Consider the following 72,089-nt stretch of genomic DNA (forward strand, 5'->3'; position numbering starts at 1 on the left):
ATAGAGGAAGAAGAATACCAACTCAAAGGCACAGAAAATATATTCAACAAGATCATAGAAGAAAACTTTCCCAACTTAAAGAAGGAAATGCCTATGAAGATACAAGAAGCCTATAGAACGCCAAACAGGCTAGGCCCCCAAAAAAGTCCCCTTACTACATAATATTTAAACAACTAAATGTACAGAATAAAGAAAGACTATTAAGAGCAGCTAAGGAAAATGCCAAGTGACTTATAAAGGCAAACCCATCAGAATAACACTAGATTTCTCAATGGAGATTATGAAAGCCAGAAGGACCTGGACAGATGTAATGCAGACACTAAGCGACCATGGATGCCAGCCTAGACTAATATACCCAGCAAAACTTTCAATCATGATAGACTGAGTGAACAAGACATTCCAAGATGAAGCCAGATTTAAACAATACTTATCCACAAACCCAGCCATACAGAAACCACTAGAAGGAAAATTCCAACCTAATAAAGTCAGATACACCCTCGAAAACACAGGCAATAGATAAGGCCACAGCATTAAACCCCAAAGAAGAGAAGTACACACACACTACCACCAAAAATTAACAGGAATGAACAATCACTGGTCATTAATATCCCTTAATATTGATGGACTTAATTCACCTATAAAAAGACATAGGCTTACAGAATCACTCTGGTGATGGAATGGCCAAACACCCTAATTGTTGTGCTAGAAACCCCATCCAATGACTGAGGGCTCTGGATGCAGAGATCCACAGCTAGGCCCTGGGTGGAGCTCTGGGAGTCCAATTAGTGAGAAAGAGGAGGGTTTATATGAGTGAGAATTGTTGAGACCAAGATTGGATAAAGCACAGAGACAAATAGCCAAATGAATGGAAACACATGAACTATGAACCAAAGGCTGAGGGGCCCCCAACTGGATCAGGCCCTCTGAATAGGTGAGACAGTCAATTGGCTTGATGTGTCTGGGAGGCATCTAGGCAGTGGTACCAGGTCCTGGACTTGTTGCATGAGTTGGCTGTTTGAAACCTGGGACTTATGCAGGGATGCTTGGCTCAATCTGGGAGGACAGGACTGGATCTGCCTGGACTGAGTCTATCAGGTCGATCTCAGTCCTCGGGGGAGGCTTTGCCCTGGAGGAGGTGGGAATAGTGAGTGGGCTGGGGGAAAGGGGAGGAGGGCGGAGCAGGGAGAATAAGGGAATCCATGGCTGATATATAAAACTGAATTGTATTGTAAAATAAAATTAAATTAAATTTAAAAGAGAGAGAGAGAGAGAGAGAGAGAGAGAGAGAGAGAGAGAGAACAAGGGTCCAAGATAGGAACATACCCCTGCCCAGAAACCAGGCAGCCACCAGACAGACAGACATTGGAGGAAGCAGGAATATAAGATATACAGACAGAACTGTTAATAAGTCCTAAGGTAAAAAAAGATAGATAAAGAGAAAAAATGTTAATTTAAGTTAAAAAAAAAACTAGCTAGAAACAAGCCTAAGCTAGGCCAAGCACTCATAACTAATAAGTCTCTGTGTTATACTTTGGGGGCTGGAAGTCCAGGAAAGCTTACTACAGTAGATCTATCTCAATAATGCTGCAGATTTTTAGCTTTCTTCTTCTACTTCCTTTAATCTCTTTGGATGTTACAGGTGACAAGGTACAGCATTGTATATGCTTGATAGACTCTCTTCTTGACAGCAGAGAATGACTTAAAATGTTGATGAAAACATTTTAACAATATGAAACTCTGAGCAACTGTATCAAAAGTGTTCCTCCACAATGTATTGTACATACCAAATGTTCAACGACTTAGTTTTATGTTTCCAAGTGACCTCAGTTTTTCAACAGCTTTCAATTTCAAGCCACACAGTGTTCCATTTGGATCACCTATTCCTCTCTGAGAACTGTGTCTGTCTCTATAACATGATAGGGTTTTATTATGTCAGGTTTTTTTCAGCCTCAAAATGCATATTAACCAATGATTCTAATCATTTATAGCTAGTCCCACTGGACAGGAAATAGCCAGTATGTTTGTGAATCACTGAGTGGAGCCCAACCCTGGGTAGTTGCTTTCATCTGCACTTGTAAATACTGTTCTTTGATACCATGAAAAAAATTTTCTATAATGAAAACCGTAACTCCTGAATCTGTCATTCTGTGGAGAGTCTTCAGAATATTGAAAATCATATTGGTTACATCTAAGGAAATAAAAAGGTTAGCATGTCCATTTATGCAAAAAAAAATAAAAGCAGACAAAAAAAGAAACAGACCCCCCCCACCTCCTCCCTTGGGCTTCATATTTCAGCCCACAATAACCCTTGAAGGCTGGTGTTAGGTGCTAGGGACTCCAGGTATCACACTACTCACCATGCACTAATACCCCTTAAAGCTCACCCAATAGCCCTAGTCTGTACCCCCTTCACTGACCCATGTATCCCACCACACAGCCACAGGGAAAAAAAAATCTGCTTTCCTGGAGTTCATGCCATACCAGGAATCCCAGAGCCTAAGCAGGTACCCAAACCTCAGAAGCCATACTGGTACTTGGAATTGCAAAGGCAACATTGGCACCTAAAATCCCAGAGAACTCATAGGCCACAAAATCCCCAGTGGAGATATCTTACTGGACCTGAAAACTCACTAGTCACCAGAACCCCTGGCCACTTAGTCCAGAAGACCAGAGACAAAACAGAAACCAAGGAACAAAACACATATCCAACAAAGAAAAACTCAGGAATCAACATTCCAACCTAAAATCATTCCAAACCCAGATGCCTAAATGTCAGTGTATGAACACAATAAACAATAGAAAGGGTGATGTGGTACCACCAGAGCCACACTACTCAATGACAGCAAGACCTGAGCAATTCAATGCAGTTGAAACACAAGAAAATGAACTTAAAACCAACTTTATGAAGATGATAAAGCTCCTTAAAGAGGAAATGAAAAAAAAATTCTTAAAGAAAACAAACAAAAATTGGAACAAATCAATAAATCCCTTAAAAAATGCCAAGAAAGCCAAGGGGAAAAAACAAGTTAAATAAATTAATAAAAATCTGAAAATGGAAATAGAAGCAATAAGGAAAATACCAATAGTGGAAATTACAGAAATGGAAAAACTGCATAAGCAAACAGGAACTACAAATGCAAGCATAACCCACTGACTACAAGAGAAGGAAGAGATAAGCTCAGACATAGAGTAGAGGATACAATAGAAGAAATAAATTCATCAATCAAAGAAAAGGTTAAATCTAAAAATTTCCCAAGACAAAAAAAAAGAAAAAAAAAAACAAGTAATCTGGAATGCCATGAAAAGACCAAACATAAGAAGAATAGGAAGAGAAGAAGGAGAAGAATCCAATCTCAAAGTCACAAAAAATATATTCACCAGAATCACAGAAGAAAATATTTCTAGTCTGAAGAATTACATGCCTATAAAGGCACAAGAAGCTTACAGAACAAAAAAAAAAATAGATTGGGCAAGGAAAAATAAAGTCCCCATGTCACTTAATAATGAAAACACGGCCGGGCGGTGGTGGCGCACGCCTTTAATCCCAGCACTTGGGAGGCAGAGGCAGGTGGATCTCTGTGAGTTCGAGGCCAGCCTGGGCTACCGAGTGAGTTCCAGGAAAGGCGCAAAGCTACATAGAGAAACCCTGTCTCGAAAAACCAAAAAAAAAAATAAAAATAAAAAAATAAAATAAAATAAAAATAATGAAAACACTATACATACAGAACAAAGAAAGAATATTAAAAGCTGTAAAGTAAAAAAGCCAGTTGACACATAAAGGCAAAGCTATCATATGTACACCTAACTTCTCAATGGAGACTCTAAAAGCCATGAAGGGCTTGGACATATGTCTTGCAGACTCTAAGAGACCAGGGAATGTCTATTATATCCCCCAAAACTTCTAATAACCATAGCTGGAGAAAACAATATTTCATGACGAAGTCAAATTTAAATATCTACCCACAAATCTAGCCCTACAGAAGGTACCCGAAGGAAAACTCCAAACCAAGGAGGTTAACTACACCTATAGAGAGGCAATAAATAATCTCACACCAGCAAAAAACAAAGAAGGGAAGCACACACACACACACACAGAGAGAGAGAGAGAGAGAGAGAGAGAGAGAGAGAGAGAGAGAAGAAGAGAGAAGAGAGAAGAGAGAGAGAGACTAACAACAACAACAACAAAAATAATAGGATTTAATAATCATTGGTCATTAATTTCCCTCAATATTAATGGGCTTAATTCATCAATGACAAAGACACATGCTAACAGAATGTATATGAAAACATGAGCCATCATTCTGCTTCATTCAATAAATGCACCACACCATCAAAGATAGACATTACCTTAGAATAAAGGGTTGGGAAAAGATTTTCCAAACAAATGAATTTAAGAAGCAAGCTGTGTAGCTATCCTAATATCTAACCAAATAGACTTCCAACCAAAATTAATCAAAAGAGATAGAAAAGAAAATTTCACACTCACCAAAAAAAAAAAAAAAATCCACCAAGAAGACATTTTAATTCTTAACATTTATGCCCCCAAATACAAGGGCATCCACATCTGTAAGAAGCATAATTAAAGCTTAAGTCACACATCAAACATCACACATTAATTGTGGGGGAATTCAATAGCCCATTTGTATCACTGGATAGGTCATCCAGACAAAACCTAAACAAAGAAATAATGGAGTTAACAGATTTTATGACTCTAATGGACCTAACAGATATCTACAGAATATTTCATTCAAACAGCAGTGAATACACCATCTTCTTAGCACCTCACAGAACAGTCTCTAAAACTGAGCACATACTCGATTACAAAGAAAGTCTTAAAAGATACAATAAAATTGAAATAACCCCTGCATCCTGTCAGATGACCAAAGATAAAAACTGAATTTCAACAACAAGAAAAAGTCTGAAAACATGGAAACTGAACAACTCACTACTAAATCAAGACTGGGGCAAGGAAGAAATAAAGAAAGAAATTAAAGACTTCCTAGAATTCAACAAAAATTAATGCACAACATATTCAAACTTATGGGACACAATGAAAGCGGTGCTAAGAGGAAAGCTCATAAAACTATGTCTCTTCATAAAGAAATAGGAGAGATCTCATACTGACTGCTTAACAGCTCACCAGAAAGAGCTGTAACAAAAAGAAACAAGCTCACCCAAGAGGAGTAGAAGGCCGGAAATACTCAGAAAGCTGAAGTGAATAAAATAGAAACAAAGAGTACAATATAAAGAATCAATGAAAAAAAGAATTGGTTCTTGAAGAAAATCATCAAGATAGATAAACCCTTATCCAAACTAACTGGAAGATGGAAAAGGAACATCCAAATTAACACAATCAAAATGAAATGGGGACAAAACAACAGATAACAAGGAAATTCAAAGACTCATTCAGTTGTACTTAAAAAACTGGAAAATTGGAAAATCTAAAAGAAATGGACAATTTTCTGTATAGATACCCCTTACCAAAGTTAAATAAAGATTGGATAAACAATTTAAATAAACCTATAATACACAAGGAAATAGAAGCAGTCATTAAAAGTCTCCCTCACACACCCCCAAAAAAGTCCTGGGCCAGAGAGTTTTCATATAGAATTCTGCCAGACTTTCAAAGAAGAGCTAATTCCAATACTCCTCAAATTATTCCACAAAATAGAAATAGAAGGAACACTGTCAAATTCATTTTGTGAGGCCACAATCATCCTGATACCCAAACCACACAAAAATTCAACAAAGAGAACAACAGATCAATTTCCCTCATGAACACAGACGCAACAATACTCAATGAAATGCTCACAAAATAAATCCAAGAATACTTTAAAAAATCATCTACCATGATCAAGTTGGCTCCATCCCTGAGATGCAGGGATGGTGCAGGGATGGTTCAGCATATGAATATCTGTCAATGTAATCCACCAAATAAACACACTAAAAAAAAAAAAAAAAAAAAAAAAAAAAAAAAAATGATCATCTCATTAGATGCTAAAAAAGCCTTTGACAAAATCCAACATCCTTTTATGATAAAAGTCTTAGACAGATTGGAGATACAAGAAACATATCTAAACATATTAAAAGTATTATACAGCAAACCAATAGCCAACATCAAATTAAATAGAGAGATGCTCAAAGCGATTCCACTAAAATCAGGGACAAGAAAAGGCTGTCCACTCTCCATTGATTGGGTACAGTACTTGAAGTTCTAGCCAGAGCAATGACACACCTAGAGGAGATCAAGCAGATGCAAATTTAAAATTAAGAAGCCAAAGTACCATTATTTGCAGATGATATGATAGTATACACAAGTGACCCAAAAAATTCTACCAGAGAATGTTTACTGCTGACAAACACCTTCAGCAAAATAGCTGGATATAAAATAAACACAATAGATAACTAGTTCTCCTATATACAAATGATAAATAGGCTGAGAAAGAAATTAGGGAAAAATACCCTTCACAATAGCCTCACATAATAGAAAATATCTTGGTGAAACTCTAACCAAGCAAGTGAAAGACCTATGTGACAAGAACTTCAAGTTCCTGAAGAAAGAAATTGGAGAAGATGTCAGAAAACAGAAAGATCTCTGTAGATGGAGAGTTTTCTCTCCAGTCCTGCCAATCCTCACCCATCTGGGAGCCCACATAAAATAAACACACGGACTCATATTATTTAAACTGCTTGGCCTAATGGCTCAGGCTTCTAGCTATCTAGTTCTTCTATCTTAAATTAACCCATTTCTATAAATCTATACTTTGCCATGTGGCTCATGGCTTACCAGCATCTTTACATGCTGTTTGTCATGGTGGCAGCTGGCAGTGTCTCCCCCACTCAGCCTTCCACTTCCCAGAATTCTCCTTTCTTCTTATCTAGCCCATACTTCCTGCCTGGCCTCTGGTCAATCAGTGTTTTATTGATTGGTAGGATCAATATAGTAAAAATGGCAATCTTACCAAAAGTAATCTACAGATTCCAGGGAATTCTCATCAAAATTCTAACACAATTCATTACAGACCTGAAAAGAACAATCCTAAACTTCATATGTATGGAAAAACAAAAAACCCAGGATAGCTAAAACAATCTGGTGTGATAAAAGAAATTCTGGAAGTATTTCCATCCCTGATTTCAAGCTCTAGTACAAAGTAATAGTAGTAAAATCAGCATGGTATTGGCATAAAAACAGACAGGTTGATCAGTGGAACTAAATTGAAAACCCAGACATCAATCCATAGGCTTAGAGACAACTTACTTTTTATAAAGAAGCTAGAAATAAACACTGTCAAAATGACAGCAACTTCAACAAATTGTGCTGGTCTAACTGGATGGTGGTATGTAAAGGAATGCAAATAGATCCATATCTATCACCCTGAAAAAAACTTAAGTCCACGTGGTTAACGAGTTCAGCATAAAACCAGACACACTGAACCTGATAGAAGATAAAATGGAGAATAGCCTTGAATGCATTGGTATAGGAGACAAGTCCCTGAAAAGAACAGCAATCATCCAGGCACTAAAATCAATGATTAATAAACAGGACCTCATGAAACTGAAAACGTTCTTTAAGGCAAAGGATATCATCAAAGGGACAAAATGGCTGCCTACAGAATGGGAAAAGATCTTCAACAACCCCTCATCTGGAATCAGAAGGCTGATTTCCAAAATATATAAAGAACTCATGAAACTAGACATCAATAAACCAAATAATCCAATTAGAAAATGGGGCTCAAATCTAAACCAAGGCTTCTCAACAGAGGAATCTCAAATGACCCAGGAGCACTTAAAGGAATGTTCAACATTGCTAGCCATCAAGGAAACGCAAATCAAAATGACTGTCTTATACAAGTCAGAATGGTTAAGGGAAGAAAACCACAAGTGACAGCTCATGCTGTCGTGAGAGAATGAGGAGCAAGGGTAACACTCCTCCAGTGCTTGTGTAGCCTCTTTGGAAATCAATATGGCAGTTTCTCAAAAAATTGGGACTCTTTCTGCCTCAAGACCTACATGCACCACTCCTGCATATACCCAAAGGAAACTCTACCATATCACAAAAATACGTGCTCAACAATGTTCATAGCAGCTTTGTTCATAATAGCCAACAACTGGAAACATTCTAGATGCCCCTCAAATGAAGAATGGATAAAGAAAATGTGGTACGCTTACACAAAGATGTATGGCTCAACTGTTTAAAACAATATTATTATGAAGTGTTTCTGCAAATGATAGAAGTGGAAAAGATCACCCTGGGTAAGATACCCAAGACCCAGAAAGACACACATGGCATATAGTCACTTGTAAATGGATATTAGCCATAAATTATAAGCATGCTATAATCCACAGACTCAAAGAAGCTAACAAGGAGGACTTGAGTAGGGAGTGGGGACACATGATTCTCACCGTGAATGGGAAATAGAGTAGTTATCACAAGTGGATAGGGGTTCTGGATGGGGAGTGTGAGTATGGGAACAGGAGAGATCAGGTAGGGGAGAGGTTGGGGGAAAGTACTGGGAAAGAAAACTGGAACCAGGCAGCCACTGTGGAATGGGTTAGAGGCCTAGTGTCATGTAAATTACCAGGAATATATGAGAGTGACCCTAGCTAAGACTCCTAGCAATTGGGGATATGGAGCCTGAACCAGTCTTCTTTTGTAAGTAGGCAAGAGTTTCAGTGAAGGGACTGGGACTCCAACCCAGTCATATAACCTTTGATCCACAGCTTGCTCTGCCTATCAGATACGTTGGGGTAAAGAAATTATGGGAGTGGCCCACTAATGACTGGTGCTTCTTACAACCTATACCATGAGAAGAAGCTCATCCCAGAGTGCCAGGACACAGAGGCAGGATGGTCCAGAGATCTAGAATAGAACCAAACATGACAGGAAAAAAAATCCAATGAGATGATTCCTAATGATATTCTGCTATAGTCATAGATTGTTGACTAGCCCAGTTATCATCAGAGAGGCTTCACCCAGCAACTGATGGAAACATGTAGGGAGCCGCTATTCAAAGATGGCACTGGCTTCCTGGTAGCCTAGCTGTAAACAACTCCATATTTGGCTATGATGCACGAGTATGGTAATTGGCCTTATGTCCTCAGCCTATCCCGTGGCTCCCCGTGCTAGCATTCTGGCGGGACCCAATCACAGTATGGCACGTTTGCCTGATTCCCTATATAAGCAGCTGCATTTCAGTCCTGGGTGCCCCTCACCTCCCGCTCTCCCTTCATCAAGAGGCGCTCCAATAAAGTGTGATCTGAGAAGAATCCTCGAGTGGTGGTCATTCTTCCTCGCTGGTCGAGGCGCCGCAACTGGTGCCGAAACCCAGGAAGGAAACTTCGGACACCAGGTGAGGGGTCAAAGAGGATTCAGAACTCAACACACGGAGCGGTGACATCAGTAAGTTCTCCAGGAACGGTGACGTCGGTAAGTTCTCCAGGAACGGTGACGTCGGTAAGTTCGCCAGGAACCGCGACGATGTCAGTAAGTTCTCCAGGTATGCTGATTGCAGGGATTAATCCGTTTGTGTTTGCTCTTGTGTTCATTCTTATGACAATTGTTGTTCTTCTTTGCTGTTTTTTACATGCATGTCTTAAGGAAGGACGCAATGTGGAAATCATTAGAAAGGGACGCAAGACATTAATTAAGCACCAGGATAGTCTATCAGAATCAGACTTTAAAGGGGAGAACTTAAGTAGGCCTAAAAAGAAGAAAGAAAAGAATAAAGAAAAGGAAAATAAAGAAAATAAACCAGAAAAGGAAGAAAATTCAGAAAAGAAAGGGGACCCTTTGTATCTAGTATTAGAGAAATTTGCAAAACTTGATTTATCTGATAATGAATTAGATTCAGATGAGGAGGAAAATTTAGAGGAAGCTGCGGCTGAATATAAAAAAGAGAGATATGGGCAGCGACGACCTCCTCCTTATAATGTTTCTGCTGGGGTGAATGTGGAACCAATGGCGCCTTCGGGACCACATCCACCCCCGGCACCACCTTCGTGTCTGCAAACAGGTGGAGGTTGTCATTTTATCAGGAGAGACACCTGGGTGCAGCTAGCATCCGCGTTACCAGTCTTTGAAGATCCGCAAACAAACAACAGATATCATGAACCTGTGCCTTATAAACAATTAAAAGACCTGGTAGAGGCTGCTCGAGCCTACGGAGTAACAGCCAGTTATACCTTAACATTATTGACTAGGCTCACTACTCAGGCTATGACTCCAGCAGATTGGTTCGAAATAGCCAGAGCATGTTTAACTACAGGACAGTACTTGGATTTCAAATCTATAGTTACAGATAGAGCCCAGGTACAAGCTAGAATTAATCTTCAGAATAATCGACCACAGTGGACAGTTGACATGCTACTGGGTCAAGGGCAATGGACCGTAAATCAGACGGCATATCCTATTGAAGTTTATCAACAGATAAATGAGATTTATTCTAAAGCTTGGAAATCATTACCAAATAAAGGAGAAGTATCAGGGAATTTGACTAAGATCATTCAGGGCCCGAATGAACCTTTTTCAGATTTCGTAGCTAGAATGATGGAGGCAGCAGGAAAGAAATTTGGTGATGTAGAAACAGCTATGCCTCTGGTTCAACAATTAGTATATGAGCAAAGCACAAAAGAATGTCATAGAGCTATTACCCCGTGGAAAGGAAAGGGATTAGAAGCTTGGCTAAAAGCCTGCCGAGAAATTGGGGGACCGCTAAGTAATGCTGGCCTAGCGGTAGCAGTCCTTACAACCACACAAGCTGCACGAATGGATGCTAGCTGCTCTGATGTAGCTCCTTTAATTATGCTCCAAGGAGGGAATTATGGTGTTCACACATTACTTGTTATTCTAATCATTCTCAGAGAGGTTATGGGGAATCCTTGTGCTGGCTGGGGGCCCGGTGCTAGGCATCACCTTTGCAGTGGAGGTTCAAACTGCTGCAGCTGGTCCCTGTCTCCAGAGATGCAAGTTTGGCCATTTCAGCCTCTTCAGGTGGAAGGAGTTAATGGCTCCAAACCATCCTTCATACCTCTACTTCCCTAAATGCACAGTTGAAAGGTGGCCTTATGGTGCTTAACCAGTGCATTGACTTGGTACAAGAACAAGTTGACATCCTTTGGCAGCTGGCCCAATTGGACTGTGAGTGGAGGATGCCTGGTTTGTGTGTCACTAGTGTACAATTCCAAAATGGTTCCTGAGCAGCGAATTTGTCTAAACAATTGTCCAGTTATCTTATAGGAAATTGGTCCGGAGAATTTGAAGAGACCCTGGAAAAACTGAGAGTGGCAGTGGTGACCATCAACTCCACACGAGTGGATATCAGCCTGGCGGAGGGACTGTCCTCCTGGATTGCTTCTACCTTCTCCCTGTTTAAAGAATGGGTGGGGGTGGGTATATTTTTGGCATACTGCCTTGGAGGGTGCGTGTTTTGTCTGTGGTTGGTCTGCCGTTTGCGAGCACGTACAAAAAAGGACAAGGTCATTATCACTCAAGCATTAGCCGCTCTGGAGTGTGGCTCCTCCCCCCAGATCTGGCTTTACCTAATATCCACACAGCATTTGCACCCCCAGGACTGGTTAGTCCATTGCACTCGGGAAGGTGTGTGGACAATTGTTGCACGCATAGCCTTTGCACCCCTGGGACTGGTTAGTCCATTGCACTTGGGAAGGTATGTGGACAATTGTTACATGCATAGCCTTTGCACCCCAGGGACTGGTTCGTCCATTGCACACGGGAAGGTATGTGGACAATTGTTAGATGCATAGCCTTTGCACCCCAGGGACTGGTTGGTCCATTGCACTCGGGAAGGTATGCAGGCAATTATGCACAGTTAACTCATCCTTGATCGGTCAACACATCATGAAGTGGGGACCTGATTGGATGAAATACTTGTGTTGCAGAAATCAGACCTATACTCTCTCCTGCTGCTTAATTAATAAAGAAGGGGGAGATGTAGGGAGCCGCTATTCAAAGATGGCGCTGGCTTCCTGGTAGCCTAGCTGTAAACAACTCCATATTTGGCTATGATGCACGAGTATGGTAATTGGCCTTATGTCCTCAGCCTATCCCGTGGCTCCCCATGCTAGCATTCTGGCGGGACCCAATCACAGTACGGCACGTTTGCCTGATTCCCTATATAAGCAGCTGCATTTCAGTCCTGGGGGCCCCTCACCTCCCGCTCTCCCTTCATCAAGAGGCGCTCCAATAAAGTGTGATCTGAGAAGAATCCTCGAGTGGTGGTCATTCTTCCTCGCTGGCCGAGGAGTTCGCCGCAGAAACAGATGCAGATACCCACAGCCAAACTTTAGGGGGAACTTGGAGAATCCTGTGGAAGAGAGGGAGCAAGAATTGTGGAAGCCAGAGGGGTCAAAGACACCACAAGAAAAACCACAGAATCAAGTAACCTGGGCTCATAGGGGCTCCCAGAGATCGAACTGCCAACCAGAGAGATTGCATGGAACTGATCTAGGCCCTTTACATATATGTGACAGTTGTGTAGCTTGGTGTTCTTGTGGGGCTGCTAACAGTGGGAGCATGGGCTGTCTCTGACTGATACCTGCTTTGGGAATCCTTTCCTCCTACTGAGTTGACTTGCCCAGGCTTAATAGTAGAAGAGATGCCTAGTGTTACTGCAATTTGATATGCCATGACTGGTTGATACATATGGGAGGCCTGCCCTTTTCTGAATAGAAACAGAGGGAAAGTGGTTGGGGGTGGGAATGTTGAGGAAAGGATTTGGAGGATAGGAGGGAGGAAAGGGAAACTCTAATAGGGCTGGAAAATTTTAATTAATAATTTTTAAAAGGTTCTAATGGTGCGAAAATGCTAATGAGATTTGTACTTGTGCAGTACATAGTGTGTGAAGTCCTAACATCCTACCAAAAGAACATAATGTGCTATCTTAAAATAGTTGTTTTTCTAGGATGTTCCTACAGATGAAATACATTGCTTCACATCATTATTGAATTCATGCTATATATTAACATTCTCCTGTCTTTTTATAACCTCAAGGCAAACATTTGTAGATTCTCTTCAAGGAGAGAAAAATATAAGAACTTCAACTGTATCCAATTAATTATTTAAACTTAAAAAAACTTTGTGAGTTACCAATTTTTACTTTGTTATGAGCATATAGACAGAAACAATTGTTATAAATATATACACAGAAACAACAAGGGTAAAATTAGGAAAGTATAAATTGTAAACTATAATCATATTGAAAGCATGAATAAAAGAAAGCATCAATAGACATTAACTTTAGGGTAACATGGGTTTGTTATTATTCTTCCTTTGATTTTCTATTTATTTTAGAGTTAAATAAAATATTTTTATATGTCTGTATGTCTCTGTATGTATGCCACATATATGCAGGATCCTGAGGCCAGAAAAGGGCATCAACTCAGCTGGGCCTAGGAAGGCAGGTAGTTGTCTACCTCCCTAGGAAGGAGGTCCTGGGAAAAGTATACAAGTCTCTGGAAGAGCACCCAGTGGGTTCAACCACAGAATCATCTCTCTAGTACAGAATGATAGCTTTTAAAACTATATGATATTCTAAAAACAAACAAAAAAAAAAACTGTGACATTCTAAAACTAGCCTATACACTAGAACCTAATAATAAATTTTGAAAATATTATGTTTAAAGTGAATAAAAGATGAGATTTCTGATACTGCAAATAAGGAAATTATTTCTTTATTTCATTTTTAATGTTTCCAACATTAAATATGACCCTATATGTTGGCATGTTGTTATAAATAACAAAATATTTTACCATACTACTGACAATATTTTAGTACAATAAAACAATTCAAGGAAAAATATCTGAAACATAAGAACAAAATGAACAATGCTAAAGCAAGAACTGGTGGGGTGAAAGCCAGAAAACAATAAAATGTGGCAAACTACATGACTTATAGAAGACAGCCACAAAATTGCTCTTTGAGCAAGGTGAAAATAACATTCCTGGCCAATAAGCATTATAGCCAAAGGACAACTAAATGCAACCTTTTTTTTTTTTTTTTTTTTTATTTATTTAAGGAATGCATTTTAAACCTGATAAAAAGCTAATTCATTTTTTTTTCATGACTAGTCTGCTGTGTGGGTGCTTCTGTGGAATATAGTAGTGGTAGATCAGAGCCCATTATCTGAGAATAAAAGGGAGTGAAGGACTGGCCTGGAAAGCCAATGAGAATCTGTGGTCAAGTGATGGATACCATCTCTGTCTCATAGGAGTGTGAGCCAGGGCAAATTATTATGGAGCATGCAAGAACTCTGTGGTGTCATCTGCACATAATGAGTCTAGAGATGGCACTTTCCACTTTTCTTGGGGAGAAAGGAAAGAAAACATTCATAGTGACTGTGTAAAGCATGATATTTTAAGAGCCAGAAAAATATTTTGTTTGTTACCAGGCTTGGACTTTGTATGATAACACAGTAACAATTTACTGCTTTGAAGTCAGGAACCTAAACAGGATGTGCACTACTTCTTGTAGGTCTTGTTTTTCTTTGATTCCCAATATGCTTCACAATCTCTTGCTCTCTTGGATAAGGCTTTCTATCAGAGGGTCTTTGTACTGCCTTTTCCTCTGGAAAATTCACCTGGCTACTTTTATTTCTTCCTCCAACCCTGTCACATCCCAGAGGCCCTACCCAACATTATGTGTGAAATTGTGTTGTCCTGCGCCCAGAGCTCCCATGTCCCTTATTCTGTTCTGCTAGTTTCTCTAAATAACTTTTCAATATAGAATAATGTATTACTTATGCCAATTACTTAAATTATTTCTCTCATCATTAAATGAATGGACATTTGTAAGTAATAGTTTAACAGGTATAGTTCATAAACCTAAATCAGCATTTAATTCATGTGAGGCATAAACCCATTTTAAAACTTGAAGTAGGCCGGGCAATGGTGGTGCACGCCTTTAATCCCAGCACTCAGGAGGCAGAGCCAGGCAGATCTCTGTGAGTTCGAAGCCAGCCTGGACTACCAAGTGAGTTCCAGGAAAGGCGCAAAGCTACACAGAGAAACCCTGTCTCGAAAAACCAAAAAAAAAAAAAAAAAAAAAAAAAAAAAAAAAAAATTGAAGTAAACATACATTTCACAGATCATTAAAAAAACAAACATTATTGTCAACATCAACTCAATAGTGGATTGAGAATTCAGAAACTCTTTGCTCAAACATACATAGTGAATAACTAACATAAAGCTTTCCATCCCAATAGAGAGCCACTGTTTGCTTTACTTAATATACCGTGCTTTTCCCTGGTAAAGGAGAGTAAAAGGAATTAGAGAAGAGAAGCTCTCCATGCTGCAGGAGGACTAATATAGACACAAAGAAGGATGTTGAATCCCCAAAGCATCACTTATATGTGTGGACAATATCACATTGAAAATGAAACAAAATTCGGGGATCCACTCTAGCACAGAGAATGTACCTATAGATTAGTGCACAGGAAAGAACTAAAGGATTAATAGAGTTTTTTCTCCTTTTTTCTTTTATTTTTAACATGCTATAAGATCCAATAAGGTGTTTTTATTTTTTTTAAAACTGAAAATAATTTTTATAGAATATAGTCTTAGCATGGTTTCTCCACCCACATCTCCATCCAGATCCTCCCCATCTTACCACACATGCAACTTCACAGCTTCTTTCTCTCTCTTTTGAAAAGAAAGAAAAAAACACAGCCAAAAAAAAGAATAAAATAAAACAAACAGGAAACCAACTATAAAGAAAAAGCACAACACACACACACACACACACACACACACACACACACACACCATAAAAACACAAAATTGGAAAGCATAGTGTATAATCAGAAGACCAGCAGTAAGGTAAAAAATGCCCAAACAAACCACTATGAAACAAAAATTTTCCAAAAATACAATTGAGTTCATTTTGTGTTGGTTATTTACTGTTGTGCATGGGGCCTACCTTTACGTGTGATTTGTATACCCAGTGAGAGGCTACTAGAGAATGTTAGCAAGAAGCCTGCCACGGCCATACAGTTTATAAGTAATATAAGTGTCTGAGTGATTATTTTATACTTGGATTGTGGGACTGCGGGGCTTGGTGGAACCTGGAGAGAAGCTCTCCAACAACAGCAATCAGTTGTCACTTGGGAACACCTTCTGTGTTATATATGGGAGATCATGTCCACTTCTCCCTCAGTGCTGGAACCTCGTCTGGCTTAGACTTGTGAAGGCCCTGGGATGAATTCATACATTGTGCCTGGAAGATACTGTTTCCTTGGTGCCATCCATCCTCTCTGGCCCTAATAATTTAAATTTTAAGATTTGATTAATTTTTAAACCTTATCAAAATAATTATATGTAGCAATTGCAAAAACATTCAAATGAGACTCTCTGCTCTCAAGAGAGAGTGCTTATTTGGTCTCATGGTAGACTGCCAGCAATGAAGTGGCTCTACCATTGTGTATCTCATCAATGACGTATGAGAATAGCTTTCTGCCTTAACAGTTCCTGGTAGATAAGTGTTGCTTGTAACACTTTGTATGGCAATACCTCATTATTGGTAAAGCTTGTGTTTTTCTAATGACTTAAGATGTTGCATATCTTTTTGTGTTCTTATGAACTATCTATATATCTCTACCAGTGAATCTCTACCAGCTGTTCAAATTGCTTATTTTTAAAAATTGCATTTACATTTCCTACAGTTGTATTTTTATTTAGATGTTTTAAAATTGGATACTAATCATATATGGTATTAGAAGATGAGGATTTTTTTTTTAAGGAGAGAATTAAAATCACACATTAATATACATCCAGAAAAGAACTATTTTAACATTTTGGTACATGCATTTTCTGATAATTTTTAACCTTTTTTTAAATCTTTGTATCTTTCATGTCATGCATCTTGATTCCATTCATTTTCTATTCTTGCGTATCTGATCTCTGCCCTTATAGCCCTTCCCCCTAGTCCCAGATAAAATTTAAGAGAAAAAAGAAAAGAAAAGAAAAAAAAAAGGAAGTCAATCTTGTCATGGAAGCTGTAGGGTGACATAGTGAGTCACACATTAAACCCTTGTGTCTGTATATGTTTACTTGCAAGTGTTCACTGCAAAGAATCATTGGTCTGGTTTGAGGACTCTGGTTTCTGCTACACTATCGATGCTAGGCCCTTGCTGGAACTCTTGATTATCCTGCTGTTGTCCTGTGTTGTGGAAATCCTGCAGCTTTGGGTCTGCAGGACCTGTCCTTTCATGTGCTCCAGTAGATCACAGTTGGGGTAGATATTGGGGTGGGCTGACCCATAGCCCTGGTTCTGGACCTGGGTGGCTGCAGGGTTGATCATTCTGATTATTTTTTTAATGTGAATCTACATGCTAAAAACTTGTGACCTGAATTTCTTTGGTTGCATCAGCTTAAATGTTAAAATAGTGCCAATGTATCAGAATAACTTATATGTTACTAGCTGAGCAATATACCCTTAGAGTCATTAGTAGCCCAAATCACAAATGCAGATTAAGATAGGAGGGTAGAGCCAATTGTAGTGGTATTTCCTATAATTCAGCAGTTCTCAACCTGTGGGTTTGGATCCCTTTTGCAAACTTCTATCTCCGAAAATATTTACATTATAATTCATAACAGCAAAATTATAGTTATGAAATAGAAACAAATGTGGTTGATATATTGTATATCCCAATAAACTTATCTGGGGGTCAGAAAACAGAACAGCCACTATATTAAACATAGAGGTTAGGCAGTGGTAGCACATGCCTTTAATTCTAGCATTCCAGAGGCAGAGATCCATCCAGATCTCTGTGAATTCAAGGCCACACTGGAAACAGCTAGGCATGGTGACACACACTTTTAATCTCAGTACTTGAGATCTCATGTCTTGCTTGAGAAAGATACATGCCTTTAATTCCAGGAAGTGATGGCAGGAAGCAGAAAGGTATATAAGGTGTGAGGACCAGGAACTAGAGACTTTTTAGGCTTTTTAAGCTTTTAGGCTTTTAGTAGCAGTTCAGCAGAGATCCATTCAGATGAGAACTCAGAGGCTTTCAGTCTGAGGAAACAAGATCAGCTGAGAAGTTGGCAAAATGAGGTTGGCTATGGATTGTTCTGTTTCTCTGACCTTTCAGCATTCACCCCAGTATCTGGCTTCTGGCTGTTTTTATTAATAAGACCTTGTAAGATTCGTGTTACAAACAAAAATCATTTTATGGTTGGGGGTCACCCCAGCAGGAGCCACTGTATTAAAGGGTCGCAGCATTAGGAAGGCTGAGAACCACTGCTGTAATCATGCCAAGTGGGAGGCCAGGATACCATAAGCAGTCTGTGTTTCATAGCAAGATAATGTCTCAAAAAACAAAAACAGCAAAAAACAAAGAGTGAAGTCCCAAGATTAACAGAGAACTGAACATGCCACACTCCCAGAGGTGACACAAGTACATAGGGAAACTATTTTTAAAATGTCTTGGAAATTAAAACTGTGATTACTGAAGTTAGAATACCCTTAAGTGGCTCTTACACTTTTTCTGCCTTCTCTTCTGCGGCGTACCCTGAGCCTTGAGCTTTGATGAAGAGAACCCATCAAAGACCTAGTGTTCTAAAGTCCTTCACATGGGAATTTAGGAGTTTCTTCATTTGTGTTTTCATTTGCCCCATTACCTTTTTTTTTTAATCATTGTACTGCTTTCAATATTTCAGGACATTGAAATATGTAAACTATATAAATATATATTTATTTAGTTTCAGGACAACTATATAACTATGATTTAAATTTAGAATTGAGTTATATTGTAATGATTTGTATAAAAACATTGATTCATTATGTGTTTTTTTTATTTATTGGGCTTGTGATCTGATGCACAATGAAGTCTAAAATTGTTTCCCAAACCAAGAGGGTCAAGGGTCCTATACTGACCTGAAGCAAGGCACAAAGCATTTATGACTGATTTAGAAGTGACTTGGAACAACAATCCATGTCCTACAATAGTTCTCTCTTTTATTTCAATGGCTTAAGTTGTAATAAGAATAATAGTGAATGAATTAAAGAAAGAAGGAATGGATGAAATAAGTAAAAAACATACATCATCTTAAGAATAAAGGAAGGATATGGCAGCATGAAAAGAGTTATAATAGAAGAGAAAATGAAGAGAGCCATCATGTGTATTAATAGGAGTATTTCTTCCAAATCACTTATATTTAGTTCCTCCCAAACGATTGCATTTCTTACTCATGGGATTTTAAGACATCTTCTCTGATATTTCTAAGCTATTGTTCTGCATTTTCATTTTGTAATATAATAGAAAATATGATAACATAATTAAAAATAAGTTGTTTGCTCTTGCCTCACATAAAAATTGAAAGTAAGATTGTGGTACAGATCCCAACACACATGAATTTTACTTACTGGGTACATTTTGCTGATACTGCAAAGTAATGGATATGTACTAATTTCACAATAAATAAGATTCATCTGACATAGCTGTGGTCCAATCTAACAATATATACTGCTTTTCAAAGCCCATGAGCAGGAACATTTTTCACAGTGATTATAGAAATAAATTTGGCCCCATATAGCTAGGTATTTGAATGCTAGCTACCATATGCTAGACATGTGACATTACCATGATTTTCAGTGATATCTAAATCTGTTTCTTCAGTTAACAAACAGAATTATTTACATATCTGCTCTCAGAAGATAGTCATCAAGCTATAGGTAATACTGTTTCTAAAGAAGTTCTTAATCCTTCCACACACCTTGGCTCATTTTTTTTCTATTTTTAAACACTTTTTTCACCAATAAATACCTTAATGAATTAAGTTCATTGTTGCTTGTCTTGCTGATTTAGGTATTTTTTTCCCTCAAAGTTGGTCTGAAGATATCTGGCAGATGTTAAAGCATTTTAAGGAAGATCAAAAAAATGCAGAAAATGATCAGGGTTTGAAAACAAGATAGAATTCATTTTTAACACTCCCAGGAATTGTCCTAAGTGTATTACAGACAGACTTCTGTCAATTGACATGAATCCTATGCTCAAAAGAGGAATCTAGCAGATGTTATTATTAACAGTCTTCACAAACAACATCTGATAAACACCATTAGTGAAGGATTTGTTCAGATAGGTGAGTCTGCAGAATAAATGCACAAATGGGCTTCCAGCATCTTCAAGTACCCAGAGTGTTGTTGAGGATTGTATCCTCAACTTCATCAATGTGTTTTAAAACAGAAGATAGGCTTTTGGAATTCCTGGCCACTCCTCCACTCTATAACCACACATGCCCAGTTCAGTAGCCAAGCAAGGAGCCTTAGGTCCTACGTAATCCAATCTGTGTATGCCTGTCATAGCTCCATAAACCAATATGCGCATGTGTAAGGGAATCCTTAAAAAGCTGGTCACAGACTCCTCCTCTCTCTTCTGCTCTCTCCTCCTCCCCCATCTCTCCCTCTTCCTCATGTGTCTTTCCAACAGGCCTGGCCATGCTCTCTTCTGTCCCTTCTCTCCTCCTAATAAAGCTCTGATACTTTGTCATGCCTCATGACCTTTCTTGCATGGTAACAGCACCGCTTATTAAAACCAACATTTGTGATGCTGAAGTATAGGCCACCTCTTCTCTAACTTTGAGTAAAGGAAAACTCACTGTAAACGGGGGGGGGGGGGGGGGGTGGGGAAGTCATTATTTTTAACTACATTGTTTCTTTGGGTTTTTTTTGTTGTTGTTGTTTTTGTTTTTTTGTTTTTCAGATTTCAGAGACACAGTAAGAATGCCTATTAGGGTGCTGTGTACAAGAGTTTCATGGAGGCACCAAAGAGTTAGAAGGGTTAGTGTATAAAACCTTCCCATAATGTGGTAGATATAAGAGTCCAGAGCAGAGAGAAAAAGAAGCCAACTGTACACATGGCCAGCACTATTTGTGAAAGAGAGGAGAACAGCATCAGCAGATAGGGACTAGAGAAAGCACATGGGACTAGCAAGAGCAGGAACCTAAAATCATGAGAACAGCTGACTTACAAGAAGGGTGACTAGCTTTGGAAGGGAAGGGCCAGGAGTCTGGTGTGGGTGCCTTGAGATCTGTAATAAGGACTTGTGTGTAAGGATTGATGGAGACTGGCAGCTAGCATGGATCTGGATTGTGCTGATAATAACCACAGGTATGTGTTAACTGGAGAGCCATATTTCCATTTTACCTAAGGCAAGGGAAATGACTCCTTTTGGTAGAAGTTTCACAAGTTCCTGAGGAATGCTGTCTTTAACAGACAGCCTATAGTCCTGGTTAAGCTTATTTCTGGAGACTTGACTCCCCTTTGGATTTTGGGGAATTGGGAGTTTCCTTTAGATCTGACAATTAGTAATGGGCCTTTAGTTATATTTAGTTGTGTGGCAGAGTTGATTATAAATAAGAGAGTTAAGCTTATGTGAAGAGAGATTCCATTATGAAAAAAAACCACTTTTTTCAGATCTAAGCAAGCTTAAAAATGAAATTATTCTCAATCAGCTTGTTTCTTCAGAACTTAAAATTTTGCTTCAGGTTTGGTTTAAGGAATAAAGATGTGACTGTTTGTAATTGGATATTTCGCTAAGCTAATAGTATGTGAAAAGGAGTCCACAGTACACTGTTTTTCTTTCAGGTCTTCACAATGAAATCAGTAGGGGGTGCCCTGTACTCATTCTCACTATTCACATCCCTTGTAATAGAGATTAACTTCAACTTTTCCAATTTAAACAACAACAATAAACAGGAACCCAATAATTGTAACCAACATTATACAGAGATATTTTTTCTGTCTAAAAGTTCATCCATTAACTTTTAGGGTAGAATTATTGCTAACATAAACTTTACGTTGTTAACACTGAAAATTATGAGCCCATGTTTTTGCTGAAGCAGCTGTCTTTGTTATATTTTTAAACAGTTGACTCATTTATCGTGTGTGTGTTTGTGTGTGTGTGTGTGTGTGTGTGTGTGTGTGTGTGTGTGTGTTACATATCCCTTGGTATATGTGTGGGTATCATAGGACAACTTGTGGGAGTCATTTCTGTCATCCTACCTTGCAGGGCCTGTGGAATGAACTCAGGTTGTCAGATTTAGTGGCAGTCCCCTTTACCCACTGAGCCATCTCTCTTGCGCACGTGTAAAAAATTCATCTTCCCTTCCTTCCTCCCTCCCTCCCTCCCTCCCTCCCTCCCTCCCTTCCTTCCTTCCTTCCTTCCTTCCTTCCTCTCTCTCTCCCTCCCTCCCTTTCTGTTTTGTTTTGAGACAGGTTTTCTCTGTGTAGCCTTTGCTGTCCAGGACCTCCTGCTGTAGACCAGACCAGTCTGGCCTGGGACTTGAAGAGCTCTGCCTGCCTCTGCCGCCCAAATGCTGGGATTAAAGCCGTGGACCACTACCACTGGGCTTGATCTTATTTTCTTAAACTTATCAACTCCTTGGCTGTGAACAGATGCATTAAAAGGTCGGAGGTGGTGGGGGGGGGTGTGCTTAAATGAATGAGTCCAGATAAGCATCAATCACCTATGATTAAGCAAGAATACAAATTAAGCCTTTGGAGTTGTAGCTCTGTAATCATAGTACCAAGCTTGCTTTGTACAAGTAGTCTTTGTAAATGGCAGAGAGGTGGGGGGAGGGGAAAGGCAGAGAGAATAACAAGAGTGCCTGTCTGACTTATTATACTCAGCATTACATAAACAGCTTTCCTCGGTGTCCCCTTACTCACATCTACATGGATGAGACCTTGTATTATCAAAGAAATTATATTTAGTTTTATGGGTAAAATCGGGAATTATTTAGTGAAGACATTTAGTATCTCAAGAAGGTAGCCTCCCTCTCCCAAGCACAGCAGCCCCTGAGCCTGCACTCCTGGCCGGTCAGCTCACCCAATTCATCCCTCTCCTGCCTCTGTTGTTTACCCAAGTGGCTCCTGTTTCAACAGCTCCTTGGGAGTTTATATCGGAACCCACCCGGAATGCAGCCTGAGAACACGTGTGTGGGCTGCGGAGTGGGAGTGGGAGGAGGAGGTTCACACTGTGATCACAGCCCAGTCTGTGCCTGCCTCTGCTCCAAGGACAGGAGCTTGCACTAAACCTGGAGAGGCAAACCTGCTTGTTCCACAACAGATGGCAGTGGGAGGCAAATGGTTTCTTTCCCTGTGTACTCCAGGCACCCAATGTTGCTGGTTTATGTGTATCAAATAAATGTGCTTCGGAGTGGAGTGGCATAGAACTACCCACACGAGGAAGTCAGAGTGTGGGTCAGTGCCAACTGTTTTCTACACTGTGATTTTAGTCTAGAGAAGTGTATTTTTTACCTACAGGGCCATCAGCTTCAGGCAATTTCTCTGCATCAGTTGAGATTAAGTTCCCTTTAATTAAGAGATAAAAACAGGGGTGCGAAATTTCTTATTCCAGAGATGGCTGCAACCTTAAAAGTAACAAGAAGTAAAGAGAAAAAAAAAAAATCCAAACACTGTAAAGTGAGCAAGGCTGTTGTAAATTCCTTGCAGTCTTTCTGTGGTTCTGCCTTAGGAGTAATGTTTTGGGAGGCACTTTCTGCTGCCTCGTTCGCTGCGCTCTGGAATTAGAGCTTCTCGTTGTTGGAGAACCAAATTAACTCAGGACTTTGACTTGTGGGGGAAACTACTGAAAAATCATTACAAGAAAGTACATATTAAATATGAAATACCAAAACCATAAATAGTTACATTTATAAAGCCAATTTACAATAGCAAACAAAGAAAGAAACAAACAAAACAAAAAGACTTTGCCAGATAAGCTATAGATAACTCATTTATTTATACCTCCTTTGGGCACTTGGCCTCAGGACTTCAACAATTGTGCAAGGGGTCTCCTGAGATAAATTATTTGCCCAGGGAGGCTTTACATGTTAAAGTAGACAATGTTTGCGTTTGGTCTATATATTCCTACTATCATTAGGATATTTTAAAGATAACGTTTTGAGCTACTCATGATCTAGTGATCAGGAAGGCTGACTGCTCAATAATGATGGACTGATGGACAAACAAATGGGGGAGGGGAGGCTTTTCATTATAGATGGACACATCTTGATGAACTCAAGCTGTAACCTGCAATCTTTAATTTAAACTAGCTTCTTAGCTAGTGAGGGTAATGATTTGTCATGCAGCTTATTCATTGACTGCTAATCACCAGGATTCCCACATCTGAAATCCCTAGCATTCAGAAACCTGTAAGAGGATTCATGCACGTGTTCCACTTTGTGCTGCTGATTTGCAAAACAATGAGGCCGGTAATGATGTGAAAGATTGAACTGGCTCTCCTTGTGTCTCCTCTGTCTGAACTGATTGTTATTTGTAAAGAAGGATCTTCGGAAGCCTGCTGTTCCCACAGGATGAGGAGCAGTCGGGCTCCGGTTGAGGATGACATCCTGTGTCAGGGATCAGAAATCAACCAGTTAATAGCTTTGCACTTAGAAATGTCTAACATTGCCCCCCCCCCCCCCGCTTTGTTAAAGGCCAATTTTCTAACACATAGAGTCATTTTCACATCCTTGATATATTGTAGACTGCAGGATTCTTTCAAAATAGCACTAGTTTAAGTGATTTCTTTTTAAAGCAAAATAATTTGCTAAATATTTTATGCACCCAACCACTTTGTAATTTATGTTGATGTAATCCAGACCCAAGAAACACAAAACAGTTCTGGTGAATACAAAAAACAGTGAGCACTCAGTAGTTGAGATTACATTACAAGTGCTGTTACAACAAGAATTTGTTTGAGCTGAAGGTGAAGACGTCTTTTCTTTTCTTGTCAGAAAGGTCAGAGCTGTGCTGTTTCCAGTATACATGGCTATTTTCAATATCCCAGGAAAGAATTGAGACAGGTATCATTTTCATGTCTTTCCTACTTATGTCATAAATAGATATGCACTTTCTTAAGTTTTTGAAATATAAATATTTTAGCAAGCTAAAAACTAGAGGAAATTTAATAAAACTTCAAAAATAGTATTAAAATATCTAGAAATTATTACTTTAATTATGTTCCTACACACACATACACACGCACACACACACACACACACACAGAATGGAAACATTTCCCTTCCTTTTGAAAAACAGTAGCCAAATATTGTTTCAAGGAGTATGTAATTAGTGATGGGAGGAAGAGGGAAGGAAAGAAGGGAAGAAGAGATATAGAATAGAGGAATGAAGGCTCAGGGGAAAATGTAAATAATGACATCCTTTTTATTCTGTACTGTAAGTAGAATTTGTTCGTCTCATGGTTCCTTCAATAACGTCTTTAACAAGATAACTAAAGCAGATTGGTCATTAGCCATTTATTAAAACTCCAGACCTGTGAACAAGACAAAAAGAACAGGAAAGAAAAAAGAATTCCATCAGCACTTTCTTCCTCCTCCTCAATTCTGCTCGTTGCTCCTCCTCTTCCACAGCATCTGGCCTCCAGCTCCAGCTTGAGCTTTGCAATCTGCCTGTTGAGATTTAAGAACATTTTTTTTTCAGTTTCTCCTTACCCGTGGGCTGCATGATATATTGACCTGTGCGACACTGAGTCAGGTCTGCTCCCATCTAGATTTCTACCATTGCCAGTAAATACCGTCACTCCAGAGGCAAGTGAGACTCCAGAACTAGAAACAACAGCAGGTGCTGCATCTGCCAGGAGGGACCGGGAGTTAAGAAGTGTGGATGACTCAGTGACAGTTCTATTGATTTTTTCCCGTTTTGGGGGTGAGGATATGATGCAGAAGAAATGCCTCAGCAGCTAGTGCCTCATGGCAAAGAGATTTACACTGTGCTGCTATTTTTAGCTTAGTTCATGAAGTGTGAGGCTATATCACTAATAATGCTACCTTGTTCATTTATAGATCAGTGTTTGGGGACCCATTTGCTGCCACCTGATTAAATGTGGTTGCCTGGACTTGCTGTTATTTCTTAATTTAGTTTGTACTTTCTAAATTGATTTGAAAAAAAAAAAAAAAAAAGCCCTGTTCTTGTCTCCAATGCCTCCAAGCAGTAAAGCTTCCTTTATTTCTAACCATGTGACTCAGCATATGCTAGTAGTCAAAGATTAAATATTTTTTTTGTTTTTCTTGTTTTGTTCTTATCTTAAAAGTGATTAGAATATTACTCTGTAATACTATTGACTATTAATTAATAAATTTACAAGGCCACACTTGTCCCTGCTGATTGGAAGTACTCTAGCTTTTATGTAATCAAGCAATGATTGAGTACAAATATCTTACATCTACCAGGAAATGTGTACTCTTTCAAGAATTGATTGTTAGCTACAGATACAAAAAGTCCCTCCTAGCAATGTCCCCAGGCACAATTCAATTTGCCCAGGAAGAAGCTTTTATTTTTAGCCAATTATAATGTCAATACAATAAGTTCATCAAAAACCTAATTCCTTTTTAAGGAATAACATCTCCTAAGAAGTAGTATTTTCCTTAAATCAGTGAATGAATATTTCTTCCATTGGCTTCTGTTGTAGCTCAAGAGTCCTGTTCCTGCAGGTGATCAAGAAAATGACTATTACCTCACCAACATTACTGCCCTCTGTAACTCTTTTCTGATTTTAAAGTGGTAAAGATATTTGAAAAGAGGAAACAGTTTGTATGAAGAAAAGCACAACATTTTATATATCCTCGAAAGGGGTATTTAAGAATTCATCCAAAATTCTACTGTGGTGAATTTTTATTTACAGCCAACAAACATTTATAAAATAAATGACAGATTGAAAGACTTTTATCACATTGCAAATAAAAAATTCAAAATACTCGCCTTTAAATTCTGTTCATTGAGGTTGAAGAAACACCACATACATAGTAGCTTGAAAGAAATGCTAGTATCTAGTGCCAGCTGGAAGCAAAGGGTTTAATGTAACAGTACTCTGGAAATTCTACATAAAATGCCTAGACAATTCTAGGAATTCTCTCTTAATGACTTCATTTTAAAGAGAAGGAAGCTAGGATAAGATTGCTCAAAAAGTGAAAGCAATGTGGGATAGTACTGATATTTGAACCCTCATTTTACTGAGGCAGATGGCAGACCCCAGGATTTTCAATGAGCCAAAGTGCCACGAATCTTTTGAGAGAACATGTTCAGCCTGAAAGATCTGGGTTTGCAACAACTGGACCCACAATTAAGATCGGTAATAATTCTGGAGACAAAGGATCAACATTGTTAAACAATTTGGAGAAGCAACTGCATACAGCAAATGGATTCTCAATACCTGGTAATTAGAAACAGGTAATTAGATAGGTTGAGTGATGATAGAGTTATTGGTAGACAGGTAGACTGTGGTTGGCATATAGCTAGATGATAGACATTTATAATTGTAAATTGATACCTAAACAAAGAAATCATTGAATATTACGAAACATACCATGTCACACTATTGTGAAAAATACTCTGCCAATCTGAAAATGTGTCCATATAAAATACTGGACATAGCTGGGTATGAACATGATGCCTAAAATTCCAGCACTCAGGAAGCTGAGATTCTTCAGTTTGAGAACCATTTTAGCTCCATAGTGAGAATTGTGACAAAATGCAGATGCTTGGTGGCCGTGATGGTGATGACGAAACCTCTGAAATCTATACTATCAATAAGTCTTCTCTGTCTACTTCTCCTCTTACTCACCACTGCCTACGCATGTTCATTCTCTATCTGAGTTCCGTAGCCCTGCAGTTTATGGATGAAGCACAGTTGACATAACCTTTCTCTCCTTTTGCATTAAAATATTAAAATGAGTGTCTTTAATCATCTACCTGTACCAATGCTCACCTCCACACATAAGATGAATTTCTAAATTTGAACTGCTATATACAGGGGCTATGATACACCTTATCAAATTCATAAACAGGAAGTTTCTACCATTTTACAGTATTCTTCTGACGAAGAATTATTGCTGAACACTATTAGTGTGTTGCTTACTCACAAAAGTGCTCTACTTCCCTAACCTCAGTTATTAAAAAGACCTACCTGCTCATGTTAATATCCCATGTTGAATATCCATGCAGCCTGTTGCCTTTCATATACTCATTTCAGATTTATGACATCCAATTTACAAATCTAATTCATTGTGAAATGCAGCCACCCTCAGCAACTGTTCATTGTTTACTTTGTCCACATATTATTTTACTCAAATATTCATTCACATATTAATGATTCAGAAAAACATGTGAGTACTTGTGTGTTGCCATGTCACATATATGAAGGACATAATATTTACACTACTCTTTTAACCTACTTAATATAATAGTTATGAAATAATCCTCCACGAAAATTTCAGACTTTTTACTTTCCACTTTCCTTCCCTACTCTTTCATCCTTCCTAGATTTTATCTGTATGTCTATTTTACATTTTTTTTAAGAATCACTCATTTTATTTGTTTAAAATCTCATTTTTGAATAAGAAACAGATTTCAAATGAATACATTAAATAAATACAAATTTGAGAATAGATGTCTAAAAATTTATAATAAAACATTTTATAGGCTATAGCTCTTTCACACATTTTAGAAACAAACTTGCTTGAACATACACATTTTCCATCATTTCTAACAGCCCTTCAATTGATTTCTTCCTTCTCTTCTGACCATTTGTAATGACAAATTCTCCTCATTTGAATGAATAAAATGTCTCTTTAAAGCAAGCTAGGGAGTATCTTTGCTTCATTCATTTGAAATACTGAGAGTCTTCATTTTGTTCTGTTTGGTTTTGGTTTTGGTTTCATTTTGCGATGCGTATACCTTCCAAATTGTTAGTTTCTAGTATTCATATCGGTGCTTTTACTCTTTGTTTTTTTTTTCATTTTTTTTAGACGGCTGGCAATGGTCGAGAGACAGCCGGAACTGACCTACTCTGGTCATGGGATAGCCAAACACCGTAATAGTCATGCCAGAAACCCCATCCAAGGACTGAGGAATCTGGATGCAGAGATCCACAGCTAGGCCCCGGGTGGAGCCCCGGGAGTCCAATTAGCAAGAAAGAGAAGGGTTTATATGATCGAGAATTGTTGAAACCAAGGTTGTAGAAAGCACAGGGACAAATAGCCAAAGGAATCGAAACACATGAACTATGAACCAAAGGCTGAGGGGCCCCCAACTGGATCAGGCCCTCTGAATAGATCTCCGAAGTATTCGAAGGCCACTTGGCCAAACATCCTAATTGTCATGCTAGAAACCCCATCCAATGACTGAGGGAACCGGATGCAGAGATCCACAGTCAGGCCCCAGGTGGAGCTCCAGGAGTCCAATGGGTGAGAAAGAGGAGGGTTTGTATGAGCGAGAATTGTTGAGACCAAGGTTGGAAAAAGCACAGGGACAAATAGCCAAACGAATGGAAATACATGATCTATGAACCAATAGCTGAGGAGCCCCCAACTGGATCAGGCCCTCCAGATAAATAAGACAGTTGATTAGCTTGATCTGCTTGGGAGGCATCCAGACAGTGGGACCGGGGCCTGTCCTCAGTGCATGAACTGGCAGTTTGGAACCTGGGGCTTATACAGGGACACTTGGCTCAGCCTGGGAGGAGGGGACTGGACCTGCCTGGACTCAATCTACCAGGTTGAACTCAATCCTCAGGGGAGTCTTTGCCCTGGAGGACATGGGAATGGGACATGGGCTGGGGGAAGGCGGGGGGGGGGTGGAGGGGGTGGGGAGGGGGGAGAACAAGGGAATCCGTGGCTGATATGTAAAATTAAATTTAATAAATAAATTTTAAAAGTGAAAAAAAGACTATTTTACAATTTTTAAAGTTAGAGTATTTCTGCTGAATATCCTAATTTGACCCTTACCATCTACTTATTTTTTTATGTCTAGCTTTAATGAGTTTTGAAATTGAAAATAGATTTTTAATGGAATATATTCTGATTATTGTTTCCCCTCCTTCAACTCCCCTACCTCCCTACTCATCCAAATCTATACCCCTTCTCCCTTCTCTCTCTTCTTCTTTCCTTCCTTCTTTTCTTTTTTTTCTTTTTCTCATTAGGCTATAAACAAGTATATAATAGTAATAATAATAATAATAATAGTAATAATAATAATAATATGAATGAAACAAACCAAACAGAATAAGACAAAACAAATAAACACAAGAAAAAGAACTAAATAAAAAGCTTAAGAAATATATATGGACATAGAGACATATGCATTGAGACACACAAAAATCTCATAATAACACAAAACCGGAAGTTACAATATATACACAAAGAATATGTATGGAAAAAAAACCCTCAAACAAAGCATTATGAGATAAAGAACATGCATAGTGTCCAATTGTGATTGTTTGCCTTAGTTCCCATCTACTGCAAGAGGAAGCTTCTCTGATGATGACTAGGCAAGACACTGATCTACGGATGTAGCAGAATGTCATTAGGAGTCTTTTTGCTATTATGTTACTTTAGTAAAACATTAGTATTTTGTTTTCCTTTAGGTCCTTGGCCACCTGAGTTTGGAGATGGATTCCATCTTATAGAGTGGGACTTAAATCCAGTCAGATATTGGTTGGTTATCCTCCTAACTCTTGTGCCACTTTTGTACTATCATGACTACGGCGTGTTACTATTATAAATCAAAGATTTTGTAGCTGGTTTGTGGTCTCCCTTTCATATGTGGTAGTGGGCAGAGTACCTTCCAGTACCGAGAACATTAGCAAGAAGAGGTTAATGCTCTATGTAGGTACCAGTTCAACTTCTCATTGTTAAATGAATCGTGTAGGTGTTGTCTTCAGCAATAGGCCTTTACCATCAGTTTGCTGAGAGCAACCAATAGCCTTGACAACAGCCTGGTTAGGTCAGGGGTCCCATGGGGCCTATTTGACCAACAACTCACTTAGATGTAACTCATTCCTGGAACTGGAGACTCCATTTGATGTTGAGAGATGTCCAGTTAGGATTTTATTTCCCCTTTTATTTGTTGTCATTAAGATCATCTTCATATATGCATATGTGCATATATATATATATATACTAGGAAACTTCTATTGTGTTAGTTTCTATAGGCTTCATCAAATTGCCCTTAGGTTTTTTTTTCTGTTTTATTTCTTTTCTATTTTATTTTTTATTAAGAATTTTTTCGCTGGGCGTGGTGGCGCACGCCTTTAATCCCAGCATTCGGGAGGCAGAGCCAGGCGGATCTCTGTGAGTTCGAGGCCAGCCTGGGCTACCAAGTGAGCTCCAGGAAAGGCGCAAAGCTACACAGAGAAACCCTGTCTCGAAAAAAACCCAAAAAAAAAAAAAAAAAAAAGAATTTTTTCATTCATTTTACACATCAAAGATCCCCCTCTTCCCTCCTCTCACCCCCTTGGGCCCCCCAGGCCACCCCCCATTTCCCCCCACGAGAAGGCAAGGTGCTGTGGATATTGTTCTATATAAATAAAACACTGATGGCCAGTGACCAGGCAGGAAGTAGGTGGGACAAGGACTGGGAGCGGAAGGCTGAGGGAGAACACTGCAGCACGCCAGAAAGCAGCATGTGAGATGCTGGTAAGCACCAGCCACATGGAAGGTATAGATTTATAAAAATGGGTTAATTTAAGATATAAGGACAGTTAGCAAGAAGCCTGTCACGGCCATACAGTTTATAAGTGATATAAGCGTCTGAGTGATTATTTTATACGTGGATTGTAGGACTGCCGGGCTTGGGGAACCTGGAGAGAAGCCCTCCAGCAACAAATGGTGCCCAACGGCTCGAATTTCCACCTTAAACCTGAGAATATTTAATAACCAATTCTAAACAGAGCCAAAACCAGGTTCCTGCTTCTTGTCTCATACGGCAGCTAGACGCCACAAAACGCAGGTTTGAACACTGGCGGGTTCCTGTGTGTGCGTTTGACGGGCAGTATGGCAGAAATGAGGCTTCTGCCAGCGGCACATTAAGCTGTGTGGTAGATTTAGTCTTTACTAGTATTAAAAAAAAAAAAAAAGAGGTTTCTGGGCTACACGCTGCTTTGATAAAAGCTTAGACCCACTATTTCTGAGACTTAATGACGCACAGAACTGGCAGAAAAATACAGCCGCTGTGTTGGAAGCTGAAATGGGCAGAGCCAGCAGCCACAGCGCCGTTTCAGTCTTAAAATACTACAGTTTAAAGCAATAGATTCACAATATGTAGGCTTAAAGAGACAAAAAAAGATAAATTAAGATAAATAAGCCACGTAAAGATGGCTACCACACAGAGAATCTGGATTATGTTCTCTTTGATATTTGTAACTAAAGAAAAACATTTGATTGCAAAAGCTGTTGATTATGCCAAATGTATTTTTTAAAGGTACCTTGACTTCAAAATTTGGATTTAAGGATATGTTGCTTTGAAAAGAGTTCTGCTTTTGTTTCCACAGAAAGCCAAGACTGTGATTTGTTCAGATTAAGATACATCAGTTTCACCAGCCAAGACCCCCTGAAAGGTCCTGATGACACATGGCCAGATGATCAACATCCAGATGTTTCAAGCAACTGGTCATACAATACAGCTCAAGACTACCATAGCCTAAAATTCTTTGTATCCCATAAGATACAGCGCCCCCCCAGCAGGAAGTATAAGAGATGCTACGCCCAATTCCCAAATATACCAAGCTGCTTAGAGTGAATTGGCTCACTCCCCTCTAACCAGAATATTAAAAAAATAAATGGTTAAGAGATTCTTGCATCCAAATCAGAAGGCCCTCTGGTGTGGACAGAGAAAAACAATATTTTTATTTAAAACAGGTTGATTATAAATGTGATCTCTTTCTAAAAAAAAAAGGGGGATATGATATAAATATATAGGAAGATATAGAGATGATAAAAGGGTAGATTAATGAATCTACTTTTAAAGAACAACTTGTTTAAAATGTTTTACATTGGTATAGATTTTAGTTTATTGATACAAACTTGAAGTTAATTTTGTTATACTGTATATATGTATTTCTATTCTTGTTTGAGGTATTATGTTTATGTAACTCATTTAAAATTGTAATAGATAATTAAAAAATAGATTAATAATCAGTCATCTATGATAATCATATTTGTAGCCATGTTAGTTAAGTCTTCTAGGTATACATAGATATATTTCAGATAGATAGGTAATCTTCAAACACTTCATAGACCTAGAGAATATGGCATTTAAATAACTTAAAATTCTGTTGATGTGAGACACAATTGCTCCTGGCTGCACCAATTGATCCCGAGAGAATGTTGGGCTTCTAAGACATTTCCATTTGGAAGTTTGTCTTTTTGGCACAAAATGGCCTACTGGGCAAAGAACTGCCCTTGCCTTGATGGCTGACAGTACAAATGCAATGCTGTCCTTTCTGGACAAGTGGGATACAAGGAAAGCGACCACTGTACTCTGCCAAGACAGGGTAAGATGGTCTCTCAGAATTCCTGCTTCTGAAAATGGTCTGTCAGATATTCTAGGCCTGTAGCCAATTTGAATGCACCAACAATGCTGAGAAACATTAGGTGACTGTCCAGGCTGCCAGCTGTCTTGGTCTACTCTTGCAAGATTCCCGAAAGTTGCTTGCATCCATCTACCATTTCTCAGGTACCATTATGTTCCTTCTCAGGTCTTTGATGTGGTTGAAAACTAGATAGTTGTAATTTCCTCAGTTATGATAAAAGATAAGTTAGATATAAAACCTTAAACTCACAAATATAAGATAGATAGGACATCTTCTTTAATATTGTAACTATAATTCTTGCTCGGTAATTGTTTTGTTACATATAATTTTACCATGTTAAAGTTAAAACCTTCCTTTTTAAAAAAAAAAAGAAAAAAGGGGAAGTGCTGTGGATATTGTTCTATATAAATAAAACACTGATGGCCAGTGACCAGGCAGGAAGTAGGTGGGACAAGGAGAGAGGAGAATTCTGGGAAGCGGAAGGCTGAGGGGAGAGACACTGCAGCCACCGCCAGGATAAGCAGCATGTGAAGATGCTGGTAAGCCACCAGCCACATGGCAAGGTATAGATTTATAAAAATGGGTTAATTTAAGATATAAGGACAGTTAGCAAGAAGCCTGTCACGGCCATACAGTTTATAAGTGATATAAGCGTCTGAGTGATTATTTTATACGTGGATTGTGGGACTGCGGAGCTTGGGGAACCTGGAGAGAAGCCCTCCAGCAACAGCAAGGCCTCCCATGAAAGTTGGATCAATGGCTGTGGAAGCTGCATGAGACTGGCCTTGGCCCTTAGTTTTAACTGTCTCTCCGCATATTCCCTTGCTTGCCCCCTTCTTCCCTCCCGTCCCTAGCTGATTCTCCAATCCAAGCATAACTATCTATTCTACCTCCCATTCCTGGAGTGATCCAAATGTTCTGCCTGATACCTCACTCTATACCTAACTTTTGTGGTTGTATGGATTAGAGTCTGCCTATTGAAAATGTAACAGCTAACATCTACCTACAAACAAATACATACCATATTTTTATTTTTGTGTATGAGTTACTTCACTCAGAATGATTTTTCTAGTCCCATCCATTTATCTGTGAATATCATGATTTCATTTTTTTTTTTAGTAGATGAGTAATCATCCATTGTGCAAATGTACCACATTTTCTTTATTCTTCTGTTGAGGGATATCTAGTCCTCTTTCCAATTTCTGGATGAGTAGAGTGGAAATGAACATGGCTAAGTAATTGTCTCTGTAGTAGGATGTAGAGTCCTTTGTGTGTGTGAACAAGAGTGATATAGCTTGATTTTTTGTTTGTTTGTTTTGTTTTTTTTTTTTTTGTTTTTCAAGACAGGGTTTTTCTGTGTAGCTTTGCACCTTTCCTGGAATTCACTCTGTAGCCCAGGTTGGACTTGATTTCACAGAGATCTGCCTGCCCCTGCCTCCTGAGATTAAAGTGCTGAGATTAAAGGAGTGCCCCCCCCCCCACCAGGCTTATAGCTGGAAAATCTATTCCCATTTTTCTGAGGAAGTGCCACCCTGATATCCCCTGTAGCTTTACAAGTCTGCACTCCCACCAGCAACGGATGAACATTCCCTTTACTTTACATCCTTCCCAGTATGAGATGCTATTTGTTTAACTGATTTTTGTCATTCTGACTGGTGTAAAGTAAAACCTCAAATTAGTTTTGATTTGCATTTCCCTGATGACTAAGGATGTCAAACATTTCTCTAAGTGTTTCTCTGCCATTTGTGCTTCCTCTTTTAGAATACTCTGTTTGGATCTGTTCCCATTTTTAATTGGGTTATTTGTGTTTTGGATATCCAAGTTTTTTGAGTTCTTTATATAATTTAGATATTATCCCTCTATCAAATATGTTGTTGCTAAAAGTCTTTTGAAACTGCTAAAAAATAGATATGGATGAAATAAAAATGGAATGAAATGGATCAAAGTCCTAAATTTTATGATTTTTTTATCTTTAATGTAGAAATTGAGACATAATAAAATGTGTAGATAGAAATTGTAGGATATGTACCTTGTAATCTTAGTGATAATATGAGTCAAGATTGAAAGGTAAACAATTATAAATTTCCAGAAATAGAATGATCTAGTACTAAGAATGGCATTCATATTTTTCTTGTATATTTTGTTGACATATTTGATACATTGGTGAATCCATTGTTATATTTTCATATTATAGAGTCAGCACATGGCCTCTAAGGAACTCCCTCTGAGTTCTGCCTTTCCAATGGCAATGTGTTCTTCCTGTCCTTTCCTCAGAAATTTACCTGAAACAGAAAAGGAATTCAGGTCTACAGAGCTAAGTCAGATGACTGGAGACAAAGAACAAAGGAGCAAAGTTAAAAAAATAAATAAAAAAATAAAAGGACCTATGAAGAAAATTATGCCAGAATGCTTCCAGCTAATGATTCCCTGGGACTGCGTATCTTTACACAGTGTAAAAACAAGTAAAACTTTATTTATAACTAAGAAAGAGAAACCAAGTTAAACTCTACAAATTCTTAACAACACCAGCTTGTCCAGTTTAGAACCCAAACCAGCCTAGCTTTCTTCACTACTACCTAAACTCTGAAAATTTTCTTGTCAATAGGCCTTTACCTGCTCCTGACTCAAAGGCTTTGGAAAAGCTGCATACCTCTTTTAGTACTGTCTCACTGTGTATATTCAATCTTAGAGAAAATGGTTCTTACTGATACAACGAAGAATTTTTCTATGGAAGTCATATATCCCCTTGACAACCTGTGCAAGTTCACTTTAGGGTCCCTGGGAGCACTCTTTGGTGATGGAGGTACTGGCCCTAGGTATCACATGGGTATATGGAAAATTCTTGAAAAGTACCCAGTTGTCAACACAATGGAGTGGGCATTTGGAGCAGTGCACACTCCTATAGTAAATGATTAATGTGCATTTTTCTGATCATGACAGATTCCAAAAGAAGAGCAGATTACTATCATAAAGCTAAGCAGCACCCGTGTGGATTACTGGAAGAACCAGAAAGTCTTTGCAGAAACACTGCTTGATCCAATGTTTCTCAAAACCCAGCTATTCTGAAGAGACCAGGGTCAATACAAATGAAATAAATGGAGGCTTAGATAAAATATGTCAGAAAATTTGCCGAAAGGTTATTTTAAGGTGGCCTGTTAAAAACAATAATGGGCCATTAAGCTGTCTTGTTAAAGGCATTAAAGTTACAGGCACAATGTATGAGTCACATGGGCAGGATTTTCCTCTTTATACAGAAAAACTGCAATATTGAATTTCTGGTAAAAGCAAAATGTTAGTGTTTCTGTGTATATTATTAAAAATATTGTACTTGAATTATAGGCAGAGAAGTGAGTAGTATATTTAGCTTCTCCAGAAATATGCAATCAAAATAATACACATTAAAATTAATTTTATGATTCAAGCTTTAACATGTTTTTTTTTTTTTTTCCCTTTAAAATATCTATGTTTGTTAATTTTGGCCTAGTTTTACAGACAGGCAAATGAGTATCCTTGTCAAGAGCATTAGTAATAAATTAAATTTTTAGAAATACAGTTTCTTGTACTTTGAGGCACAAAGATATTAGAGAATTTAGGTGTCACAAGATGAATGAGGAAGGAGCACCTTCCTATTTAAATGTTTAGCCAGAGACAGGTCCTTGGTGAGGGTGTATGAGTGAGACATCATCTTCTTTCTTCAATACTTAGCCTCCAATACACACATCCAAACGGAGCAGATACCACAGAAACTTTTGCTAAAACACATCAGTCTTATTGATTTGAAAGGAAAATGAATAACAAACTAATAAAGCTCTTTTCTGATTGCTTCATGCCTTGGGATACCATATCTATTACCTCCATTGATTTATTTAATTTTTCAATAACTGTCATGAAATCATGATTTATTGAGCTGTTGATGATAAATAAAATATCCTTCTAAAGAATAAGTAAGTCTTTGTGGTGAATGTTAACTGTCCAAGTAAAGTTTGGTTTGCCTTTTTAAATATTTGATTAGATATTATTTTTAATTTTAGATTATTGAGGGTATGGCATCAACAACAAAAATACGTGATATACTGTAGATATTTTCCATTTAAAGACATTCTTTCATGGCACTTAGTTCAAGTTATCTGCTTCTTTGCTTTGACAATTCAGCATCTTTAAATAGTTTGAGCTCTTCTAATTAAATATACAAGAACTTATTGCGTATGTTGTTTTTGGCACCAAACATCACCTATTTAATTATGTTCCAAATGTTTTACATTGCTATATTAGATAAACATTAAATTAATTGAAAAAAATTTTCATCTAGCAATACTAAGGCGTTTAGAAAAGAGCTGTCTCCTGAGGCAGGTGCTGGGAGACTGTGAACTCAGAGGACTATGATTTGATGAGCAAAAAGCAAAAGCAAACAAACAAATAGGAAACAGTATGGCAGAAGTCTCACAAATGAAGTGTAAATGCTTGAATACAGGAAACCTGTAGATTATGAAAGCATTCAGAACTAGATGCTGAAGAGGAAATACACAGGAACCTCCAAATGAGCAGCTGCACCCAGCAAACCACAGGCAAGCACACTGGGCACAACTCTGCCGATTTTCTTGTTTAATCCCATTGATGAGGTGACTTAAGATATTTGTCACTTCTAGTCACTGTTCTTGGGGCTGACTGACAAAAATCTCTCATGGCTTTCTTTTTGTGGCATACACTTTTTAGGAAGTCCTGCTATTTTCTCCTGTTCTGTGGCATAGACAGATCTTCAAATGCTGAAAAACAATGTGCTGTGTGTCTGGAGTTCTCATGGTGACAGTCGTTCCATCCAATGTTGTTGCTGGGTGAGAGGGACTGCAATCCAGTGTCACAACACCTAACAATGAAAACAGTACAAGCAAATAAAAGAGCCCGTTTTCCTGCTGGGGGTTAAGATTATTCAGAAGTCCCTGAGAATAATTAGATTCTATACTTTCCTATTCCAAACACACAGAAGTCACAGGCAAACCCATTTCTTAGTTTCTAGAAACACTCTTTTTTCTTTTTTCTTTTTCTTTTTCTTTTCTTTCTTTTTTTTTTTTTTGTTCGACACAATAGGCAGGAGAAAACCGGAGCATGGTGAATCCAGTGGGGCGGGAGGTGAAGAGGGCTAAATTTCTGTCAAGACAACAAGGGAAGTACAAAGAATGCCATTTCTCTTTCATGTGCTTTGATCATTTTTCCTGTTTTTACCCTTAACGAATGCTTTCTCAAAACTAAAAATAAAACACTGCTTTCTAAGAAGCTCTGTTTGTCCTCCTGGGGAATTTTCAATGAGCACGTGCTTAACTATGGGCAAGGCTGTGTTTCCATACATACAGTTCATGGTGTGTGTGTGTGTGTGTGTGTGTGTGTGTGTGTGTGTGTGTGTACATATTGGTTGTGAGTCAGATGGTGGACAAGACAAAGAGGAAAAAACGTCCATTAGACAACTAACTAGCACATGTTACTTCCTTTAAACTGTTCTGTGAAAATTGAGTGCCACTGACCAAGGGCATTGGTAGGGTACCAAAAGATTATGGTGAAAGGTTAAGCTCACACACCGCACAGGGATCAAGGTGAGAAAGACAGCAAAAACCTTTACAGTCCTCTACTCCCAAGCCCAAGCAGTAGCTCCTGCCAGAACGTAGAGAGATGAAGTAAGTCACTCACTGAGGTGGAGACAAGCATTTCACAGCAACAGACAAGAGGTGGCATGTGTGTATGCTGGGCAGAAACTTCATCCTGCATAGAAAGCCTTATTCTAACTGGAAATGGCAAAATAAAGAATACCATCCCAGCTGCTTTGATCTCACCAGACTGAAGCATCTTCACAGAGGCCACACATGTATAGCCATGTGTGCACGCACACACATTATCCAGTGCTATTTACTGTTTTGTGGGCTAGCTAATGTGTTATTATTTATAGACAGGACCTCTGTCATGGGGAAAAGAGAGTAATTTGTACATGGTCAGTGGGTACACATTGCACACAAGCTCTTTCCACCTGACTGATTTAAATAATCACATTAATAAATACATGATCTTCGCAGGTACAAGTCACCTTTTCTCCCACACTGATGGCTTTGATTACTTTGACAGATTAAGATATGCTAATGATACAAATTAGGAGCACAGAGAATTAAAAGGGTGTTTAACTCTTATTCCAGGCTGTCAATTTCCTATAGTGCTACCAACTTACAGATAGATGATTAAAATTGTTTCGTTTAGGAATTTTGAATATTTTAAAAATTGAATGGCTTTCTGGGGGAGGAAAAAAGAAAGAAAAATCTGTGCTTAGCTAATTAGACGTCCTATCTAACTGAACAATAGGATGGGATTGTTCTGTAACTGTGGAGAACTCCCTGCCTTAACACAAGGTCGTACAGTTTTCGCTTACATCTTCACTCAGTGTGTTCCTCTGATTTCCTGTATTTAGTATGATTCCTTTGACTATGAGTTTCAAAAGGGTCCTGGCCATTTTTTTTTTCAGGTCATTTCTATTACAATTATTTCTACATCAGAATTCTATACCTGTGGTTAAGTCTCCAAGAGCCAAACACACTCAAATATCTGAATAATTAACTATGTGTAGAGGAAACTCATGGATGACAAAGTAGCAAATATGAAGTACTTTAGTTCCATGGAAATTTGAGTCCAATGGCTACTTCAAGCCCTGATGTGGACACAGATAAAGAAATCCACCTTGAATATTGTTTAATTTACCTGAATATGAGTGTTCATTTTATCATCTATGCATAAAAAATAACAATAAACTATTTCAAAAGTGGGTGAATATTGAGATAGTAAATATAAATTATGGAATAGTTCATATTATGTACTGTAATAATACAGTATTTATGCTAAAATCCAAATATATCTCTGTGGTTTGATCAATTTTCCTCCCTAGCATAACCTCTAAGGAAGAAACAGATTAGGGTCAGCATTGTGTCCTATTCATTACTATGCACTTACATATGCAGATAGAGTTGTATGAAACTCATTATGAAAATGGACAAATAAAGAGATGGAAGAAGGTTATGCTAATCAAATCACTGAAATTTACTTGTTGAAAAGCTCTAGTAAAATCAGGTATGCTCATCCTCTTTGATGGTCACCTTGGTCTTCAGATCCGCTGTTGGAAATTGTGCAAGGGTGTAGGAGAAAGTACAACTACACAGATGACCATTCAGGCTGGTCAGATTTTGAAGGTCACTGGACAATATACAATTGCATATGACAATTTAATATAATAAATGCTTAGCATATAAAAGCATTTCAGAAACCAGGCAGTATGATCTGAACCAGGTGAATGAGGATAAAAAGAGCTCCACACAGTAGGTCAAGTTTTGATGCTCACTCCCCTCTGTTAGTTACTGTAAATGTCACTTCTGCCATCTGCAGACAGGGAGTGGAGAAATCAGTGCCCTTCAGACTCTCCCAAGTGTGAATTCTGAGACCTATCTACTAGCTTCTCCGACTTGGAGGAATGGAACATGTTTGCTTCTGCTTTCTTACCACAGTTGGAAGAGTGCTCAGATGGGGAGAGGAACAAAGCAAACTGGACTGATGACCTCAGCCAAAAGGCAGTTTCTCCCTTTCACTTATACATTATGATTTTATATAATTAATTGAAAAACTAGTTCAGTTACCAATGAAAAATATATTGAATTTTAATAATATACTGGAAAAGATATAATGAAACTAAAATTAAAATGTCCTACTTTAGATGAACAAAAGCTACAGGAACATTTTGTATTTAAAAATTTAATTTCTTAATGAATACACTATTAATTATTAAGCTATTAAGTTTTTAAGAGTGTGATACTGGTACTTTTATACCTTTCAGTACATAGCTAACACTGTGTGTGTGTGTGTGTGTGTGTGTGTGTGTGTGTGTGTGTGTGTGTGTGTGTGAGAGAGAGTGATTCTTTCTCAAAGCAGAAGGAAATATGGATAGGTTGAATATCTTCCTGACCCTCCAAATCCACTATCCACATTTTTCCATTTACCCTATTAGACTAAACACTCTAGAGAGTATGAGCAGACTGGAGAAAGACTGTCAAAAACAGGGAAAGTGAAGTCAGACTCTATACTTCTCTGATTTTTTGAAAGTTGACTCCAGAGCACTAGCGATTGCCTTACCCAGACTGGACTTCATCTAAGTCTACAAGTATACATATGGCAAACTCCCCCAGGTTCTGCACCATTCCATACTGTTCCACAACATCCCATGTCCAACTTCAGGGTCATTATTGTTGTAAATAAACTCTGATTGAAGTGTCTTGACTTGAGTGTGCCATTTCCAATTAGGTTCTTATAAGTTAAGACACTAGATTTTGACCCTTTCTAAAGCTATTTTTTCCTTCAGTTTACTGAGAAACAAAACCTCAGTTCATAGATACAGACTTCATTTCTTGTCAAGTAAGTACTCTTTTAAATAGTCTATTTGTGATTGACAATGCATGCAACACCATGGGAACTGTAAAGAGGTTTGTAGAAAGAGTATATATACTACTACATCTCGAATACCCGCCTACCCCCATAGTGTTGTCGGCGAGCATCCCAAAGTACTAGAATAGAAAATAGTAACCCACCTGAGTTTTCTTTGTAGTTTGTCAATACACAGATGAGTGATCTTCCATAGATGACTTAATACTCTAAATTTAGATTTTTTTCTCCATTATAAAATAAAACTAATTTCTCAATATCTTGTTAGACATATTTATGAAGCATTCAAAATAAAGTGTATGTTTGTAATCATGATTTTGTAAGTTTTGAAGGCCAAAATGTATTGTCATGCTGAAAGTAAGTAGCTATCAAAAACTTTTAGAAAAACTACCCCACATTAGCAATTAATACTGCCACCTAACCCTAGTATGAATGTGGACACTTACACCTACTATAAGAATGATTCAGAACAGATTTCCAACATAGAAGTGAAACAATGACCATTCATTAACTTAAAAGGTTAATGCTTGAAGCTTCATAGTATAGATTATTGATATAGATCAATTTTCAAAATGTGAGAAAAAAATGAAATTTTACTAAATCTTCAGAATTAAAATGCTTCTTAAGATGACTCCTAATTAATTCTTTTCCAAAAACTAGAATTTTTAGCATTTTTTCACAGCTACCTTGATCTACAAAATCCTGTTACAGATATTGTTTGAGTATCAAAACTATCTTTTAAGGTCTTCATTTTGCCACTGTCAAAGCTTATCTTAGACTGTGAATAGCCTCTGATGAAAACAGTCCCTAGGAGGTAAATGATCCAATAAACATGAGCAGAATTACAGCTCTCAGCCACAACTACTCAATTGATGCAAATTATTGATGAAATTAAGAATCATTTTTCACTTAAAAATGGATCATAAACACAGCATGCTTTGGAAATGTGTGTGTGTGTGTGTGTGTGTGTGTGTGTGTGTGTGTGTGAGAATTTGACTGGATAATGTTAGCAGTAAAGATCATGATGAACTTGTTAAAGATTAATAAGAATAATAAGAAGGTTTCATATTTGGTGAGTGTTTCAGTAATAACAAGATTGACTTTTATATTACAACTATATTTAATCATTAAGGAAACTCACATTAAGACAACATTATGTACAATACAAGCTATTTCAATGCTATAACTGAGGAAGCAAATACAGAGGAAGCTCTATGTGAGTTAGGTAGGTGCTGTTGGGAACACAGGAAAGGGACCTGGCTTGTCACATTTCATCTGCACACAAGATGGAGAGAGGAAGAACCGAAAGAAAGGGAGGCTACAAACAAACACGGAAGCACTTTTTGGTGATGTATTTCCCCCAGGAAGGCTGTACCCTAAAGATTCCACAACCTTCCCAACCAGTTCTACCACCTGACATCAAGTGTTCATATAAATAGCCTATGGCAGAAGTTTCTCATTCAAACAATCTTACCGAGAAACAATGTCATTTCTAGACAAGGGAGTGTGTAGCATTATTCTGTCTAGTCTAAATGCTAGTATGTTACTGTAAGTCAGACTATGCTATAGGCTCTTAAAGACACAGTAGTGAAGGAAGCTGGAAAAATTTTTTTCTTTCCTCCCTCAATGTGTTCATGATTAAAAAGAAAGTGATCTGAGAGTCAAGATTTTGTATAATAATAATATAATGGTTATAACAGAAAACTTTGAAATTAAAAGGCAAACATTTAATCACTTCTCATTGTTTCCTAATTATGATCCTATAAAAACTCAAGTCTCTGAAACACAGTTTTATCATTTAAACACAATAATATTTAGTCTAACACTGTGTGTGTTATGAAAAATATCTGTGCAGAGCTTAGTATTGGTTTAGAATATGTGCTTGTAAGGATAGGCATTTTTAAGGATCACAGAGGCATATACCAAATTATTGAAATATGGTGACTACATATGCACCAGCCTAGTTCATTGCTTCCTTTCTATATCTCAAATATCCCTAAAGAGTATAAATTGTTCCTAGGAGGGTTTCAACACTAATGAGTCCAACTCCTACAATTCCTTCACCAATCTAATCAATACAACACTTAACTCACAGGCTTTTAGCATCTCTTAATTTAACTTGCCCTCTGCTTACCATTCTCATTGTCAGCCATTCCCTTCATAGTTGCCGAGAATGAGAATCTGATTCAATTAGGGGGCAAAAGTGTAGTTTGAGGTGGTTTCAGAGAAAGAACCCTGCCTGTGTCCAAATATGCAGTGAAGAAATGAATGTGAAGTCCAAACTACACAGTCATAATTTATCTAGTAACAGAATCACTCTGAGAGGATGTGACTGGCTACTAAGGCATGCTTAGTGATGCTGTACCATAAATAGTTAAAGTAAGCCACTTCTAACTTCAAACTTATCCCTGAATCTTGTAGTTACAGAAGAGAAAAACAATCAATCTAACACAAAAAAGCAAATAAAACCCGTAATTTATTATATATCATTTAAACTAATCTGTGTTATCTTTCTTTTAGCTAAACTAAAAAGAACCTTAGTAACTATGAAAACTGGTTCCGCTGCTGAGTAGAGAAACATAGAGGTTAAAATTTTTTTCACTTTAAACAATCAGGAAGACCAAATTTAGAGAACAACTTGAATCCAATTTGTAAGATACCAGCAGTTTCAGAAGTCAGGGAATACTATAAACCTATAACAGTTCATAAAATAAAGCATGGGATACTTGATTCTAAGGCCACTATAGTCATTAACCACTGCATGCTGATATTTAGAAAATCAAGAAATGTAATTTAGTGTCACAATTTTGTCCTTTTCAAATAAAGATTGAAATGAAAAAAAAAATAGTAAAATACTCCCCACCAAACAGATTGATGCTATAAATAATTTTAGAAAGTTAATAGCAGCTCTTGCTAATTTGCAACTCCTTTTGGTATTTTTGTTTTTCAAATTTTGGTACTTCTTTCTTCAATAGGAATAGACCAAGGATACTTTGGAAGTGACATTATCCTTATCTTCAAATACACTGTTAGGATTTTGTGCAGTTGTTTTTTACGGACGTGGCCTAAATACACCAAAATGGATTCTACCGCTGGTTGACTCGCATAATTGTAAGATTCTTGGATGAATATTTTCAGTTAAACATGTCAGAGAAGAAATACACAACAAATAATAAAATGGATAGGAACACTCATCAATCAAGAGCTACCTGCCACTTCTGTCCTACCAACGGGCCCTCAGAGTGACAGCACAAATGTATGTTGGCAGTACAATCAAAGCTTTAGAAATAAAACAAAATGTTTCTTCTTGGCCCCTCAGCTCTCTAAGGCTATGGCAGCCCAGTTGCAATTTGATTTTTTACATTAGTTTTGAATTTCCTTATTAAATCATTTTCATTCTGACCCTTTGGCTGTCACACACATGCCAATATTGTTGACGGCTATAAGGAACACTGTGCTTGTAATCTTCAGAGAATGGTGTTCTTTCGACATACTTTTGACTTATTTTAAAGCTCAAAGATAATATTAAGAATTTTTATTCTTTGTGGTTATGAGGTATATACTCACAATCACATCCAAAGAGACAAAGGAGGCATTTTGACTTATTTATCATCACTCTTAATACTATATCTGTAAATTCTTCTTAAAGCTTATAAAAAGATATACCTCAACCAAAATATAAAGATTAAAAACTGCACTGTCCTCAGTCTGCCTCAATCTAAAAAAACCCAACAACTTATGCCAAAGTTATTTATAGTAAGGTTATTCTCCTTCAATGCTTAACCATAGATTGTGACTTTAATCACAAAATACTCAGTATAACGTATAGTTTTAGGTCTAGTGTTGGAATGGATAGAAACATAGAAAATATAGCAGTGAATAGAAGATATCTTTCTAATGCATATGGGTAAATAGAAATTTCCATTTCAATTTTCATGTTGAGCTGGGACAGTGGATGTACTAAGAGATGTCGCCACTGAACTAAATTCTTCTCTGCACCTAGCATTTCTGTCCTGAGGCAAATATCTTTTTCCTTTTTTCCTAAATAATTCACAAATTGCTTCTGCACAGAGGCCAAAGAGGGTCAGAACAAAATTCAATTACTTCCTATCACTGTATTCTCCTCTTGCAAAGGAATGTTAAGGATATGAGGTTTGCTGTTGTAATCACATGTGAAGGTTAAATACCAAACAGATGATTATAGAACTCTGGGAAGAAGAGAATAAGATCCAATATCTTGCATGTTTGATTTTATTAAAATGATGTGCTCATCCTTGCCTGTATTTGTCTACCACAAGAATTCTTCAATAAGTTCTTCTTAACATACCTTTGCCTAAGATTTCCTGATTCTCAGTATCACCACAAAGACCATAGCCATGTCCTGTCACACTGGGTCTTTTCAGTGCATCCTACAATGGCCTATCATTTCATAGATCCCAGCACTACAGAAGAGATGCCAGAAGAAGGAATTATATTATCTCTTGGCATATTCTAATATGAGAAAGAATAAATGTTTCATCTAATTTTTCCTGTTTGCACTTACATAAGCCAGATTTTTATGGATTTTTCCATATGATTTTCAAAGTTCAATATAGCTAAATAATTCTACATTTACATCCATCTTAACATTGATTTATTTTATTCCTTTTTCCTCAACCAAGAGAAACAATCATGATCTATATAAAATTTAAAATAATCTAAGTGCTAAATTTCTGAAACACTGTATTTTGGCACTATTCATATTTTGCAAGAATCCTACAAGGTCAGTGAATAAGGTGTGCCAAATGTATTACTCTTGTTTTATGATTAAAGTACAGAAACATTGAGTGATTAAAAAAGTGACTTAGGTCACACACTGTTCATTCAAGCATGGACAAGAAGCTTAGCTACTTCCCTAGTTGGCCATATGTTCATGTTCAAAATGAACTCAGCTGTATTAATATTAAATTGTTCATAACATTATTATGCTGCATGTTTATCTATTCTTTTTGGTTTCTTTATAAATATACATAGTAGGTCAAATTATGGTTCTTATGAGCTTTATTCCACATTTTATATAAGAACTTGCTATGTGATATGACAAAAATGATCTGATAATGACATTATACAGATCTGTTGACATCAAGACAAGGTGATGACTAGATTATTCAAGCAGCTCAATATTGTCCTGAGTGTCAATAGTTAAAGCTGAGCCCACATAGATTTATGTCTAAAACTAAAGATGAACAAGAATATTAAATGATCAAAGCCAATTGAAAAACTATGGAAGCTTTTAATAATAAAATTGTAGGTGATAACAAAAATCTTGAATTAAAGGTTCATTCCTACCTTATATCCCCAAAGTCCTCTCCCTACACCAAGTATTGCAGAATTTTCTCTCAGAGCATGGATTGGGGGGTATTAGAGAATAATGAACATACTTATGTTCTAGGGAGACAGTTGGAAGCAACTTCACAAATACTCCTCCATCAAACTTTAGACTCTGATTTTGTACATGTGAGCCCTGTGTATACATCTAAAGGGGATGAAATCAGTACATTGAAGAGTTACGTATACTTCTGCATTTATTGTAGTACTTTCACAGAATCAGATATGGAATCAACCCGAGGATCCATCAACAAATGAAAGAATAGAGAAAATGGAGTTTATATATAGGCTGGAATGCTGTTCAGCCACTAGAAAGAAATGAAGTCTGATCAGCAAGATGGCTCAGCAGTTAAAAACATTTGTCACCAGGATTGACATTGTAAATGTGGTCCTTGGGTTCCCCATGGTGATAGGAGAGAACCAATTTCTGCAAGTTGTCCTGACCTTTCTTCTCTCTCTCTCTCTCTCTCTCTCTCTCTCTCTCTCTCTCTCTCTCTCTCTCTCTCTCTCTCTCTCTCTCTTCTGTTAAAAATTTGAAACAAGTAAGTTAACTTCTACTATTTGTAGAAAGATATATGAACCCAGAGACCATTATGTTAAGTGAAATAAATCAAGAAAAGCAAAATCAAATGGTGGGATCTTACTCATGGATCTAAAGAAGCTTAGTTCAAGATGAAATTGTGAGCACATGCCTACAAATACATCTTGGTGATCCTGGTATTTGGAGGTTGAAGCAGAAGGATTGTTGCCAATATGAAACCCTCCTGGGCTACAAAACAAAATTCAGGTGAGCCTAGGTTACACTGTCAGATCATGTCTAAAAATAAATAAAACAAAGAAACAGCAAAAAGAGATTTACCAGAGATTAGGTAGGTGAGTTAAGGAAATAAAAGGGTTTGATTAACTGGTGTCCTATTGTACAGAAGGACAACTATGATTCACATTAATGTATACAGTATTTAAAAAGACCTAGAACAGAATTTGAATGTTCTCATCACAAAGAAATGCATAGGTAATAAATATGCTAAATATCTATATGTGATCATTACACATACTGAATCAACCCACTTGTGTATGTGTGTGTGTGTGTGTGTGTGTGTGTGTGTGTGTGTACGCGAAGATATAGTCCATAGTTATATGTTAATGAAAAACAAAAGGAAGCAAAAGAAGTTGGTCTGGGTCTCAAGCATGTATTGGGGAGAAATATGCTATCCAACAGAGGAGCAGGCAGTAAGCTCATACCTGTAAACAGATCTAAAATAGAACAGGCAACTGGAGAAGGGCAGAAACAATAGCAGCCACTGCAGGGACCCAGGGAGCTTGTGTGATAACATGATCAGAATACATGGCCGTGGACAATCCACTGTAAATCAGCTTATTTGTAAAAATCTTTCCAGGTCTGGAGTTGCTTTGAATGCAGCAACTTCAAACAACAATCACTCAGGAATTTTCAAAATCAGAGGCCATTGTCAGTCCTAATTCCACCTGTCAGAGATGAAGAATAATTACACAGATTGCTGGGCCCCTCTCCCACCTTGAGCGTTCAAACACATTGCATATTCACCACTATCTCTTCCCCTTCATCTGAGGCCAGGCTTTGCAGTCTATCTCAGCAAAGTGTTCTAGGAAGCCAATGATATACAATTTCCCATAAGGCAATGCATAGGAAAGTTCTCCTACAAATCCTGCTGTTAATGATGGCTTTTCCATTGAGTGTGTGCCCTGAAGTAAAATAACCAAAAGTCCTAAGCCTCCATTTGCATATATATATATATATATATGCACACACATGTATACATACGAACATTGTATGTTTGTGTATATATGTATGTATGAATATATATATATATACAAACATACGGTATGTTCATATATATACATATATGTGTGTGTATGTATTTATTTATCTATGTGTTCATCTATCTCTTTATAATGTATACTTGCATATAAAAGATTATAACTATTCTAATAACTTCTTCCAAAGATAAATTTAGTTAATTTATACCTTCTGAAACAAGGGTCAGCAAAATTCCACTTATTGCCAGTTCTGTCTTGCCATCTGTTTTGATACAGCCAGAGACCAAAATGGTTTCATAGGTTAAAATCATTTTAAAATAAAAATGAGACTTATTTTGTGGTATGTAATAATTATATAATTATAAATTTCACTATTTATGAGGTTTAGTCAGTACTCAACCACTCTTATATTTAGATAGATGAGAGGTGAGGCTTGCACGAAGCAAGGCTGAGTCACAGAAGCTCACAACCTATTTGCTACCTAGGCCTTCATTGAAATATTGGTGACTTATGTTCTAGAATGATGCTGGCCATTTGGAAAATACTTCATTACTTTTCCCTTCTCATTAGAGAACTGAGTGGAGAGCCAGACTGCCTACAAGATACAAATGATTAGTATTCAGCATCTTGTTAATTAAACACACACACACAGAGTGAGAGAGAGAGAGAGAGGAATGTAAATCTCTCTTATTTTTCTGTCCTGTTTTGATTAGATTGTGTGTAACTCAGACTTGTATAGAAAGTCTGTACAAGCAGTAGTGAATGTTAAGGCTCTGGCCTTACTAAGCTCTTAATGTGGAACAAGGGTCCACTAAAATTTCTAAGAGCAAGACATAATAGATCTGATTGCTTTCTCGATCAGCTACCTTGTAGCATGCTCCATATTATACCTCTTAAGTGTAGCTAATCTAAGTGTCTCCATCCCCACCTGGCAGTGCTAGCCGCCTCACTGGTGTAGGGATCTTCTAACCAGCTTTGCTTATACTGGGAACACTGTTTCCTTGCTCTCTTTCTGTTTGGTGTGGACACCTACACAGATGAGTATCTGTATCCATGCTTGGAACGGCTGCCTCACTTCAACATCTGTGTCAAACTCCTCTGTCTCTACCACTCCTATTACATTTGAAACACTATATCTATATATTTATATCTATATATCTATATATATAGATATAGAATATATAATGTGATTTCATGTGGAGAATACCATCCTTTATTCTTCTTCTCCTTTCAGCTGGAAGGTGCTATTAGGTCCAGAAACAAACCAACCCAGGTATGACTACATGCTATCCATAACTTACTTATGGTAAATGATCCTGATGGGTTTTTATCTATGAATTATAAAAATATGAAGTTAGAATCCAGTTGCTGCACAGAGGGCAGTAAATACAGCAGCCTTTCCCTCTCACAGGTATCACAGGCCCCTACTGCAACGTCTCTAGCTAGCAGATTTTCAGGGGCCAAGGCTTGTCATCTGGTGAAATAATTTACATCAAAAGGATACTGCTGGCCACACATTCTGCTCTCCAAACTTTTCAATGACTCCTGCCTAGGAATTCGAGGGTAGGACTGCATGTTTGTGCTATAAAATTTCCCTCATCCACCGAAATCTACAAAAAGAGGCTCTATTTCTGCTAGGGGGCCCCTGACTTACTCTCTTTAGAGTCCCTGGTAAAGGGTCCGAATTCTTCTCAGAGCTCTTGCCGTGTTGTTTACTGTTGGCATTAATAACTCTTCTAACAAACTACACACTCTCATAGAGTCCATCTTAGTGTCCTTCTTTAACTGTCACCTGGGACCTTCATAATGTGCTGTGAAGTAGATTAAACTTTGGTGGCCTCTCTCCTTTTTCTTCTTATGTTTGGCCACTGTATGTTCTCTGGCAGTATCCCACATCCTCAGAACACTTACCATCTCCAGCCTTGGTAAAACTCCACTTTAATCTTGTGCATTCCCTTGGAACATAGCTCAGGGCCACTGGTTGCAAACCAGTTGATATTTTGGAGATAGTCAATATCACCTCTGTTAATTAGTGAGAATTTGGTCACATCTCTGCCAGAAAATATGGGTGCGCTAGGACACTTACTTCCTCTTCCTACTTGATCTCCTCCATTTGTTCGATGCTCCAGACCAAAATCCTGTTATCAAAATCTACTGTCCATTGAAGCTTCATTTTGCCAATTTTGGGCTGATTGAGGACTTCAAATTTTCCTTTCTAAGAATCTAAGAACCAGTTCCAGCTTCCTCTCCTTTCAATGTTTCTTTGTATAATCTTCCCATCTCTTTCTGCCTCCCTGACCTGCCTTTTCCCCCTGAGGCCACTCCCTAAAGCTTTGGGTCCTTTCCATCTAATGTCCTGGAGGCTAGGCACTAACAACCCAGAAGCTTTTGCCTGTCTACCTGGACCCTTCAGGCCCACCCATAGCAACAGCTTCAACCTCTCCACATGGTAAGTGCTTCCTCCCAAGCCAGAGCAAAGCAGATTGTTCTGCTCCCTCACCTGAATGAGCTGCCATTGAAGCTGCAGAGTTTTGCTGTCAGTGTGGAGGTCTTTGAAGAGTAATTCAAAGAAAGGAGGAGCCATGAACTGAACAGCAACTTGGATGATTTGCCTTTTCATCAGGAAATAAACTTGTTGGGCTAGATGAATCACTGGAATGGTTATTGATACATTCATTCTATCAGTTCTGTTCTCCTTTAGAGAGCCCTGACTAATACATTCTTCAAGCACTTTTTGATTGGATTTAAGGCCCACTTCTTGAGATGGTCCTCATGCCTGTCATTGCTAATGGGGTTAAGAGCCTAAGAATAGATAGATCAAGGGCCCTAAGGTAAGCTTACTCCTATTTAACTGAATAAACACAGCAATAAAATGATTGCTAATGACATATTGTTATACCCATAGATCACAGCATTATTCAACTCCCAGCAAAATAGTTGTTTTTGCATTAGGTGGTAATCGACAGAGAGACCACAACTTGACAGTATGCAGAGAGTGAGAGACCCTGGAACACTCAGTTCTAAATGGGATATCTATATCAACGCTCCTATTGTTTCAACTTCAGTACAGTGGCTGTGCCTTACTCTAATACTATTTCAGCCAGCAATTGTCATTACTTCTAAAGGTAGCGTTAATTAAACCTTTATTCTTCTATTTATGAATAATACTCGAGATTCAAAGACTGAGATGAAAACCTGCTAGCTCAGAGAGACTGAGTAGGAAATAGCAACCTTCTCTCCTTGCTGGCATTTCCCAAATAACATCTTTCTACTCTGCCAATTACACACACATACACATACACACACTCACATACACACGCTCACACATACACACACAAAACAACCACATCACTCAAATTCCCTCCCTACTACTTCCAATGTATCGCTCTATCTTTTTCAGATATTATCTGATGCTCTATGATTATTTTCTGTCAACTGGTTACTAACTCAGCCTCCAGACCCAAGGCTAATTTTATTTAATTAATGCAAATGCAAACTCAGTATTCACAGTGTGATCAAATATTCCCCCAGTACTCTCCCCTCAAGGCTCAGGAATCTATGGAGAAGAGGGGGTGGAAAGATGATAAGAGCCACAGGTGGTAGATGACTTCAGGAAACCTTTGACTTTCAGACACAGCAGAGATGATGCACATATGAATTTACTTAGACTGTAACAGAACAAAACCTGCACAAATTTGACAGAGACAAAATCCCAGCAAGCACTGAGGAGGGGAAGTGGGCAAGAAACCTCACCCTTAACCAAAATGCTGTTTGTTAAGGACAGTTGATAAAAGAGGGAGAATCAGGGGTGGTTATTTTTGTTTTTTGTTTTTGTTGTTTGTTTTTGTTGTTACTGTTTTGTGAGTCTAAAGCTTTGTACCTAATTTACCTTCTATCATAACTAAGGAAAACTATAACTATGTAGTCTTTAACTCCATCAAAGATCCCAAATGGATACAATATTACCTGGGTAAACAGAAAGTGCAGAGCAAGAAACTTCTAAAATTATGAGGGGAAAAAACAAACAAACAAAATGAAACAGTTACCCAACATTTCTCTGCAATGTTGGGGCATCTACCTTTAGCTTACAGGCCTAGAATATCTGACAGACTTTTTTTGTGAAGCAGGAATTTTGAAGGACTTTCCCACCTTGTCTTGGCAAAGTTTGGCAGTCTTACTCCTTTGTGTCCTGCTTGTCCAGTTTGTAAAATGCATTGTCAGCAGTTGAAGCAAGGGCAATTTCTTGCGCAAATTGCTAGCTTTGCCACAATGAAAGCAAACTCCATAAGGAGGTTCTTTGTTGCCCATCAGCCTTTTATGAAGCAGATTAGTGCTACCAAGAGCACCAATGTGTCTCACCATCATGAAAAGCCTTGTGTTATTAAAACTTTTTAAATTGTTTTTTGAAGATCATCTGTCTATCTATAATATATCTCTGTATGACCTTGAAAACATACCTAACATAAACAAACATAACAAACAAAATTATAATTTTCATTGTTATAGATGACTATTAACTTATATTTCTTTATTATCTTAAATAGCTTTCAAGGACTAGAACTCACATTACATTTTTTAAAGAGTTGCAAAGGTATAATACCTTAGACAAGAAATAGAAACATAATACAGTATAATAAAAATATGAGAAGCTTTTGTAGAGCAAAGGATACAGTCAACAAGGCAAAGCGACAGCCTACAGAATGGGAAAAGATCTTCACCAATCCCACATCTGACAGAGGACTGATATCCAGAATATATAAGGAACTCAAGAAATTAGACATCAAAACGACCAACAGTCCAATTAAGAAATGGGCTATAGAGCTAAACAGAGAATTCTCGACAGAGGAAACTCAAATGGCTGAAAGACATTTAAGGAATTGCTCAACATCCCTAATCATCAGGGAAATGCAAATCAAAACAACTCTGAGATACCACCTTACGCCTGTCAGAATGGCTAAGATCAAAAACACTGAGGACACTTTATGCTGGAGAAGATGTGGAACTAGGGGAACTCTCCTCCACTGCTGGTGCAAGCTTGTACAACCACTTTGGAAATCAATATGGCGCTTTCTTGGAAAATTGGGAATCGATCTCCCCCAAGACCCAGCTATACCACTCTTGGGCATATACCCAAGAAATGCTCAATCATACCACAAGAGCACTTGCTCAGCTATGTTCATATCACCATTGTTTGTAATAGCCAAAACCTGGAAACAACCTAGATGCCCTTCAACTGAAGAATGGATAAATAAATTGTGGCACATATACACAATGGAATACTACTCAGCAGAGAAAAACAATGACATCATGAGGTTTGCAGGCAAATGGATGGATCTAGAAAAAATCATCCTGAGTGAGGTAACCCAGACTCAGAAAGACAAATATGGTATGTACTCACTCATAGGAGGATACTAGATGTGGAACAAGGATGACTGGACTGCTACTCACATCACCAGTGAGGCTACCTGTAAAACAGGACCCCAAGAAAGACATGGGGATCACCCAATGATGGAGAAATGGCTGAGATCTACATGAACAGCCTGGACATGAGTGGGAGCAATGAAGGGCGAGGGTGGAGGGAAAGAGAGTGGGAGATCCCAGCTGGATCAAGAACAGAGAGGGAGAACAAGGAATAGGAGACCATGGCAAATGAAGACCGCATGAGAAAAGGAAGAAACAAAGTGCTAAAGAGGCCCACAGAAATTCACAAAGATACCCCCACAAAAGACTGCTGGCAATGGCTGAGAGACAGCAGGGACTGACCTACTCTGGTGATGGGATGGCCAAACACCCTAATAGTTGGGCCGGAAACCCCATCCAAGGACTGAGAAATCTGGATGCAGGGTGGAGCGCTGGGAGTCTAATTATCGAGAAAGAGGAGGGTTTATATGAGTGAGAATTGTTGAAACCAAGGTTGAATAAAACACAGGGACAAATAGCCAAAAGAATGGAAACACATGAACTATGAACCAAAGGCTGAGGGGCCCCCAAATGGATCAGGCCCTCTGAATAGGTGAGACAATTGATTGGCTTGATCTGTTTGGGAGGCATCTAGGCAGTGGTACCAGGTCCTGGGCTCCCTGCATGAGATAGCTGTTTGAAACCTGGGACTTATACAGGGACGCTTGGCTCAATCTTGGAGGAGGGTACTTGACCTGCCTGGACTGAGTTTATCAGGTCGATCTCAGTCCTCAGGGGTGGCCTTGATCTGGAAGTGGTGGGAATGGGGGGTAGGCTGGGGGGAAGGGGAGCGGGGCAGGAAGTGAGAGAACAAGGGAATCTGTGGCTGTTATGTAGAACTGAATAGTATTGTAAAATAAAATAAAAAAAGAATTTATGTCAATATATAAAAATATCTTTAAAAAATTAGAAACATTTATACAAAATTAAAAAAAAAGTAACCTTAAATTTGTATCACTATACAAAAATCCATGCCAATGTAAAATACTTGAGATTAGTAGTTGCTTTTTTTTTTTTTTTGAAGAGGAAAATGAATTTACTTACCAAGTCATTTCCATTTTCTTATAGAAAAAAGTCATTCCACAGTCAAAAGACAGAAACATGTTAAAATAGCTAATTGACAGAGGGCCAATTCTATATTTTACAAAAGAGATGTAATCAGTAATGAAATAATCAATGACTATAAACAGAAAAAAATACAATGGACAATATAATTTGAAATAATGCCAAACCCTTTTGAAAACTAAAGAAATGTGACTCAAAACCATAATAAATGTTCCTTTAGGTCTTGGAAAATAGCAAAATTCCAAACATTAACATGAGGTTCACATTAGGCAAGGAAGTGGAGAAATAGGCCTTCACATTCCTTTTCATTTTTAGAGAAGAATTGGATGATATTCATCAAATTAAAAGTTCACATCTATTCAGTCCAGAAATTCTGCTGCAAAGGTTTTATCTTAGAAGTTAATTCACAAAACAAATATAGAAAGGCAAAATAGAACCCAAACAACTAGCTCCTATGGAAGCTGAATTAATGGAGATAGTAGTTGCTTTTTAGATACAATTGTAGCTAGAACTTTCTCAGGTCCTGCCTGGGCCTGCCCTGCCTGGGACCAGCAGTCTTGTGGCCTGCTTATAAAATAATCACACAGAGGCTTAATAATATTTATAAGTGCTTGGTCATTAGCTCAGGCTAACTACTGACTAGCTCTTACACTTAAACTCAGCCCATTTCTGTTTATCTATATATTGCCACATGTTCCATGGCTTTACCTGTGTGCCATTACATGCTTCTCCCTGAATGGTGGGCTAGGATCTCCTGATTCAGCCTTTCTCTTCCCAGAATTCTTCTTTTCTGCTTACCCTGCCTATACTTCTTGCCTGGCTACTGACCAATCAGCGTTTTATTAAACCAGTGTAAAAAGCATTATCCCACAGCAAACAATAATCTACCTTTTTATCCTATTATTTCTGTATCCCCCTTTTTCTTTTTAGAATGAGATCCCTGAGTCTATTTCACTTTTTTTAGTTTCTTTCCTCACCATGACCAATAACAAGTTGTGACTAGCTACCCTATTGATGATGACAAGCATCCATCAAACAACCAAAATCCACCCATTTATGCCTCCACAGAATGTGGATATCATGTTCTTAAAATTACTTCCTGGGGATGGTGGCGTCTTTAGGGCACCCTGATAAAATTGAAAGGGTATCAAGTTCTGGGAGAGCTAGCTGTTGTCCAGTCTTAGTGTGATGGGAGGATGCAAGGTTAATCTGCATTCTTGGCTAGAATAGTCTCAGCCACAGCCTTGAAGCTGTTTTGGATACAGAATTCTGAGGAAACTGCAAGAGAGGCACTCTGAGAGGCTGGATCACCTTGGCCACCCGTTTTCATTGGTGTCTGGTCCCCTTGCTCTGAAAACACACAAACTTTCAAGAGTAACATACATATCTTTATTTAATACAAGTATGGACTATGTGTTGTACAAAGCCAGCCAAATATGATTTTTTTATTTTATATTTGAGCAGGTAAAGTATACGATACCAGTCTTGTTTGTCTAGGTTTATTTCTTTATGTCTGTAGGATTTTCAGGGGGTCTTCCATAATGAAACCTGATCATCTTTAGCCTTCGGTGAGTCCACAGCTTTTCATTTTCTGTGGGAACAAAAGCATAAGTGTTTTTATGCTTTTAAAACACTTAAAAAAGCAGTTTAAAAAAAGGTAGATTATTGTTTTTGCTGTCCTGACTGCCTGCTGCCAAATAACTGGTAGCTACTTCCCAAATAACTGACTTGGGAGATTTAATATCAATTACAAATGCTCAGCCAAAAGCTCAGGCTTGTTACTAGCTCACTCTTACATCTTATCTATGCTTTGTCATGTGGCTAGGTACCTTTTCTCATCATAACATGTCCATTTTTGCGTCTCTCTTGTCTCTCTGGAGACTCCTGACTCCACCCTACTTCCCAGCATTCTAAGTTTGGCTCTCCCACCTAACTTTATTCTGTTCAGCTATTGGTCAATCAGCTTGTTTATTAAACAAATCACAACCACAAATCTTCACATTGTACAAAGGGATTATTCTGTACCACATAACCTCTTCCTCAAAGTAATATATTTTCTGATTTCCACTTTAAGGTTAACGTATTTATAAAGTATCTAGCTGGTTTAATTTAGCAGTGCCTTCCATAACTCACTGTCTCTTGGCAGCTGTCCTTCTCTGTTCATTAGCATTAAAAAAGATCAAAATCAACAAGACACCATATAGGATCTAGACTCTCTACATTTTCCACCTTTCAATGGCTTATCTTCTTTATTTTATTTTATTCTCTCTTTAAAGAATTTATCTTATTATTTATTAATATATTATTATTATAAACTATTATTTTTTATGATTGTCTATATCCATTTTCTTTTGTTTTTTAAGCCTACTCACATTTTTTAAACACACTGTAACCTGTTTAGAGATTTTTTTTTCTGTTTAGAAGGGTTTATTAAATATCTGCAGCATTCTTTAGCTGCATGAGACAAATCTTATACTGTTTTTTCATTTGCTGGACTAGTTGCTGGCTTGCAGGCAGTCACCATACCTGAGCCCACCTAAGAGACTTAGGTCACTAGGAAGTCTTGTTTTAGCATGACTGCTATTAGGTATGGTGGAGGAAGTTTATTGTAGATATGAGCATAGTCAGAGGCAAGGACATCTGGGAGAGTTCAGAGTGAACATGACCATGAGTTGGGCCAAGTGAAGAGAGGGGAAATAGGGGAAGGATAGAGGAAAGGAAAGAAGAGAAAGGGGAGCAGGAGACAAAGAGGACAAGTGGGTAATGGGTAGACAAAGAAGTCTAGGTAACCAAAATGACTGGATTATATAGGGAAGGCAGCTGGGTAAAAGGCAGCCCAGCCCCTGGGCTGGAGAAGTTTAGGGTATGGGGAGGGGTATGCCAGCCATACCCTATGATGTGTAGGGACTGAGTTATAGTGGAAGAACTTGACAGCCAGGTCTGCATTGGTGTGTTAAATGGGCACTTTGGTTAACCATTTGTCTCAGGTTTTAGATATAACATCCCAGCCTTTTTGTTAATAATAAATGATAAGGCGTGAGTTAACCTTTCCTCACTTCTTCCTGCTAATATCGGAGTGTCTTTGTTTGGGACCCAAGAAATCTGGAATGCTGGTCAAGGTTGGAAAGAACAAGTGCTTTCATTCATTCTCCAGACTTTGCAGGACTATCTGGGGCAACAGAAGTGCAGGCCTCTTTGGAGCAATTTGGGAGGGTGGACCACCTGGGGCTAGGGTGAAAAGACTCAGGTGGTTAGAAATTCCATCAGAATGAGTTGGTCTGGTGAGTTTATGGCAGATTACAGTGTTTAGTTAATTGACAATCTCCTGGAGCAGATATAGATTAGGGATCAAAGGTAAAGTTAAGGAGTTTATGGGAATTTTTTTTTTCCTTGGATGTACATTTGAGTTCCAAGGTCATGGTTCTGGTAGTTGGGGGAGGGAAGTCCCAAGACCAGGTAGAGAGTAGAGATCCCATCATCTGGAACAGGTAGAATAGGCAGGTAGGGAAATAGGCTTTTGATTGACAGCAATTATCTAGAGTCCATTTGACCTGTGAGAGCTAGATCCAAGTCAACTCTTTAAAGTTTACATGACTTTTTTTTTTAATTTATAAAAAAATGATAAAAGTTTAGATAAGTTAGCATAACCACTATTTGTAATCTTACTGACATCCACATTGTAGACAAAGCAGTAGACTAATAGTGATACATATATTTTAACCCAATCTTTAAAAACCAAAATCAAGCCATTAGCTATATCTATATATAGAGAGATGTGTATAAACACACTCGCGCGCGCACACGCGCACACACACACACACACACACACACACATACACACACACACAACCAATTAGATAACTACTTTATTTTCCTTAAAAGATTGATACTTAAATATTTAAACCATTTTTTTCTAATTTAAATTATAAACTTCCTTCATCTGTGGTCTTTGTTAACTATGTTTCTGTTATATTATTAGTATATCAGATAGAGAGGCCACATCCTTGCTGGCTTTTGGTAATCATTTTTCTCTACTAAAGATCTGCCTTCCTCATATCTCAGCTTCATCATCTAAGAAGAGCTACATGCTATATTTGAAAATGAGCTAGCCACATTGCTTCAACTAGGACTTCAGAACAAAATGAAACAAAATAATCTCTATTGGAACTGGAGCAAATTACATTTGAATTGTTAGAACTCCAATGATGGACAGTTCTAAGTATGAAGAGCTAAATAAAATATGGGTCCAAAGTGAAAATTACATTAAGACATTTTTGCTTTAAATAAAAATAATTTAGATTTTTTCATTTTTAATTTTTTTTTTTTTTTTATATTATGTGTAAGGGTGTTTTGCCTGCAGGTAAGACTGTGCGCTGTGTGCATGTATCACCCTTGGAGATCAGAAGAGGGCACCCCAGGACTAGAGTTACAGACAGTTGTGAGCCAATATGTGAGTGCTGAGAATTGAACACAAGTCTTCTGGGAGGGTAGCTAATGCTCTTCACAGGTGAACTATCTCTCCACTCTCTTATTTTAGCCTTTTTAATAGCTAAACATCTTAGCATATTTTGTATATGAAATATAGAGTTCTTGTGAACAATTCTCAAAACTATTTAATGGGACTAACGTCAAAGAGATCTATAGCTACACTATTAAGACCCATCTTTATTTTCCCCAAACACCATTTAACATCACTGTCTTCAGTGTACACCACTCTTTGATGCCTGTTCCACCACCAAATCCTGTAAATTCCCTTCAGCTCCTTCTCTCAATAATTCTTTTTTCTTTTCTTTTTTATAATTTTTTATTTAATTTTCTTTCTTTTATTTTACATACCAACTCCTGTTCTCCTACCCTCCCCTTCTCCTGCTCCCCTTCACCTACCCCTATCTCACCTCCACCCCCTTGGGTAGTCAGCACAGGCTGGCATACCAAGTTGGGAATGGACCTAGCCCCTCCCAACTGCATCATGGCTGAGTGAGGCAACGCACCATAGGGAATGGGCTCTAAAAATCTAGTTCGTGTGCCCAGGGTAAATCCTGGTTCCATTGCCAGGGGACCCACAAACGCATCAAGCTGTACAACTTTCACCCACATTCAGAGGGCCTTATGTGGTCCTATGTAGAATCCCCAGCTGTCAGTCCAGAGTCCATGAGCTGTCACCAGAATAATTCAAATTCAGAATGATTTCTGAATTCTTCATGGATTTCCTGACACATATGTTTCATTATTTTTTAATAAACACTTTGACTCTTATTCATATAAGTGGGACCCTCTTTAATTGGCTTCCTGACGAGTTCGAGTTCATCCATAATGTTGTCCAGTATATTCAGTATATTCATGTAGCATCCTTATGTGTGATATAGCCACAGAGATCATCATCTACTGAAGAAGAGGAAGCCACCACCACTTTCTTTCCTTTTTCTTTTCTTTTTTTTTTTTTTTTTTTTTTTTTTTTTTTTTTTTTTTGTTTTTTCAAGACAGGGTTTCTTTGTGTAGCTTTGGAGCCTGTCCTGGAACTCGCTCTGTAAACCAGGCTGGCCTTGGACTCACAGAGATCCACCTGCCTCTGCCTCCTGAGTGCTGGGATTAGAGGTGTGCTCTACCGTTGTCGGGCTAAAGCTCCCACCACTTTCTATTTTCAAAGAATTTAGACTGAATTCACACCCATTATCCCATGGGTTTCCTCCTCTAACTCCCTTCCTATAAAATTATTGTTTTTCTTTCCTTCTTTCTTTCTCTCCTTCTTTCTCTCTTTCTTCTTTCTTTTTTCTTCCTTCCTTCCTTCCTTCTTTCTTTTTTTTTTTTTTTATCTTTTTGCAGAAACAAAACACTGGGTTATAAGAATGTAATGGTAGAGTCCTCAAGCTTCAGCTCAGGTCACAGTACATGCTGCAGCCCTTCTATTCTCCAGTAGGCATCTACTGAGACATTGCTTATCAATCTCTAGCTAATGGACTTTCACGTTCCAGGTTTTTTCCCTGGAATGTGTGGGGAATAAAGCGAGTGGGAAGAGGTAGAGTCAGCAGGAGCTGTTCTAAAGACATGGACAGCTACTTCCAATAACAGCTGAGGAAGGAAAAATGAGCTTCCAAGTGTGAATTCCTGTGATCATTCATTCCCCAACTGCAGCTAAGTGACAGAGCTCAACTATATAAGACTATGGATATTAATCATTCTAAACTTAGGATGATAATTTCAGAAGGTCAATTTATTGCACTTTAAATGTTACCTATATTATATATGGGCCATTTAATAGGACTTTTATATGGGAGTTTGTAAAACTTACAGATTTTTATTCTACTATAAGATACAATTTATAATAAATACAAGTATTATTTCAGTTCATATTGAAGTAGTACCCATCTTTATAGGTATATAATTTGCAAACAATATTCTACTTGAGGCAAATGTTTTCCTGAATGACAGAAAGCCATATAGCATTGAGGAGAGAACTAACATTCCTAAATGAAAGATTCGTATAATAACTGGAGCATATATTAACTCACAGAGACTGTGATATCATGTATAAGAACTGTACAAGGTCAAGAAAGATAAAATCTCAGGACAGAGAAGGGGAAATGGTAACAAAGTCCAGTCCAACCCCTAACAAAGAAGGTATTTGCCATTGATACCTGCTGGCAAAAGATAGATCAGTTTTCTTCAATTAAGTGATCCTGGCTACGTCTACTATACTCCAGGGCAACTTCATTCTCAGGAGTCATTTTGCAACATAAAACAGACTATATTGTGTCCGTTTTGCTTTTGCTTTCGTTTTGAGGGAGGAAGAACAGGAAGCTAAATGTGTAGGGACAAGGAGATAGATCTGGGGGGAGTTGGAGGAGAGGAAAGAATATAACAAAATATATTGAGTGACAAATTTACTAATTAAATCAGAGATAGTATAATTCCCAAAGCTAAGATGCAAATAGATTCTTTTCATATTGAAATGTCATACTAAACGTATTTATGAAAATATTGCTTATAATGGAAGAATGCAATAGTTTTGTAAGCCAGAAACAAGGAAACATGTGAGCTGCCATAGAGCAACTTTAATACATAAAGAATGAATAAAAAAAATGGTCAAATTATCAGTTAGCATTCATTATGCTGTATATACATATATTCTGGTGTCTTTTCACCTTTTCAAACATATTCCCTTTCTTTTAGGAAAGATTCCATTCTACTTATAGGAAAATAATCTATCAGAATTCTTATCAGGGTCTTTCTAATGAATGAGGTTAACACATACTGTTGAATAATAAAGCACCAAGAATTCAGTATTTTACAATAAATAAATAAGTAAATAAAATACAAAACAATTAATGCATTTAATTGATTAATAGAATTTTTTAAATCTTTATAGAATCAAGGAAAAAAATTAAGGTGAATTTGAAAGAGGCAAGTGTGTGTGTTTCTCAATATTTATAACTATTCCAACAGTTATAAACAAAGCAGAGGAATAAGCTCTACTTAGCAGTGAAGACAGTGTTGAATATAATACCAATATATCTAAAATGATCCAAAAATTTAAGTAAGATACAGCACAGAAATAAAAACTGTTCAACAGAGCTAGACATTATGATGCACACCTTTAATCCCAGTACTCAGGAGGCAGAAGAAGGAGGATCTCTGTGAGTTCAAGGCCATCCTGGTGTACAAATCAAGTTCTAGGATAGCCAGAGCTGTTATACAGAGAAATCTTGTCTCAAATTACCAGGAAGAGAAGCTATGAGTCTATAAACACCAATGAAGAGGTAAAGTTGGAAGTATAGACATGACATTGTCTACATCAGTATCACTCCCCTAAATAAAATGTTATTGTATAAATCTGACAAAATTGATTGACCAATTACAAGAGAAAATGACAAAGCTATGATAAAATGTATCAAAGGAGATGTGTACAAATGGAGAGATACATTCCTTATTCATAAATTTTAAGACTACGATCAAATTATTAGTTCTTCCCAAACTGATTCATAAATTCAGTATAATTTGAATAATATTCCAAGGAATTATTTTTATAGACACACTGATTCTGAAGTTCATAGAGAGAGACAAGAGACTTAGGCAAATTCAATATGAAGGAAGAACCACGTTAAAGAGCTAACACTAAGCCACTTCAAGATTTTCTACAATGTTACAGTAGTCAGGGCAATGAGATATTAAGAAAGGAAAAATAGGTGAATTGAAGTACAAATAAAGATATCAAAATTAAACTCATATAAAGTCAAAGTGTCTTTGGCAAAGAGCCAATGGTAAGAACATGATGAAGATATGGCTGAATCAACTGGACAGCTACATGTAAATTGTAAATCTAGATGTAGACTGAACATAGCAGCAGAATCACAGATGTGTCAAGAGATGGCTTTGGCTTTGCTGGTGACTTTATATACAACACCAAAGGCAAAGGTAAGGTGGGCTATATTAAAATTAAAAGTTTCTGTCCTGAAAAAGACAATGTTAAGAAAATGAGGAAACACATTATATGCTATAATGCTACAAAGAGAAATCTCATAAAGTATTACTATCCAGTAAACTAAAACTCTTTAAATTCAACAATAAAAAAGAATGACATTCTTTAAAAAAATACTGTATCAAAGACTATATAGATATAAAAAAAAGAGGTAGAACACCGAATTCCACTACAGCATTGTAAATTTAAACTGAAAGCAATGACATCACACACATTTTAGAGCCCCAATACTGACAAATGCTCATTCAAATGCTAATTAAAGGAACTTTCACTAGTGGTTAATTTGCATAGTACAGCCACTTTGGAAGACAGATTGATGGTCCCCTAGCCCACTTTTACAATGTAGTCCAGAAATCATATTTCTTCATATTTAATTAAAGGAGTTGAATGCTGTCCATAAAAATAAAGTTACACATAGATAATAATCACATCTTTGTTTGTATTTGCTCAAAACTGAAAGCAGCCAAGGTATGCTTCAATAGGTGGATAAATTACTAAATTGATATAAAAAATTATGATCACTTAATATAAAAAGATTTAATAAGTTAAGACTTGAAAAGTCATAAAAGATGAAGGGAAAGTAGTGTAGTTGATTTTTTACTCTTTGGGGGCCCACGACTCAGCTCCCAAATAAACACACTGAGACTTATTCTTATGAATGCCTGGCCTTTGCTTGGCTTGTTTTTAGCCAGTTTTCTAACTTAAATTATCCCATTTCTGTTTAACTGCATTTTGACTCTTGATTTTCTAATCTTTCTTTATTCTATATATCTTTCTTTCCTTTTTACTCCATGACTGGCTGTATAGCTGGTGGCTGGCCCCTGGTATCCTTCTCTGCTCCTTTTCTCGCTCTTTCCCCCCTCACTTGAACATAGATTTTGCTTCCAATTTATTCTTTCTCCCTGGCAGCCACACCTCTTTCTCTCTCCTGCCTAGCTATTGGTCATTCAGCTCTTTATTAGACCAATCAGGTGTTCTAGGCAGGTCAACTCACACAGATTCACAGAGTTAAACAAATGCAACATAAAAGAATGTAACACATCTTTACATCATTGAACAAATATTCTACAGCATGAACAAATATAACTCATCTTAAACTAATATTCCACAACAAAGTAGACTTTACAGAAATTATGTCATATTGTATGCCTTGACATACATGACATTCTAGAAATGGCAAATCTGTCCTGTAATAAGATTAGTGACTCTAAGGCTTAGAGGAAGAGTGGGATGAACAGGTATTGTGTGACACTGTTCTTGGAAAGAGGTTAACAAATGTCTACTCACTTCTGATAAGGATCCAATGGTGAAAATACAGGTACAAATAAAGTCGATCAATGAGTTTTATTGTTGTTACCTACAGGTGGACAGATGAGGGGTTGCTTAGAGTAGCAGACATGAGTAAAAGATAGCTCTATCACCAAAACCCACCCAATCATGGGTGTTAGTTCACTAAAGCTAGAAACTTGGAGCTCACTGTACAGCCTGCTGGAAGCTCAGCTGGTTAGAAAGAGTCTTTTCCAGCTAGATCAGTTAGTCTGAGCCTCTTTAAAACGCTTGACTGCTCTCTGCTTTTTTGAGGGGGCTCAGCTCATATGATGGGTTTCTAAGCATTCCTTCCTGCATATAGATACATGGGGAGGGATGGCCTATAAATCTAGTCAGTTATGGGAATTCCAGAAGCTATTGAATTGCTCATTTCTTAAGCTTGATGAGTCTCCCTGAAGGATGGAATACCTTACCTCCCTTAGAATGTCATTTTGTTTCACCTCCTTATAATCATCCTGTGTCGCAATGAATTTCCCTTCAACTGGGCAGTTTTAATCTGGTGCACAAGAGCAGACAACCTACAGAAAATTTTAGGACAGTGAAATTTGTGGTGGATATGCATATACTGTGAAGATGCATCGCTGTGATTAGTGTAATAAAAAACTGAACAGCCAATTAGCTAGGTGGGACTTATGGGCAGAGAGAGAATACTGGAAAGAAGGTGGAGTCACCAGCCAGATGAAGAGGAAGCCAGATGGGCAGTATAGAGTAAAGGTAACTGAGTCATGTAAATAAAACATAGATTAAAATATATAGGTTAATTGAAGTTATAAGAACTAGTTAGGAACAAGTCTAAGCTAAGGCTGAGCTTTCATAATTAATAATAAGTCTCCATATAGTTATTTGTGGGTTGGCAGCCCATAGAAAAATCTGACTACCTATGGTATCCAACATGGAGGCTCGAGTATTCAAACATAGGTCCTGAGAAAGCTAAGAAAAGATTTAGACAAGGAACCTGATGTGGCTTCCTAGTCCTTCAGTCTCTCACGCTGGCTGGCACTCTGCAGCATAGACACATGGCTTCTGGCCATTGCCTGCAGGCTTGAGCTAGCTAGCTCTATGTGCTAGGTCTAAGGCTTAGCTGACACAGACAGAGAAGGCTGCAGGTACATAGTAAAGTGCTCTAGACTGAGAAAACCTTTAAACAGATACAATAAAAAATGGGTATGGATAGTCATAGAAAAATAGTTTAAAAATAACGTCTTTAAAGAGAGATTAAAGTAATATAAATGTGTGTATATATACGCCATGTAAGGATGTGAAATATTATAATGTAGGGAGTTTGGACTTTATATGGTACTTCGTTAATTTTGATTTTTTTGAATGCTAATGAACAGACACCCACAGCTGCCATGAGACACTGAATTGTGTAAGGGACTGCTGAATTAAACCAGCCTATATACTTTAGGGATATCTTGGCTTCAGAATGGAAGTTGCCCTGGGGGAGAGGTTGTGCTTTTGTTTCCATAGGAAAGGAAAAGCTATGGATTTTGCAATGTTAATCAAGATCAGATTTGACTCAGGGAGACCTCCTGAGAATGTTGACATGAGTAAAAAAAAGCCAAAAATGACTACAAGACACATGATATATATGCTGATACTTTGACATGGGAACAGCTCTGAGAAAAGATGAGACAATGATAGATCTTGTTGGCTATATAGTCCTCTTGACTTATTATTGCATGTCATCTTTTCATATGGCTTGGATAGAGATTTACATTACAGTTTGGTTATGCAGTCCAAATGGACTTATAAAACTGACAGATGACTTTTACCTGTTCAAACATAAAACAAAAAAAAAAATATCATCTTTAGCTGATTTGTGAACATCACACATTCCATAATTGTGTTAATAATACATATATGTGTGTGTATTACCTTTAAAACTGTGAGTTTTCAGAAATAAAAAGAATCAGACATCAATGAATATAGGTAGCCCAGGTGATCCAGCCTCTCAGAATTGTTCTGTTGCATTTTTTTCAAAATTCTACATCCAGAACAATGTTGAAGCTGCTAGCTAAGAATGTTCAGCCTCACAGACTACTCAAGCCAAAACTTCGTATAAGCTCTATACCTTCCCATCACACAGAGACAAACAAAAGATAATACAGCTATCTATCTCAGGACTCGACCATTATCCCAGTTTTTCAGGGTCCTCCAAAGAGATACTGTTACCTCCAGACAACAGGGGGTGTCTAGAAAACATGACGTCCACATTCCCAAGAGGTGGGGTGGATGTGTTTTAGTCATTCAATGGATTATGGTTGTGTATCATTTAGGGGAATTGGTTGAAAGTTGTTGTTGGTCATGATCAAGAAAAATACTGAGCAAAGGAGATTAGATTCAGGGATGTTATTCTGAAGGGAAAAGGGGGATATAGTATAGAAAAAATGGGATAAAAAGGTGAATTGTTAAGTCCACATTTGAACTAAAAAACAACTACTAGTCTCAAGTGTTTTATAATGGTATGGATTTTTGTATACTGATACAAATTTAAGGTTATTTTTGTTATACTATAGATGTGTTTCAACTTTTATTTAAGGTATTGTACCTATGCACCTCATTTAAAATATAATGAAATTTCTAGTCCTTAAAAATTTTTTAGGATAATAAAGAAATATAGGATAACAGTCATTTATAAGAATCAAACTTATAGTCATGTGAGGTTTGTTGTCAAGGTCAAACAATTATATTTTAAACAGATAGATGATCTTCAGATATTTCAAAGCCCTACAGAATATGGCATTTAAAATATTCTAATAACATAGGCTTTTCATGACAGTGAGACAAGTCTGTTCCTAGAAGCATCAATTTACTTTAAAATAGGATGATGGGCCTCAAAGTACCTCCATATGGAATTTGCTTTCAGTGCGGCAAAGCTAGCCATTTGGGCAAAAAATTGCCCCGCCTCAATTTCTGACAGTAGGCTGTCCAAAATGAACAAACAGGACACAAAAGGCAACTGCCAAAATTTGCCAACACAAGTTATGACAGCATTTCAAAATTCCTGCTTCACAAAAGTTCTGTCAGATATTCTAGGCCTATAGGCCAAAGACAGATGCCTCAATGTTGCAAAGAAGCCTTGGGTGACTGTCCAGGCAGCCAGATGTCGCTGCCATTTTTAGAGTTTTAGAAGTTGCTTGGTCTGCACTTCCTGTTTAATCAAGTAATATTATATTCTTCTTGTGTCTCTGATGGAGTTGGAAAGTAGATAGTTATAGTTATAGTTCTCCATAGTTATGATAGAAAGTAAATCAAACTTTAAATTCACAAGATAGGATATGTAATGAAATATTTCTCTCATTTGCCAAAAACTTATGGAAGGACATTATGAATGTATTTCTTACTTTATATTTTTTCTCATTGTATAAAATTTTACTGAGTTAGAGTTAAAGTCTTTCCTTTTCATTTAGACAAAAAATGGGAAATGTTGTGGGATACTTGTACACAATGAAGATGTATTGCTGTGATTGTTGTAATAACAAGATGAACAGCCAATAGCTATGCAGGAAAGATAAGTAAGACTTCTGGTCAAAGAGAGGGAAGAAGACAGAGTTGCCAACCAGACAGAGAGGAAGCAGGATGGGGAGAACATAGTAACGGTATCCAAGTCATGTAAAAGGGCTTAGATTAAAAGATATGGGTTAAGTTAAGTTATAAGAGCTAGTTAGAAACAAGCCTAAGCTAAGGCCGAGCTTTCATAATTAGTAATAAGTCTCCATGTCATTTTTTTGTGAGCTGGCAGTCCAAAGAAAAATCCATCTACAAAAAGTACTTCATACCACACATTAATGATAGATATAAATTTTTGTACTCTTGTCTAGTTTCATAAAATGCAAACCAACAAGAGGGAGCCTAACACAAACCTTGAACTTCCTGTGGTGTAGGGATATATATATGTTCCGGACATAGAGCTACAGATGAAACATACACAGAAAAAGATTGTATGTGGGAACTATCTGTAATTTACTCAATTATAAAAAAGTGCTCTTTTGAAAAGTAAAAGAAATAAAGTCATAGCAAATATAAAATATTAGACATGAGACCATAAATATATCCAAACACATCTGTATTTACGGTAAATAGTAGCAGAGAAGTCTCTCAAGTGGGCAGAAAAATCTCAGTTAATAATAAAAAAAGATTCATTATAAGATACACACTCGAAGTACTCTGAAAATAAAATGTCAAATATTTCATTTGAAATGATGTAAATGATATGGGCAAAAGATAAACAGAGAAAGCTGATATGATAATATTGATCAGTTTTTTATTTAAGGCAGGGCAATTGTTGCAAAGTCCTTACTACATACTATGATTAAAGGAGCAATCTGACACACACTATAATTCAGAATAAGTATGCACTTTAAAAAGATTGCTCAAAATTTGCCTCATTGTAAAATTAGTTAGACATGTCTTGAGTTAGTTTGGGTGATTATAATATTACTTTATTTGATGTTAATAGATCAAACAGAACAAAAATACATATACAAATATATTTTTAAAGATTTATTTTAGTTATGTGTAATTGTGTTTATCTATCTTTAGATATGTGTGTGTGAGTGCAGGTATCAGAGTAGGTCAGAGGTGACAGCTCTCCAGATCTAGACTTAGAAAGGTTATGAGCCAATAGATTTCACTACTAGGAAATGAACCCTGGTACTCTGCAAGACAACTATATGCTCTTAACTACTAAGTATTCTTTCTAGTCCTATATGAATGGTGTAAATAAACCAAATAGAAAACTTAATGTCTGTAATCAAAATGCCTATGAAACTACACACTCATATGTTTAGTGAACACAAACTATGCTCAAGTAAATATTTATAGATTTTAACAGTGCTAAACAGCAGCATTATAAATAACAAAGATCATATGTGAACTTTATCTAGTGTGGCCAATGTTTTAGTGATTAACCTGAAGACATATAAGCACCTGATGATAATAACCACAATAGTAATAAGGAAATAGTTATATAAAATTGTACATGTACATAATATTATAACAGCCTGAAATGTTAATATTTGTCATTTTTGTTTTTATTTTCTAGGAGAGCAAATTATTATATTTAATCTTTGCTGAAAGTTAAAATTTAAAGACATGTTAGTATTCAATGATAATTATAAGCTATTTTAAAGGAAAACAAGATGGGATTGGAGTACTTGTACATGAGCTATATTTAATGAAATACAACAATGGTATATTTTCTTTTGCTCCATTACACAATAAGACATATCCCCACTCATCTAGTTCTTTTTCCAATAGTATGTCCCCAACCTGCCTACAGCCTGCAGCCTGCCATTCTTTCCCTTTACTTAGAGGTAAAACTGAATACAATCAACCCTTAAGGTTCATTGTGCTCACTCATTGTGACCTCTGCTGGGTTTTTTTTTTTTTTTGTATGTTTTGTTTTTTAATCAAACCCTTGTGCTGATTTCTGATGATAGTCCCACTTATACCATCAAGCTAAACAGACTCACACCAAAAGTGAGCATGGAATACTTAATGTTTTCTTCCCTGTATCCCTTAGGGTTGACTTCTGGCTTTTAAGACTGTCCATCTGCTTTTCATCTTCTGGCTGTTTGGTAAATTGGCTTTCACAAATAGTTCCTTTTCATCTATAAATTCATTAATATGAATTCCATCTCTAATGAACCTGTAATTTTTAAGTGGATTCATATTGATTATGGGAACTTAAATTTCCTTCTCAAAAAATTACTGAAAGTATAGAAGGAACTAAAAGTTTTAAAGTTCAAATTAGATTCCAATTAAGTCACAGTTCCAGCTGGGAAGCTGAGCATGCCCGGCTTGCTCTTCTGGCATTTCTGTCCCTGCAATTTGGTTTCAAAGCAGTATCATCTGTATTTAAAACAAATGAACTTTTCAAGAAGAGTTTTTTTGTTAAGTGCCACACCACATCACAACAACCTCTTCTGGAGTAGTTACTCCATCCCCTTCTGGACCGTTCCCACCCTCTTTAGAGGAGCAGAGGATTCAGTGGAGAGTCCACAAATAAACTTCTGGATCGCTACAATTATTTCTGGTTCCTATCACCAATGACTTTTCCTGCCACACACCATTCTTTTGTCCCAAGTTGTAAATAAGTTTTCATGTCACATTTTAAAATATTTTCTATGTTAAAAAACGTACATATTGTAGGGAGCATGTCTTAAGGTCTATTCAATTCCATAAATGAAAATGTTCATGATAGGCTTTTACACATGCAGAACAAATGAGAAGTGACAAGAACTTCCATGTTGAAAGTCTCTATTCCATAGGTAATTACACTATGTTTCACTTTAGTCACATTGGATGTGAGATTTTTGGGGCATATAGTAACCTACATGCTGTCCATTTTCATTGGAAAGAAATTTCTGAAGGAATGGGATTTTTCAGAAATGAGGTTTCATTCTTCCTAAATATGCAATAGATAAATATGAGTTGCTTTTATTTAATAAATTATCACTACTTCCTATGGATTTATGAAGGAAACAACTATAAAAGTAAAGAAAGGGGCAAAAATGTTTGCTCACTTTAACCTATGAATATGAAATGAATTAATACCAAAAAATAGAACTGAACAGAACAGATACATTTTAATTGAAAACACACACAGTAGAAGAGCTTTCAAAATTGGGAGATGGCAGGATAACTGAGTGGGAAAAGTCACTTGGAGCTTTGCCTGACAACTTGAGTTTGATCCCTGGAAACCACATGATAGGGGGAGAGAACCAACTCCCACAAGTTTTCCTGGGACTTCCACAAGATAGCAATACACAATTAATAAACAAAATA

The sequence above is a fragment of the Peromyscus leucopus genome, chromosome 2 (assembly GCF_004664715.2).
Source record: "Peromyscus leucopus breed LL Stock chromosome 2, UCI_PerLeu_2.1, whole genome shotgun sequence".
Classification (NCBI taxonomy): domain Eukaryota; kingdom Metazoa; phylum Chordata; class Mammalia; order Rodentia; family Cricetidae; genus Peromyscus; species Peromyscus leucopus.